At 41.8% G+C, this 72,089-nt stretch overlaps 4 protein-coding genes across 16 annotated transcripts; 1 reads left to right on the top strand and 3 right to left on the bottom strand.

The window, feature by feature from the left end:
* The first annotated feature begins 207 nt into the window (after positions 1-207).
* On the top strand, positions 208-627 carry LOC133831898 (uncharacterized). The gene has a single exon (XM_062262303.1). The coding sequence runs from the start codon at positions 208-210 to the stop codon at positions 625-627; it is 420 nt and encodes a 139-aa protein (XP_062118287.1).
* A 28,891-nt stretch (positions 628-29,518) lies between these two features.
* Positions 29,519-31,255, bottom strand: LOC133831896 (uncharacterized). The gene has a single exon (XM_062262302.1). The coding sequence runs from the start codon at positions 31,253-31,255 to the stop codon at positions 29,519-29,521; it is 1,737 nt and encodes a 578-aa protein (XP_062118286.1).
* Positions 31,256-40,398: 9,143 nt separating this feature from the next.
* LOC133831895 (uncharacterized) lies at positions 40,399-42,135 on the bottom strand. Its single transcript, XM_062262301.1, has one exon. It carries the CDS (start codon positions 42,133-42,135, stop codon positions 40,399-40,401), a length of 1,737 nt encoding a protein of 578 aa, XP_062118285.1.
* A 16,504-nt stretch (positions 42,136-58,639) lies between these two features.
* Positions 58,640-62,841, bottom strand: LOC133829960 (pentatricopeptide repeat-containing protein At4g31850, chloroplastic-like). 13 transcript variants are annotated; one of them, XM_062259823.1, is made up of 6 exons: positions 62,707-62,841; positions 60,325-62,171; positions 60,079-60,244; positions 59,850-59,921; positions 59,340-59,408; positions 58,640-59,173 (listed from the first exon to the last, which is right to left on the bottom strand). In XM_062259823.1, exons 2-3 carry the CDS (start codon positions 62,155-62,157, stop codon positions 60,122-60,124), a joined length of 1,956 nt encoding a protein of 651 aa, XP_062115807.1. In that variant the 5' UTR covers positions 62,158-62,171; positions 62,707-62,841; the 3' UTR covers positions 58,640-59,173; positions 59,340-59,408; positions 59,850-59,921; positions 60,079-60,121. The 13 variants fall into 13 exon arrangements, with proteins under 13 accessions (XP_062115807.1, XP_062115808.1, XP_062115802.1 ...); XM_062259824.1 differs by having other exon boundaries at positions 59,879-59,921; XM_062259818.1 differs by having other exon boundaries at positions 60,015-62,171.
* Positions 62,842-72,089: the final 9,248 nt, after the last annotated feature.

The raw sequence follows: 72,089 nt of genomic DNA, 5'->3' as shown, positions 1-72,089 counted from the left end.
GAAACCTGTTCAGACCCCCAGACCCGACGAGGGTTTGTATTATAATCCTGAAAGATACATACCAATCATGGAATTAAAGAATCACATATTGCGTGAATAGCTGGCTAAGGCTACACAGCGAAATGAGGAATTGGCTAGGCAAGCCCTGAAGCACAGGCACCGCCTCGAAGGACCAAAGGACGACCCCGTGGGAGTACGACTGCCAGAATGGCTGAGCAAATGGCCCAGCAGGCTCAACCGAGGCCCAAGAAAAATACCAGCAACGGTCGTCCTGGGATAAACACTCAAAACGCTCGTAGGGGCAATCCTACGGAAAATGTACCTGTTGGGACTGAGAATAACCGAGCTCCTCCGATAGCTCAGAATGATAAACCCAGACCTGTCAGGAACAACCGGGAACCTGTGCGAGTCAATTCTGGACCTACCAGACCCAATAATGGAAGGCCACCGCCATCACCAATAAGGCATCTGCCCTCTCCAATAAGACATCCATCTCCAGCTCGAGAGGCACCCCAGCCAACTCCCAATGGGAATCGGGCAGGGGATTGGGCACCCAGAGGCCTTCTTAGAGTGTTCAAAGTGGGAGTTGAGACAGAAACCATAAAGCTCGACCTGAGCAAGGGGTGAATGTGAGGCCCCGCAAGAGGCTCGATGAGGACATAGGGCACCTCATCCAACGAGAAGTCATATGTCAAGCTCACAAACAATTGGGGTGAGGGGGCGAGCAGAAAACCCACCTCATAACAATCGAGCCACGCAACAACAACTAGAGAGGAATGTCAGCTTCCTTAGTGGAAGTCTAGACCTCACCCAGTCGATAAATGTGTACAACATCGAGCCCAAGAATAAAGGGAATTATGACAATGATTATCCTGATCATCGAGATCATCTGAATTAGAATCGGGGGCAGACTAACCCGTCAAACCTAGATTTACGAACACAGTTAAATAACCGAAAAGAACATTTGCAGCCAGTACACGAGAATCAGTATAACCCTATACTAGGAAAATGAGCTGGAGTTTTTGCAAACAATAAATAGCTATCACAAATGCAAGCTCAACCTTCAGTGGATTTTCTCCAAGAAAGGATCAACAGCTTTGTTGACGCGATTCTTCGCCAACAGGTAATTAAGAAAAGAAGAGAAAGGGATTAGTGCTAATGTTGAACCGTAACAGATATATGATCTTGGAAAAGTGAAATGGTGACTCAAGACACGTTTTTTAAGTGGTTCGAAGGTTAAAATCCTTCTCCTCCACTAGTCAGTATTATTGCTATATACTGGATATTTGATTACAGGGTCTTTCTTACAAGAGATAATCCAACCCTTATTAACTCCCAGGGTCTCCATATTTATAGGAGAAGGCACTTGGGAGTTGGTAAGAAGGTCATCCCGTGACCTTCTTACCTATCGTATCAACTCTGTGACATTCATGATTAATTCCTAAACCTGACACATAAGTGTGGTCAAATCAATAGGTAAGGAGATAATGGACCGCACGGCCCAACCCAGTCGTGGGTGTCTGAATACGCACGTTCTTGCTGCGTGTCCGAGAATTCAGGGGCATATCAGACACGTGATGTCTGATATATGCACGTTTACCTTGTGTGTGTTGACTTTACAAAGGGTCATAGTCTCCAGGTCCAGCTCGTATCACGATCTGGATACCTAACTCGACCTTCGGCCTGAAGAGTCCAGATTCAGTTCTTAGGCAAGCTTGGCGAACCCTTGGGTTATCTCAATCTAAGGAGGTACGACCTTATGACGGAAGCTCCGGTTTTGGGGATGTCCACGAGATAATCATGATTAGGCTGCGGCTCAGCTCGCTAATCAGCCCGTGGGAAAAACAGGGTGTACATCTGCCCCCCAAGCCCCTGCTTGTGGTATACCACGTCGTATAAGGCCACAGTAGGGGTTTTTAGGCTTCCCCATGAACTCTTCACATTCCACCTCTTACGCAGGCGCCTGATACGTGGAACATCGTGGTTGGTGACGGTACGTCTTACGAGAACCGCATTTAATGGCCTAGCCTATGCCTAGCCATCGTTTCGTATTTCGAGTGGAGGGCCTCGGATCCCTCATCAGGGCCATCCAACGGCCCTCTATACGTGACCCTTCACGTATATAAAAGGGGTGGTCACCCTACACATGGGCCACCCTTTCATTTGAAATTTCTCAGAACTTCTTTCCTTCTTCTCTCTTCATCTCAGAAGAAAAAGAAACCCTCCTTTCTGCGTCCGCCATTTTCAGTGTTCAAGAAGCTCAGGCGTGAGGATTCCTTCGAATCTTTGGAGATAGCAACTCCTACAAAGCTCCAATCTAGGCGACACCTTTATTCACCTCCCAACCAAACACTGTAAGTCTCCTGACCATGGGTGTTTTGAAAATATTTTTCACTGTAGCTTAGGTAAATATTTACTGTAGCCACATGCAAGGGTTTACTGGTTTTTGCGGGTATGAAGGGTGAAAGCCTTTTAGGTTAGGGTATTTTTTGCTGTAGGAAATCGTTTAGGAGTATGGTTTATAGGATGCATTTTCTGGGGAAAATTTCTAGGTAGGAGTTTTGGAATTTTGGGTGCAAAACCGGGTAGCTTAGGGGACACGCCTCACAGGCAGTTTTGCAATCTTTGCCTACTGAAACTTTCCCCCCAAGGCAAATTCTATCCTGACCCTCCTGACACACGAATTTCGAGTAATCGGGGATCTGTTGGGAGCACAGGCGCGTGTTCATTGAACTGTGTGGTCCCACTCTCCACGGGCTGGGCTTACCTCAGCTTGTGCAAATAACATTTGATTTCTTCCTCACGCTTGGGTCGCCTTTTCTGAAATATTTTCTTTTGTTCGTTAGGCGACCAGATGGCACCGAAGAGGAGCGCTCCAAAGAAGACCGTCGGCAGCTCGGCCTCTCAGCAAGACAAAGGAAAGGCGGTGATGCCGGACTCCCCGATCCCCAACTTTGGGTCGGCCGTGGAGCAGGAGGTCGAGGTCGCTCCTGATGCCTTCTTTGAGGCGGAGAGGATCGTCTCAAAGGTCACCAACCAGGCGAAGATCAACAAAATCTTTCTCTCCCACAACATCGCCCTGGGGAGAACATCTGTGGTTGCCCGACCCCCCGCGGAAGGCGAGCGGAGCTACGCGCCACTCGACGAGGTATTCGCGGCCTGGAGCGGCGAGCATTTCAAGGCGGGGGCATTCCTCCCGCTAGACCAGTATTTCACGGACTTCCTCAATTATGTGAGGTTGGCACCATTTCAGCTCCCCCCCAACTCTTATCAGTTGTTGGAGGGGTTGAGATATTTATTTTTGAAGCACAAGTGGGAGGTCCCCACTCCAGCGGACATTTTGTAATTCTTCAGCCTCAAGGCCAGCCCGGATCAGCGGGGGCGAGGCGACAGGTTTTATTACTTGACCCGATTTCCCAACACGGCTGCAGTCATCGAGCTGCCCAGCCACCCCAACGACTTTAAGGATCAATTCTTCATGTCGATGGGGTTCAGGAACTGCGAGCTCCACTACTTCAATCGTCCTCGTAAGTGTTTTTTATTCTTAGCTCGTAAGTTAAGTGTCGTTTTAGCTCTTCCCGTATCCCTTTCTGACTTAGATTAATTCTGCAGCCATCTTCGCGAGGACAGAGAAATCTGTGACCCTCGGGGCCCAATACGAGACACTGGCGGGCCTGCCCCCCCAGTGAGAAAGATTACTGCATGCTCGTAATAGACGAGACGATGGTAGCCTGCAAGCTGATTTTCCCAAATCAGACTTTGAACCTCAGGAGGCCCCGGGGGCTTCCCCCAACTCGCAACACCAAACCCATCATCGTGGAGGAGGTTGCGGGAGATGAAGATGAGGAGGACAAGGGTGACAAAGTTCCCCTTGTGAGGAACAGGAAGCGGGCTTTGGAGGTCGCCCAGAGGACGGGCGAGGAGAGAATCCAATAGCCGCGGGTCCTTCTGGCGAAGGTAACCCTTTCATGTTTAGGAGTCTAGATAGGGCCACAGCAGACCCCCGGCTGGCTAGGTTCAACCCTAGGCAGATCGTCCATCGTCACCGAAGTGATCCGGACCTGAACACAACCCTGCTCCACTGTGTCGACCGGCTCATGCTGGACTACCAAGATAGTCGGCCTAGGGGTATCGTAGTAGTAGATAACACCCTAGCCTTTAGGTCAATCCTATTCGAGGAGTATGGGACCAACCTTCGGTCATGGCCATCACTCCGGAGGGGCGCCGTAGCTCCAGGGCTTAAGCAATATGTAGAAGAATCTAGCCCGGAACCGGAGTCGGATCTAGAACTTTCACCAGCTCGGGAGATAATCGACTTAGATTCTCCTGCGGGAGCTCCGGAGCCGATGGCCGTAACCATAGGTTCTTCTAGCCCGGGGGTAGGATCCCTTTTAGTATACATATACTTTAATTTCTCTTTTTCCCCCCTTGTTTTTGTTTGTGTGATTGCTAACTTGTACTAATCATGTCTTTGCTTTGACAGAAGAGATGTCTCAACCCGAGGAGAGCCTGCGAGGTGCATTCTTTGGGGGGAACCCCCCAGCAGGGGCCGCTAGGCCAAAAATGAAGAGGCCCTGGACGTCCAAGCACACCGCCGGGACCCCCACCAAGTCTCCTGCAAAGGAGAAGGAGCAAGCCCCAGCTGCTCAAGTCGTGGGAGTAGTCCCTCCTGCTGTAGGGGGAAGTAACATGCCTCCACCTCCTCCGCGAGCTCTGGCCACCGCCCGGGACGTAGGAACGAAGCTCGGGACCTCGGCGATTGTGCCCTCTGAGGTACGCATCCCAGTCAATCCCCAGGACCTGGAGAAGATCCCAGAGGCCTTCCAGGGAACGGTGTATGAGTCGGCGAACTACGCTGTCAGCCACACATACAAGTTCAACGAGAAGGAGCTCCGGGCCATCGAGACAATGAGCCCGGTGGGCGTGCTGGAGTCTTCACTGGGCATGACCCTAACAGTAAGCTGTCTTTACCCCTTTATGGCTTTTACTATTACACATTGCCCTGTTTTTTCTCTCTTTTTTCTAAGGCAATTGTCTTTTCACCTTCGCAGAGCGCCGTTGCCCTTCACCGGAGCATCGCCAAGACCAAAACTCAGCTCGAGGACATGAGGAGCGAGCACCAGACTACCCCGCAGGCGGCTAAGGATGCCTTGGCGGCCTCGCAGGCCGAGTTGGAAAAAACCCGCTCGAAGGTCCAAGAGCTCGAGACTTCCCTCGCCACCTCGCGGACAGATCTAGATGCCGCGAAGGCTAAGGCTCAGGCCGCCCTAAAGGCCGAGTAGACAACTTTGAAAAATTCCCTGGAAGACCTGTTCTACCATTGTTGGGCCTACAATCCAGACGCTGACTTCTCCTTCCTGTCGGCGAGCCTCTGGGAGCGCTTGCTGGTGAAGTTCCAAGCTCGCCTTGATAAGGAAGCGCCCTCCGAGGCCGGGGAAGGCTCTGGCGCGGCTGAGAAAGGCGAGACGGCGACCTCCAAGGGGACACCTGGCGGAGCTTAGGGTGTTTCCTCTCTTGTGCCCTTCACTATTTTTTAAGATTTTTTTTGTAACCTTTGTATGAGGTGCTTCCACCTCGAGACAATTTGATTCAACGTTTTTAATTGATCCTCTTTCTTGCCCTTACGCATTTTGGTTACAATTTTTTGAAAAACTTAGTTCACGTTAACTTTTACCCATATCTCGAGCTCTTTAGGAAGAACAACGATCAATAGATTTAAATCAACTTCTAAGTTTTGTGACCCGGTTATGACCAGGGACTTATTTTGAATACTTAGTTCGCGTTAACTTTTACCCATATCTCGAGCTCTTTAGGAAGAACAACGATCAATAGATTTAAATCAACTTCTAAGTTTTATGACCCGGTTATGACCAGGAACTTATTTTGAAAACTTAGTTCGCGTTAACTTTTATCCATATCTCGAGCTCTTTAGGAAGAACAACGATCAATAGATTTAAATCAACTTCTAAGTTTTGTGACCCGGTTATGACCAGGAACTTATTTTGAAAACTTAGTTTGCGTTAACTTTTACCCATATCTCGAGCTCTTTAGGAAGAACAACGATTAATAGATTTAAATCAACTTCTAAGTTTTATGACCTGGTTATGACCAGGAACTTATTTTGAAAACTTAGTTCGCGTTAACTTTTATCCATATCTCGAGCTCTTTAGGAAGAACAACGATCAATAGATTTAAATCAACTTCTAAGTTTTGTGACCCGGTTATGACCAGGAACTTATTTTGAAAGCTTAGTTCGCGTTAACTTTTATCCATATCTCGAGCTCTTTAGGAAGAACAACGATCAATAAATTTAAATCAACTTCTAAGTTTTATGACCCGGTTATGACCAGGAACTTATTTTGAAAACTTAGTTCGCGTTAACTTTTATCCATATCTCGAGCTCTTTAGGAAGAACAACGATCAATAGATTTAAATCAACTTCTACATTTTATGACCCGGTTATGACCAGGAACTTATTTTGAAAGCTTAGTTCGCGTTAACTTTTATCCATATCTCGAGCTCTTTAGGAAGAACAACGATCAATAGATTTAAATCAACTTCTAAGTTTTATGACCCAGTTATGACCAGGAACTTATTTTGAAAACTTAGTTCGCGTTAACTTTTATCCATATCTCGAGCTCTTTAGGAAGAACAATGATCAATAGATTTAAATCAACTTCTAAGTTTTATGACCCGGTTATGACCAGGATTGGACTTAGTTAGCGTTTAATCCTTATCAATATCTCACGTTTTTTAAGAAAAACAATGGTCAATCGATATGAATCAACTTCTAAGTCATTAAGGAGACCTGGTTATATCCAGGTACCATATGCCCCCCCAAGTAACTGGGAAAGGGTCTTTCGTGGTTACTTTAGATTACACTTGCAAACATGTACAAAAGCTGATCCTCATTAATACATAAAAAATGGCCTTCCAGGCCTTACAAGTGAATCATTGATAATATTTCTTTAAGTGGATGGCGTTCCAAGTCCGCGGGACCGCCCCTCCATCAAGCCGAGCTAACTTATAAGTTCCCTCCTTAATGATTTCGATGACCTGGTACGGTCCTTCCCAGTTTGGTCCCAAGACTCCATCTTTGGGATCTTTCCCGGCCAGGAAAACTCTCCTTAGGACCAAGTCGCCAATGCTAAAGGCATGCTTTTTGACTTTGGTGTTGAAGTAGCGAATGATTTTCTGCTGATAATGGGCGAGCTGGAGTTGCGAATCTTCTCGCCTTTCATCAACTAGGTCAAGGGAATTGCATAGTAGCTCATGGTTACGGTCCTGGTCGTAAGATTGGACCCTATGCGAAAGCACTTTAACCTCCACAGGGAGGATTGCCTCACTTCCAAAGGTTAGGGAAAAATGAGTATGACCCGTAGGAGTCCGATGCGAGGTCCGGTATGCCCATAGGACCTGGGGGAGCTGTTCTGGCCAGACCCCCTTCGCTTCATCTAATCTCTTCTTGAGGCTCACCTTTAAAGTCTTGTTGACAGCCTTGACCTGGCCATTCGCCTGAGGATAGGCCACGGAGGAGAAACTTTTCACAATTCCGTACCTTTCACAAAACTCGCTGAACAGGTCACTGTTGAACTGAGTACCATTGTCAGAGACAATCTTCTTAGGCAGGCCGAATCGACAGACAATGCTGTTAACCACGAAGTCAAGCACTTTTTTGGACGTTATTGTTGCCAAAGGTTCTGCCTCAGCCCACTTCGTAAAGTAGTCGATGGCTACCACGGCGTAACGGACCCCGCCCTTTCCAGTGGGGAGGGCGCCAACCAAGTCTATTCCCCAAACGGCAAACGGCCATGGGGACGGGATCATCTTTAGCTCAACTGGAGGAGCTCGGGCCACTGCGGCGAATCGCTGGCACTTGTCTCACTTCTTCACGTATGAAATCGAGTCTTTGGACAGAGTTGGCCAGTAATACCCCTGCCTCAGGACCTTTAAGGCCAAGCTCTGCCCCCCAGTGTGGTCTCCGCAAAAACCCTCGTGCACCTCCTGCAGGATGGCCTTTGCTTCACCTGGAAGAACACATCGTAGGAGAGGGAGGGAGAGCCCACGCCGGTATAACACCCCATCTACTATCGTATACCTGGGAGCTTGATAGAGTACTCGCCGTGCATCATTACGCCCTTCAGGAAGCTTTCCCTTGACGAGATACTCAAGGATGGGGGTCATCCAGGTCGGCCTGGCGTCGATCATCTCGACCTCCGTCCCGACTTCTTCTATACTTGGTTTCTCCAAGAATTCTACAAGTACTAACCCCAAGGTCTCCGTCTACCCGGAGGTGGTAAGCTTGGCAAGAGCATCTGCGTTAGCGTTCTGCTCCCGGGGTATCTGTTCGATCGAGCCTCGCTGAAACGCGGACAGCTCAACTTTTACCTTTGCCAGATAGGCGTCCATCTTGGGTCCCCGCGCTTGATATTCGCCCAGAACCTGATTTACCACGAGCTGGGAGTCACTGAAGCACTGGACGGAGCTCGCCTTCAACTCCTGGGCTATCCTCAGCCCGGCCAGCAAAGCTTCGTATTCGGCCTCGTTGTTGGAGGCTTTAAATTCGAACCTCAGCACCGAGTGGAATCTATGTCCCTCGGGGGATATCAAAATGATTCCAGCTCCAGAGGGATATTGAGTAGACGGTTGATGTATCAGACTCGACTCTATCTTTCGTAGCATGCATTCCAATCCGTGTCGTTCAAGTGAAAGAAATAAAGGTTGATAAATCCCTCCATCCGATCCCTATCTTTTATGCCGATCTCAGCAAGCAGTACCAGAAAAAAAGGAGTGAAGGTTAGCAGACTTGGTTGCCTGCCGTTCTCATTGGACGAACCATCTACAAAGATCCTCCACGACGCCTGGGGCGGAGTGATTTGGCGTGAGTCTTCTGCGAGATCCTCTTGGAATCCCATGCATTCAGCCATAAAATCGGCCAAGGCCTGACTTTTATAGCAGTTCGCGGAGTGTACAAAATCTCGAACTGACTGAGTTCGATTGCCCATTTTAACAAACGTCCCAATGCTTCAGGTTTTCGCAAAACCTGCCTTAAAGGTTGATCGGTCATTACGTGTATCGAGTGGGATTGGAAGGACGGCCTGAGCTTTCGCGAGGCCGTGATAAGGCAGAACACCAATTTCTCCATCAACGGGTACCGGGATTCAGCCCCGAGAAGTCTCTTGCTGATGTAGTAGAATGGTCTCTGAACTCGGTCTTCTTCTCGTACCAACACGGCACTAGCTGCATCCCCGGTGACAGCCAGGTAGAGAAAAAGAGGCTTTCCTGCTTTGGGTTGGGATAATATGGGTGGCTCGGCCAAATGTGCCTTCAGGTTGAGGAATGCGCTTTCGCACTCTTCTGTTCATTCGAACTTCTTGTTTCCTCGGAGCAGGTTGTAGAATGGCAAACACTTATCGGTGGACTTGGAAATAAACCGATTTAGGGCTGCCATTCTTCCTGTCAGGCCTTGGACATCTTTTCGCGACCTGGGCGAGGGAAGCTCGAGCAGTGATCTGATCTTGTCGGGGTTTGCTTCGATTCCTCGGGTATTTACGATGAACCCCAGGAATTTCCCTGACGCGACACCAAAAGTGCACTTCTGTGGATTAAGCCTCATGCCATACTCCCGTAGTATCTTAAAACATTCTTCCAGGTCGAAAACATGGTCGTCGGCAGTCTTTGACTTGACTAGCATGTCATCAACGTAAACTTCCATGTTTTTTCCGATTTGGTCCGCGAACATTCTATTGACTAACCTTTGGTAGGTAGCTCCGGCGTTCTTCAGCCCGAACGGCATGACCTTGTAACAATAGACATTAGTCGGGGTCATGAAGTTGGTGTGTTCCTGGTCTGCCGGATTCATGGCGATTTGATTGTAGCCTGAGTATGCGTCCATAAAGGACATGAGCTCGTGCCCCGCCGTGGCGACTACCAGCTGGTCAATCCTTGGCAGTGGAAAACAATCCTTGGGGCAGGCTTTATTAAGGTCGGAGAATTCTATGCAGGTCCGCCATTTTCCGTTGGGCTTCGGGACCAGCACGGGATTGGCGACCCATACTGGAAATTTGGCCTCACGGATAAAGCCGCATTTCTTGAGCCGGGCCACCTCTTCCTTCAAGGCTTCAGCTCGATCTGTTCCTAGGCGTCTTTGCTTCTGGGACTTGGCGGGAACGCTTTTATCCAGATGAAGTGTATGCATGATGACACTCTGGCTGATTCCCACCATGTCCTCATGGGACCAGGCAAACACGTCCAGGTTATCCCGCAGAAATTTAGTCAGCTCTGCCTTCCTCTTGCTACAGAGGTTTTTCCCGAGCTTGACCATCCGTGATGGGTTCTACAGATCAATGTTCACTTCCTCGAGCTCCTCAATCGCCTGGAGCTCGGATCTGTCCTCGCCTATTCGGGGGTCAATATCCTCACTTAAGACGACATTTTCCCCTTCGGCACTTTGAGGTTTTTCAATCTCAGGATTAGCTAAGGGTTCCTGAGATTCCTCTCCACCACCTTGAATGGCCATTGCCAGCTGCCCGGGTTTAGATTTTCCCTTCATAGAAATGCTGTAGCACTCCCTGGCAACGAGCTGATCGATATGATCAGTGCATATTCCCGTGGAAGTAAGGAATTTCATCGCGAGGTGGCGAATGGAACTGACGGCCTCAAACGTCATGAGCGTAGGTCGCCCCAAGATCGCGTTGTATGCAGCGGAGCAGTCGATGACCACGAACTCGAGGAGCTTGGAGACTGTCTGTGATCCTTCTCCTAGGGTGATCACCAGCTCGATCGTCCCTATTGCTGCTGATCCCTCTCCTGAAAAACCGTACAGCATCATGGAGGTCACCTTCAACTCAGCGACGGTTAAACCCATCTTTTCTAAAGTGGATCGGAACAGGAGGTTAACCGAGCTCCTGTTGTCGATCAGTACCCTCCTCACTCTCCGATTGGCGAGCTGAACTGCCACGACCAAAGGGTCATTGTGAGGGAACTGGACATGGCTCGCATCTTCCTCCATAAAAATGATCGGTTGTCTCTCCAACAGCTGCTGTTTTGACTGGCGCTACTCCGGGATGAACTCTACTCCGTTATGAGCCTTTAGTTCATTCACGTATCTCTTCTGGGCACCTCTGCTCGTGCCGGCCATGTGCGGACCCCCAGAGATGGTGGATATCTCTCCTCCAACCACAGGAGGAGAGACGTCCTGATCTACCCGAGGCCCGGGCTGACTGGCCGGGACTTCTGGAGCAGGACGACTTATCAGTATTATTGCTATATACTGGATATTTGATTACAGGGTCTTTCTTACAAGAGATAATCCAACCCTTATTAACTCCCAGGGTCTCCATATTTATAGGAGAAGGTACCTGGGAGTTGGTAAGAAGGTCATCCCGTGACCTTCTTACCTATCGTATCAACTCTGTGACATTCATGATTAATTCCTAAACCTGACACATAAGTGTGGTCAAATCAATAGGTAAGGAGATAATGGGCCGCATGGCCCAACCCAGTCGTGGGTGTCTAAATACGCACGTTCCTGCTGCGTGTCCGAGAAGTCAGGGGCATATCAGACACGTGATGTCTGATATATGCACGTTTACCTTGTGTGTGTTGACTTTACAAAGGGTCATAGTCTCCAGGTCCAGCTTGTATCACGATCTGGATACCTAACTCGACCTTCGGCCTGAAGAGTCCGGACTCAGTTCTTAGGCAAGCTTGGCGAACCCTTGGGTTATCTCGATCTAAGAAGGTACGACCTTATGACGGAAGCTCCGGTTTTGGGGATGTCCACGAGATAATCATGATTAGGCTGCGGCTCAGCTTGCTAATCAGCCCGTGGGAAAAACAAGGCATACAAGCTTGAAAGAGCATTCAAGCTCCTTCAAGAAGAAAGAAATAAGGACAAGGCTGGCGACTCTGATGAGGAGCTCAAGCCTTTTGCTCCTCACATATCAAACACTCCATTTCCTTATGGATTTAAGATACCCCATGTTGCACCCTTCGATGGAACTTCTGACCCATATAGCCACTTGAGTACGTTTAACACAATAATACGAGCCAGCAATGTCGGATACGAGCTAAGCTGTATGCTCTTCCCAACCACACTCACTGGACCAGCAAAAAACTGGTTCGACAAGTTTCGGAGACACTCGATCTCGTCATGGGAACAACTAACTAAAGAGTTTAAGAAGAAATTCTAGGCTATAAAGAGTGTCAAGCCTGAGGCCTCAGCATTAACTAATGTTAGGCAGCAGCCAGGAGAGTCATTAAAAAGCTACCTGGCAAGATTCAACATAGAAGTGGCACGAGCTCAAAATGTCGATGACAGTGGTTATCTCATGGCAGTACGAGCTAGAGTATTGCTAGGGAGTCCCCTTTGGGATGACATGCAAAGGAAACCCGTGAGGATAATAACCGAGTTCAACAATCGGGCTCAGAGGTTTGCCAATGTATAAGAGGTGAGGTCGACATTAAAGCTGACTTCTCAGCCTATAATAACTACAATGACAAACGTTAACTCAACCTCTACCTCAGCTACGCCCTCCATATCGCAGCCCTTAGGAGATACCCTTCAAAGAGAAAGAAGAATGACGGGAATAACTCGGAGGCTAATGGGGGTAAGAAGAAAAAAGGAGATAAATACTTCTCCATTTATACAGTCTATACCAAGCTCACTGATACTCAGGAGAATATTTTTGTTGCAAACGAAAACTAGGTCCCGTTCAAACGACCTACTCCGATGCAAAATCAAAAATCTAAAAGGGATACCAATAAATTTTTCAAATTCCATACGGACATTGGTCATACCACCGATGAATGCAAACAGTTAAAAGACGAGATCGAAGGTTTGATCTCGAGACGATACTTTGGGCAGTATGTTAGGAACAGGAATCCGACCTAAGCTTCGTCTGGGCAAAAGGCAACCCCTACATAGCCTGCCCAATAGAATACAGCCTCACACACAAGGGAGGATAACAGACCTCCCCCAATCGATGGGGAAGATGTAGTAACCATCACCGGAGGACCGCATATCGTTGAGTCGGGCAGAAATGCCCAGAAGAGATATGTCAACGAGCTCAAGATGGGGGACGGATCTCCCTACAAATTTGAACCCTGAGCTCTGAAACAACAGAGGGTTGAAACCCAACCCATTACATTCACTAAAGAAGATGCCTTGCACGTCCAATTCCCCCATAATGACCCTTTGGTCATTACCTTCCATCTCGCCAATAAAAGGGTGTGTCGAGTCCTAATAGATAATGGGAGCTCGGTCAATATCCTCTATAAGGTCACCTGGGAAAACATGGGACTCTCTGTGCGAGACCTAAAAGCCTGTGCGACGACGTTGTATGGATTTTCAAGGGAAGGAATAGCCAGTGCGGGATCTATCGAGCTCCTAGTGACCTTGGGATATTACCCAGTCTCGGTAACCAAGATAGTGGAGTTCATAGTGGTAGACACCCCTTCGGCCTACAATGTACTGCTCGGAAGACCAGCCTTGATTGGACTGGGGGAAATTTCATCTGTGAGGCACTTGGCCATCAAATTCCCAACACCTAGTGGCATTGGGACGCTGAAAGGAAACCAGCTAGCCACCCGAGAATGCTGCAACATCTCAATGAGAAGGAAGGGCCAAACAAGTGCACAAGCGCTTGTGTTCATCCGAGAAATAAGCGAGCCAGTGTATGAGGTCGAAGAAGAGATCGACCCTAGGATAAAAGAGGATAGGGTTGATCTCAGATCAATCGAAGAGCTCAAGGACGTAGAGCTCGATGAAAAGGATACCACAAGGGTGGTAAAGATAGGGAAGAACCTTCCAAAGGATGCGAGATAGTAATCAGCCCAAACATTATAAGTCATGCACTCAACATAGACAAAGGCTTCCCACCAAAAAAAAAAAAGAAGGCTCATCGATGATGAAATGAAGAAAGCCTTGAAAGAGGAGTTCGAAAGGCTGAAGGAAAATCAATTTATCCAAGATGATTTCTATCCCGATCGAATAGTCAATCCCATGTTAGTTATGAAGCTCAATGGCAAGTGGCAAACTTGCATTGATTATTCAGACCTCAACAAGGCATGTCCAAAAGATTGATTTCCCCTACCTCGAATTGATCAGCTCGTACATGTTACCACGGGTCACGGCATCATGTCGTTCATGGATTCGTATTCTGGATATAACTAGATAGCCATGCATGCACCCGATCAGGAACATACAAGCTTTATGACCGATAAAGGTTGGTACTCTTACAATGTGATGCCTTTCAGGCTCAAGAACATCGAAGCCACATATCAAAGATTGGCAAATAAGATGTTTGTCGAGTAAATAGGGAACAACATGGAGGTTTATGTGGACGACATGCTGGTCAAGTTCAAACATAATTGTAACCATGTTGATGATCTCATAGAATGATTTGTGATACTCTAAAAATACAACATGAGACTTAACTCACAAAAATACTCATTTGAAGTATCCTCGGGAAAGTTTCTCGGATTCATAGTAAATGCTCGCGGCATAGTGGAAAACCCAGATAAGATCAAGGAATTAATCAATATGCCCTCACCTAGAAAACATAAAGATGTCCAGAGTTTAACTAGACGAATGGCAGCCTTATGTAGGTTCATATCGAAATCTACAGACAGATGCCTTCCGTTCCTTAATCTTTTGAAAGTGGGCAAGAAATTTGAATGGTCAGACGAGTGCGAGCTTGCTTTTTAAGCCCTTAAAAAGCACATCGCTGAACCACCAATCTTATCCAAGCCAATCACAGGGAAAATATTGTATTTATACCTCACCACAATCGAGCATGCAATCAGCACAGTACTTGTTCGGGAGGATAAGAAGGTACGAAAACCTGTTTACTATGTTAGTAAAAGGTTACTAGGGGCATAGTCGAGATATATGTTAATGGTAAAGCTAGCCTTATGCTTGATTCATGCATCTCAAAAACTCAGACCTTACTTTTAAGCACATCCTATACACGTACTGACTGATCAGCCATTGAGACAGGTGTTGTCGAAACCTAAGGCATCCGGAAGACTATTAAAATGGGCGATTGAACTCGGACAATTCGAGATCACATACCACCCAAGAACGACAATCAAAGGATAAGCCCTCGCGGATTTCATAGTTGAGTGTACGGGGAACACCAATGAGGACGTCATAACTCCAACTCGCAAGCTGTGGAGACTTTATGTCGACGGGCCTTCAAATGAGAACGTACCAGGGGGCAGGAATTATCTTGATCACTCCGACTGGAAATCGTTTTCATTCAGTGTAATGACCCGACTAATTCTAAGACCTCGGACCATTAAAACTACTAAGACGTAGCTACTATTTTGGAATACATACATACATACATAAAATCTTTAAAACTTTATTAGAAATTCAAAATACGGTACAGAATACAAAATATGGTATGGGATCCCATTGTTTAATACATAAAAACATAAAGAAAACATAATCTTTAATTAATTGTTTAAAACTAAGTGTGGAAACACATAAGAACATAAATTAAAAGACTTGAAACAACGTCATCCTCGATCTTCCAGTAGTCCATTTAATCAATTTATCCCCAATACACATGTCAAGCTGCCACGAATCCATCCCGCCTTCCAAGTTTATTTTCCTGCACCATCTAAAAAAAAGAATGAGCCTAATGCCCAGCAAGGAAAATCTACTAAAAACATATACCATAAATCATAAGACTATATCATACAACATATACTATAAAACATATGACATAAAAACGTATATCATATAGGACTACAATATTAATGGTCATTAACTCATTACCGTGGCATGTGATAAAATCATCTAGGTCCTCAGTCTACTAATTAAGGTATGTTAGATCACAAAATAGTATATGATAACCCATCTAGGTCCTCAGTCTACTAATCGAGGTAGGGTAAATCATAACTCTAAACCACGATAATGATAAAAATCTTGGGGTTTGCTATCTAAGCAACTATAAGCCCCAAGCGACTAAAAACATATTCATACATATATACACAACACATAACATATCATAGCATATAAACATATCATAACACATATAATCTAACCTATTTTCCTTACCAAAAACTGGGATATTGGAGACAAGAACGGGATTGGAAAACTCTTAACATCAACAATAAGAACCACGAGTTTCTAAAGAAATAGAGATGAAAAAGAGATCTAAACCATCAAGATCGAAACTTACCGAAAACCTTAAGATTCAGGAAACTTAAACACCTAACCAAAAGCCATAATAATGAGTTAGGATTTGAAAGAGAATGAAAGAAAATAAAAGAACTATGATGAACCAAATCTGAGGATAAGAATACCTTGAATGATCTAGAACTCTGATCTACATCTCGATACCGAAATGTCACTCTATCTTACTTCCCAAGTGTTTGTAAATCTTAGATTGAAAAGCTTTTAAATCCCAAACCCTAGTGTTTTCTCTCTAGAATAAACTTAGCAACTTGGAGGCTCTGAAGAATGCTTAGATGATGAATGAAATGGTTGAGTACTAGGTCCTATTTATAGAGTTCAAGGAGTGAAACTAACCCCTTTTAAAATGAATAAATAAATGAATATATTTGAATTTTCAGTTCAAAAGATGCCCAGAACTCGGTCAAAAACGTTCAAGAGGAAGTCCAAGTGGTTGAGGGTTGTTTCTAATTTAAATCCACAAAGTTTCAGAAATGACTCTAGGAGCCGATATATCACCTACCCTAGGCGATATATTGCCCTTACCTATGGCCCGAGCTTCTGTGGTTTCGTTCGTGCAAAATTGATGTGTTTTCCGTATCTTCCGTAGGCGACATATCGACCCCTATAGCTGCGATATATCGGCATACGCTGATATTTTAAACATGTTTTTGCATACTTTCATCATTTAAATTTTGTTAAAACAACCTTGACTTAGTAAAACGTAATCCTAACAGCTACTGGAAGGTTCTAGAGCTTCTAGATCTATCTTTTATTAAACTATTCATCTAAAATCCTTAAATCCTTAATAAACATGCTTATGACAAGTGTCACGCTCTTAATTATTTTATCTAAACCTTAGGTTATAATGAATAATATTTCTAGGACCAGCTATATTAATCAAACCTTATGTTATAATTAATATTTCTAAACTATAGGTTAAACTTATAAAATCCATAACTATTCTATGAGTTTCCAACTAAATCCACGCTTGAACCAATATCCACAAAAACTAAAATACTACAAGCTACTACTACTACTGCTACTGCTACTACTACTACTATTACTATCTAGCTAAGTAAAATTTCAAGATGCTACACTCAGCCTTACGGTTTGGGTTCGAGGCATCAAATAACGAGGCTAAATACCAAGCACTACCAGCAGGACTTCGGATAGCTTTCGAGCTTAAAGCAAAAGCCATCCAGTTGGTTGTCAACCAGGTTTTAGGAGAATACGAAGCTCAGTGAATCAAAATGGCAGCGTACTTGGAGAAGGTCAAAGCAGCGGTCGGGCAATTCGAGTTCTACAGCATTGAACAAGTTTCGTTGGAGAAAAAATCAAATACAGATGCTTTAAATAGGCTCGCCACAACCAAGGAGATTGATACACTCAATGTGGTGACGGTCAAGTTCCTACCGATCACAAGCATGGTCGAGCCTGAAGAAGAAGACGTCAACATGATTGACTCGCAAACAACCTGGATGAGTCCCGTAATTGACTACCTCAAAACTAAGAGCCTCTCAGCAGACTGGAACGAGGCTAGAAAACTCATGTACAAGATACCAAGGTACATTATCTTGAAGGGAAAATTGTACAAAATGTGATATTTATGCCATTGCTTAGGTGTGCAACCCCACCTGAAGCGATAAATTTTTTAGAAGAAATTCATGAAGGATTTTGCGGAGACCACATTGGGGGGCATAGTCTATTAAAAAAGGTGATTAGGCAAGGATACTTCTGGCCTACAATTAAAGCGAAATCATTCGAATACGTCAAGCATTGTGACAAGTGTCAGCGGTTCACTTCAATCCCGCGAGCTCTACCAACCGAGTTCACCATGATGAGCTCCTCGTGGCCATTCACAGTATGGGGAATTGACCTTATAGGATCCCTACCAACAAGAAAAAGAAGAGTAAAATATGTTGTAGTTGTTGTTGATTACTTTACGAACTGAACCGAGGCAGAACCTTTGGCCACTATCACCTTAAAGAAAGTTGTGGACTTCGTGATTAAGAATATAATTTGCAGATATAGGGTACCAAGGAAAATAGTATCAAACAACGAAACTCAGTTCGATAGCGAACTGTTTACACAGTTCTACAAAAAGAATGAGAATCAAAAGTTTTTCCTCAGTAGCCCATCCACAAGCAAATGACCAGGTTAAAGCAGTGAACAAAACTCTGAAGAGCTCTATTAATAGAAGGTTTGAAGAAGCTAAAGGAAAATGGCCAGAATTATTACCACAAGTCATATGGGGCTACAGAACGACAACTCAAACTTCAACAGGACATACCCCCTTCTCCCTATCTTACGATTGCGAAGCTATGCTGCCTATTAAGGTCGAAACCCCAACAATCAGACGTGAGGCGTACAACCAGATCTCAAACCAATCCCAAATCGAAAAAACTCTAGACCTAATTGAAGAAAAACTAGATGAATCCCAACTTAAGAACGTTGCATACCAGCAAAAGGCTACAAGATACTTCAACAAGAGGGTTCGAAACAAAAAATTTGGATTGGGAGATTCGGTGCTCAGACACGAGTCTTTCGCCACACGAGACCCCTTGACAGTCGTGCTCGGGCCTAATTAGGAAGGACCATACTAAATTGAATCCATTATTCGACCTGGTGTTTATAAACTAGCGATATTAAATGGAGAATTGGTACCACGAGCTTGGAATGGTGAACATCTACGCCCTTATTATTAGTAATGTAGGAATGGTGCTTATTCATTTGTAACCAAGCTTGTACTTAATTTTTTATTTTTATCAATAAAAAACTGATTTGTATACAAATTTTTTGTATTTTTATTGTTGTACTTTTTGCAAGCTTTCAAAATTCAATAACCTAAGATTTCAATCAAAGGATATTAATGGGGCATGAGTGGTATACAATACCATGAGCTCGAAAATAAAATTATTCAAAGTGTATGGATTTTTAACCAAACACAAACTAAACAAGTCTGGAATGAACCAGAAAATTCTAATCGACATGATTAAAAGTTGGAATTCTAGATAAACCAACAAAAATATATAAGTCGAGACAGAGCTGGAAATTTTTGCAAATAAGTTTCAACCTCGCAACCTCAAGGCCATACTCGAGGATGATGAAAAGTTACTATAAATAAGTGAGAAATAATTGGACTAACGAGGTTACATGCCAATAAGTATTTCATAATGAAAATAAGCGGTAAAAATAATATTCGATTTTGAGGATAACGAGGTCAAAAAATGTGCAATCGAATGAACTATGTATAAATACATGGAAATTCGAACTTAAGCATGACAATATTTGTATAGATAAACAAATACAAAAAGTAGTTTATGACATGCTGGAAATATTTCAAAGTTAGAAATATTAAGTGTGCGATAAAGGAAAAAACGATGAAGGTAGATAGTATGAATAAAGATTTCAAGAAAGAGATTTAAGCATAAAAAATAAACTACCTTTAAAACATAAACTTGTCAAATAACTCAACCTTTGAGTTATAATTGTCTCTGCTCCAAGGGCATAAAAAATATATATAATTACAAGGGAAACAAAAATGGGTCGCAGGCCATGAGTTAGACTTTAAGGATTAGCAGCCCCATCAACCATGGTCCTGACTTGCTCGGTGATCTACGCTGCGTCTTCAACATCGAGCCTGGCCTCTTCCTCCTCCAGTCGAGCTTGCCATCTGGTGACAAACTTGGTCTCCTTGGTGAATAGAATGTTGGTGTCGAGGTCAAGATTGTTGGCCCAGCTTCGATTCATCGCCATGTCGACGGTGTGGTCTTTTTTGGTCCTAAACTCTTCAAGAAGACGAGCTTTCTCACTCTCGTTGAACTCGAAAGTCATCTTCTTGTCCTTCTCTAGCTTGGCGTTTAGCTCCAAGACCCTCTTGATCTCCATATCTCTGGCCTCCACCTTCTTTTGGGTCACTTCCATCTTGGTGTCCAGCTCTTGGACCCTCTTAATCTCCACATCTCTAGCTTCCACCTCCCTCCGGGCCGCTTCCAGATCCACTCGAGCCTTTTTAAGATCGTCATCTGCCTTGAGCTGTGCATCTCTATCCTCTTGGGCATACACCTTTCTCGTTGCAACCTCATGGTTCAGGATACAATTATGCTAAACGGAGGTTAAGAAGACCTGCAATTAAAAATTGATGTTGGAAATAAAGAAATAAAAAGTTAGCAAAGAATCAGGGAGCCTATCAATTCGTAAAAGATAACTTACCGAAGAGAGTATGTAACGTCCTCCTAATCCAGGATCGTTACACTGTGTACTTTAAATAGTGTTAGACTTGTTGATGCGTGTCGTATTGCGTACCAAATTTAACAAATATTTTATTTACTCTCAAACCAATTATTTAGTATAACGGCAAATAGAGGTCGAACCCAAGGGAACTATATTCAGTTTATTATTCACAAAAGCTTAACAAAGTTAAATTGGAAAGGGGGGTTTTGGAAAGTAAAAGTAAAAGCAAAAATTAAGAAAACAATTGATAGCAAGAAGAGATTAACAACGATTTTAAAGATGGTTAAGAATTATTCTCCACCTCAGACAGTCATGCAATTATATCAATAATGAATATTATTCCGATTCCCAATTAAACTATTAACCCTACAGATAACGCTTAAGCAGTCAATTATCTCAATCTCCCTATCACAATCAATTACGGCTAAGCGCTCAATAATTAATTCTTTTTACCAAACAACAAACCTATTAAGCATACGATTCATTTAATTTAGTAAAAGCATTAACAACAGTGGAGATAGGTTAATCTAGGCAATAAATCAATGAAGCATTTAATTCATTTAACCTAGGTTCTATTCTTCATCACAATCAACAATGTTTTTGACCACATCATCAATTGCAATTTATCACAAACACTTAGAATCCTAAACTATTAGGTGAATAGAAATTCTAAGATGACAGTAAAATAATGCAAGCCCTAATTAGTTGTACACCCTAACAAGGAATCACAATATTTCATACAATAGGCATAGAAGAATAGAAGCAATTTAACATTATGGAAATCAAGAACAATATTCACATCTCAAATCAAACATTCATGTCTGGGTTTTGAATAACCCTTAACCTAAAAGAAACTTAGCCAACAATCATGATTAAAAACATAACCAGAATCAAAGAATAAAAGAGTTTAGAGAAGAAGAAAACTATTGAAAAGGTTGAATGCGATCCTCCTTCTTCTCCTCCGCTCTCTCTGTGTTCCTCTCTCTAAAATCGTGTATCTAAAACTTCCTTCACGAATATGACCTAATCCCCCTTTTATTTCCCGTCTAAAAATTAAGAAAAATCGAATTTGGATTTGAATTTTAACGCGTGCCGCGGCAGCCATATTTCCTTGCCGCGGCACGAGGCTTCAGATATGCGATATGGGCTTTGCGTGCCGCGGTATGCAACTTTCCTTGCCGCGGCACGAGACTCTCTGTTTCTCTTGTAGCGGCAGGGACTTTTCTCTGTAGCGGCAAGGACCTTTCTGATTTCCCTCGTAGCGGCAGGGACTTTTCCCTGTAGCGGCAAGCTTTCAGATTTCTGTACTTTTGTTCTTTTCTCGATTTTTCTCCTCTTTAACACTTTACTCCAATGGTTAGAATCCTACAAAATCATCATTCAACCAAAAATCATCAAAAATATACAATTATCCTTAAAAATAATAATTTAGATTAAATGAATCAAATTAACAAAACGATTCTAACTATCCCCAAACACACTACTTATGAACACAAAATCTGATAAGTAGAAAGGTAAACTTTATACAAAAATATACTTATCAAATTCCCCCACACTTAAACTTTGCTAGTCCCTTAGCAAACCCACTAGACTCTAAACAAAACTAAAAACTAACACAGAGGCGGTCTCACTGAATACGATGATTGTCTCAGAGAATTTCACTAAAATATTATGCTATAGTGACTTTGAATTTCATAACCATCAGATTTTCAACTCCCAAATTGATGAACCACTTGAAATTTGCCTTAAACCACGAGTTATAACAGTCATACTTACCAGTTCACTTGAATCAAGATGAATTTATACATGTCGTTTTATTCAAATTTTTTAAGCAAACTAGCCCCTCATCAGAAAATGAATATATATATAAAGGGCAACCACTCCATAGACACTAACCAATTACTCTCCACTAATATAAACACACAGAATCAAGAATCAAAAGGTCTTTATCAGCTTATAATGGATGGCTAGGGTACAGGGTAGATGAGAAAGATACATTTTAGGCTCATATTGCACCATAGCATACCTAATATATACTTTTTCTATTTCTACTTTGGATCTTCTTCAACAATTCCCTCATAAACTTCATACATTGTTGATCTCTCTATTTTCCCCCACACTTATTTTCATGCAAGAAAACAAATTTCTTTTCTTTTTCTCTTTTTGCTTTTAACATATTTCTTGGGAATAAATAGGAGATCTTTACACTTATAACCACATCATATACAGAAACTCTTACTATACTTCTCTTTTTTTTTTTTTCTTTCTTTCTTCTCTTTTTTTTTTTTTTCATATAACCTCTCATCCCATAGTAGAAATTTAACTAGCTAAGCCATGGTGCAATGGGTTATCAACACAGATAAAGAAAAAGAAAGAAGTTTAGGGTTAAGTAATGAGTTTTCATCGAAAAAATATATGGTCAATAAGGCCCAAAACAGGGAACTAAGGATACATTGTTGATAAGGTAGGCTTGAAAGGCTCAAACGATCCAAAGAAATTGCCTTTATCATTTTCCTAATTCTGTGCACTTATGATTTCGCCTCAAGCAATTTACTAGTGTGTTCTAAAGTGGCGGGGGCTAAGTTGAATATATCTATATTTCTTTCTTTTTCTTTTTTTTTTTCGACATGCATAAACTATTCCTAACACAAGTAAGTAGCCAATCTAACTGTAATAAATCGCTATTTAAATCACAAATTCAAGTAGTCATCAAAACAGGAGTCAATCACACGAATCATAATCTATCCATCATCTTCTAGCATTCAAGTTTAGTGTCACTCATAAACTCATCATCGACCATTGCATTCAATAAGACCAGCCCAAGACACAAGACAAAACAACACACACACAAACACTTATAAACAAAGACAATTAACCAGACAAACAATAACAATTTGTTACCCGTCCCCCACACTTAAATTGAACATTGTCCTCAATGGAGATAAGTACAAATTGAGACAAGAACAGTAAATAAAAGAAAAATAAGAAAAGAAAATAAAAGAAAAGAAAATAAAAGAAAAATAAGAAAATACGAAAAAAGAAAACTCCCTCATCAGTTGCGACTAAAAGTGTCATCCTCATCATAGTTGAACTCCTCTGTGCCAGCTGCTTCATCAGCATCTCCATATTCCTGAGTGTTACTCGGCTGTACTGGAACAGCTGGAGGATAAGGTGGCAACCAATTTGGGGCCGGTGGGAATGCAGACATATCCGCCCCTAAATAGGTTTGCTGCATCCTGAAGCATAGGTCTTGATAAGCAGCAATCTCCATCATCCGTTGGTTGTGGGCCACCATTTCATCATGATATGCTCGCATGTCAATGCGAGCTCGGTAAAGTTCCGTCTCCATGGCGGCAACCTGATCAGTAAGTGACCTGGATCGGCCTGTGTGAGGCTGCACAGGTGCATGTGAAGAAGATGCAGGTTGCTCAGAAGATGTGGCTGCGGGTTTGTCAAACCGCTGAATAGTATTCCTGTCAATGATATGCATTGGGTTTATGACCTCTTCATTATCATTCCAGCGCACACCGGCTTTCTTGCATAAGTCTGTGATTAATGAAGGATGGTAGAACCCGTACTGTGTGCTAGCCATACTCTTCAGAATAGAGGCGTGAATGATCTTGCCAACGTCAATAGTCTCGTTGGTCATAATAGCCCTCAACAAATTCCCACAGACCAAATCAACTGTTCCAAAATGTTTTGTTGGGAATAGTTTTGCCCCAACAAAACGATGCCATGCCTTAAGTTCATAGTCCATATACTTGGACTCCAGTTTGTGTGACAAGGCATTCTCTGTCGCCCTCCACCGTGCTCCTTGAATGCCAATAGCTTGGATAATGGCATTAGGGTCCAGATTTGATTCAGAAGCATTAAATTCGTCATTGGGAATGTCTGGCAAGCCATAGTAACGGTTAATGGCAGAGGCAGGATAGGTAACGGAAACACCCCTAACCATTACCTGTAAATTCTTGCGGTCGATTGCATTAGCATAGAACTCACGAACAATCGAAACAACCGCGGGCTGTGGTTGGGCACACAGTCTTTGCCAACCCCTCTGCTCGATGATACTCATCAACCTTGGGTAAGGATGATGCATGTCTAGATCAAAGCCCCGTTCTGCCACCCATGCCTTCTTCTTATCAATGGCATCCTTGCAGCTTTCAAACGCTTCTTTTGAAGTGAATTTCTTTGCATCATACTTGACTTTGGCTGTGGTAGACGGGCCTGCATGGTCAGTGCGTGATCTCTTGCTCGACATTATATCACAGGCAATAATTGAGGATTAACGCCTTCAAAGTGGTAATGAGTAATAATTAATGGCACAGCACAAAGCAGAAGATGTAACACGCTCAAATCTGACTATTCAACTCACTGTGGCATTTCATCGAACATGTAGAGTGCACAGTTTAAACTTCAGAGATCACAAGTGTATGGCTTGATCAACTACCCCCAAGATGTAGATACACTCAATATACAAGCATTTTCACCACAGAAATTAAAATCAAAGAAGGAGATCCAACAAAACCCGTCCACTCTCACAGGAAATAGAAGTTGATAAACCTCAATCAAAGCTTGCAAATAGAGAAAAATACCTTGAATCCAACCCAAAAATGATGCAAATGTGCTTGATGATGCTTGATCCCTTGCAAAGACTTCCAAATGAGTAGGAATTGAAGAGAAGAAGAATGGGTGGCAAATGATTTGGTTTTAAGGAATGGGTATGGGTATAATGAAGGATGGGTAGATGGGTATGATGAATGAAGATGGTGAGGGAGAATGGGAAAATGATGAGGGTATTTAAGGAATGGGAGAATGGTGAGAATGATGAGAGTGTTTAGGATTGAAAATGGTGTTTAGGGCTTAAGAGAAGAAGAAGAAGAAGAATAGAGAAGGGGGGAATCGGTTTGTATTTAGGAGAAGGGTGAAGGAATTGTGAAAAGGGAAAGAAAATAGGCATTTAAGCAGTTACTGGGCTCGTGCCGCGGCAGGGAGTTTTACGTGCCGCGGCACATAAGGCTCAGTTTTGGGGGTTCTGCACGTGCCGCGGCAAGCACTTTTCTGTGCCGCGGCAGACTTCTCTCGGCCTGGGGGTGTGCATAGCATGCCGCGGCAGGCAATTTTCTGTGCCGCGACACAGTGGTCTCGGGTTCGGGCCTTCGTATTGTGCCGCGGCAAGACTTTTATGTGCCGCGGCATGATGCCTTTTTCTGCATTTTTTTTTTTTTTCACGTTTTTCACGGTTTAAAGAGAGAATCAGAGTACAGAAAAAATTTGAAAAAACTAAATGTTCAACTTAAAAATAAAAATAAAATTAAAAATAAAGAAAATAACTAAAACTGAAAACAATAAAGATGGCTACGTTTAACGTCGCTAGCTCGACTCAGAACTTCAATCTTCATCAACATAAACTGGGTCTTCAAGGTACATCACATGAACTTGCTCCTCCTTGGCCATTGACTCATAATAAGGCTTCAGTCTCTGGCCATTCACCTTGAAAGACTTCCCCGTGCTTGGGCTTACAACTTCGACCGCTCCATGAGGAAAAACCTTAGTAACAATGAACGGACCTAACCAGCGAGACTTCAACTTCCCAGGAAAGAGTTTAAGGCGAGAGTGATACATGAGAACTTTCTGACCTTCCACAAAGCTCTTCCGAAGAATATGTTTGTCATGAAAAGCTTTGGTTTTCTCCTTCTAGATTTTCGAACTCTCGTATGCTTCATTGCGTATTTCTTCTAACTCATGCAATTGAAGCATTCTTTGTTGTCCTACAGCAACCGTGTCCAAGTTACACTTCTTTACAGCCCACCACGCCTTATGCTCTAGCTCCACCGGTAGATGGCAAGGTTTACCATACACCAACCGATAAGGTGACATACCGATAGGTGTTTTATATGCCGTTCGATACGCCCACAAGGCATCATCAAGCCTTGTACTCCAATCTTTCCGGTTTGCATTTACAGTTTTCTCAAGGATCAATTTGATTTCACGATTAGAAACCTCCGCTTGCCCGTTGGCTTGTGGATGATAAGCAACTGTTACCTTGTGAGTTACACTATAGCGTCGAAACAATGCTTCTATACTCTTGTTACAAAAATGAGTGCCTCGATCACTAAGTATAGCCTTAGGTGTACCAAAACGCACAAAAATGTTGGAGCGAATGAAATCCACTACTGTTTTTGAATTGTCCGTTCTAGTTGCAATCGCTTCCACCCATTTAGACACGTAGTCTACCGCCAATAAAATATATTCATAGCCGAAAGAGGATGGGAATGGTCCCATGAAATCCATACCCCAAACATCAAAGATCTCAAGAATTAAAATGGGAGTTTGAGGCATTTGATCCTTGGCCGTTATGTTACCAACTCGTTGACAACGATCACATGCCTTACAATAAGCATAAGCATCTTTGAAAATTGTAGGCCAATAGAAACCGCTGTCAAATATCTTACGAGCTGTCCTTTTAGGTCCAAAGTGGCCACCACAAGCATAAGCATGACAAAAAGCAAGGATGGAACGAAATTCAGATTCCGGTACACACCTACGAATGATTTGATCAGTACAATGCTTCCAAAGATAAGGTTCATCCCATATATAGTGGCGAGCATCATGCTTAATCTTGTTCCGTTGTGCTTGTGTGAGATCACTTGGTAACTCCTTTGAAGCAAGGTAGTTTACAATGTCGGCATACCAAGGAATAACTTCTTGCATGGCAAGGAGTTGCTCATCTGGAAACCGCTCATGCAATGGTAAGAACTCCTCCTCCCGAATCAACCGACTCAAGTGATCAGCCACTAGATTTTCCGAGCCGCTTTTATCTTTTATCTCCAAGTCAAACTCTTGTAACAATAAAATCCACCGAATAAGTCTTGGTTTAGCCTCCTTCTTTGCTAGTAGATATTTAAGAGCAGCATGGTCGGTGTATATGATTACTTTCGTCCCAATCAAATAAGAACGAAACTTCTCCAAAGCAAAGATAACCGCCAATAGTTCCTTCTCAGTGGTAGAGTAATTTAACTATGCATCATTTAGAGTTCTAGAAGCATAGTAAATCACATGAGGAAGCTTACCAACCCGCTGCCCTAGGACTGCACCCACTGCATAATCACTAGCGTCACACATAAGCTCAAAAGGCAACTCCCAATTCGGTGGCTGGATAATAGGAGCTGTAGTCAAAGATTCTTTCAATATATTAAAGGCCAGTAGACACTTTTCATCAAACTCAAACTTAACATCTTTTTGGAGGAGCTTGCACAGTGGCGTAGAGATTTTAGAGAAGTCCTTTATAAATCGTCGATAGAAACCCGCATGACCAAGAAACGACCGTATTTCCTTGACACTAGATGGAGGTGGTAAAGACCGAATGAGATCAACTTTGGCCTTGTCCACTTCAATTCCTTTTTCTGAGATAACATGTCCCAAAACAATCCCCTGCTGTACCATAAAATGGCATTTCTCCCAATTCAAAACTAGATTGGTCTCAATGCAGCGTTTGAGAACCAAAGTAAGATTATGCAGGCATTTATCAAATGAATCGCCATATACACTGAAATCATCCATGAATACCTCAATAATGCTCTCAATGTAATATGAAAAGATACTAACCATACATCTCTGAAATGTAGCAGGAGCGTTGCATAAACCGAATGGCATTCTCCGAAAAGCAAATGTGCCAAAGGGACATGTGAAAGTCGTCTTCTCCTGGTCTTCTGGGGCTATGACAATCTGATTATACCCCGAATAACCATCTAAGAAACAGTAATAGGGGTGGCCAGCCAATCTCTCGAGCATCTGATCAATGAATGGTAGGGGGAAGTGATCCTTTCGAGTTGTCGAATTTAGCTTGCGGTAATCAATACACACCCGCCACCCTGTTTGAACTCGAGTTGGAACCAACTCATTCTCATTATTCTTCACCACAGTAATGCCAGACTTCTTGGGTACCACTTGAACTGGACTCACCCATTTACTGTCAGAGATTGGGTAAATCACACCCACACTAAGGAGCTTCAGAATCTCCTTCTTCACAACTTCCATCATTGGTGGGTTTAATCTCCGTTGCGCCTCACGTGTTGGCTTAAACCCTTCTTCAAGTAATATTCGGTGCATGCACATGGAAGGGCTAATCCCCTTAATATCCGCTATAGACCAACCAATGGCTGTTTTATACTCTCGGAGTACTCTCATTAATTTGTCTTCTTGGCCTTGGTTAAGATTTCTTGCAATTATAACAGGAAGTGTCTCGTTCTTCCCCAAGTAAACATATTTGAGATGCTCCGGAAGAGGCTTCAATTCAAGTGTAGGAGCTTGAATAATTGATGGCTGCAATTTCTCATTAGAAATCGGCAAATCAAGAAATGCAACCTTCTTAAAAGTCTTGTCAAAACCACTATTGAGTGTGGTTATGACATCCATGATCTCATGAGACAAATCTTCATCGGTCAACACAAGATGCTCCCTCAACACAACCTCCAAATCATCTTCACTATGCAAATCTAAAACTCGTTGAGAAAGACTATCCAACACATCAATAGAGTAAACAGCGTGCACATCACTTGGATATCTCATAGCCTCAAAAATATTAAATCGAATAGTTTCCCCATCAAATTCCATGGTCAACGTACCGTCATGCACATCAATTTTAGTTCTCGCAGTTTTCATGAATGGCCTTCCCAACAAAATTGGAGTGGAGCATGGAATAGATTCATCTTCCATATCAAGAACATAAAAATCAGCCGGAAACACCAATTCATTAACTTGAACTAAAACATCTTCTATTACACCCCTGGGATAAGCATTCGACCTATCAGCAAGTTGAATAATCACCCCCGTTTCTTCAAGTGGACCGAGATTCAATGAAGCATAAATGGAGAATGGCATGACATTGATAGAGGCTCCCAAATCCAACATACACCGCTCAATTCTTTTATTCCCAATAGTGCAAGGGATAGTAAAAGTACCAGGATCCTTACACTTTGGTGGAAGCTTCTTTTGTAGAACTGCGGAAACATTCTCCCCCACACTAACTTTTTCATTACCCCTCAACTTACGCTTATTAGTGCACAACTCTTTCAGGAACTTGGCATAGCGCGGCACTTATTTAATAGCGTCAAGAAGAGGAATATTCACTTCTACCTTTCGGAATGTATCAAGAATCTCCTTGTCAACCTCTTCCTTTTTAGTCTTTTTCAGTCTGCTTGGGAATGGAGGTGGAATGACAATAGTAGGCTTAGGCCTGAGTTGTGTAGGGGTGGTTGGCTTTGGTGGAACATCATCATTGACTGAGCAATCAACTTGTGGCTTGGATGACAATGTACTGGGCACTGGAGGATTAGGTGGATCATATTGCGTCCCACTACGCAAAGTTACTGCACTAGCATTCTCTTTGGGATTCATCTCAGGTTGTGAAGGCAATTTATTTGACAGATGAGCCTCCAACCGGTTATATGATGCCGCTAATTGTCCCACCTGATTCTCCAAACTCTTGATGGAAGCTTGGGTGGTTTGCTGAAATTGAAGAGTATTTGTGGCAAGAGCATTGATTAAATCCTCAGTAGAAGGTTTAGCATTTGGTGGTGGAGCAGCCTGCGGTGGTTGTGATGGTCTAGGTGCATAATTATTTTGAGACCTCTGTTGTGTAGTGAAACCAGGTGGTCTTGCTGCTGTTGGTTGTGGAGCTAGTTGTTGTTGATTCCCATATCGAAGGTTTGGATGATCACGCCAGCCAGGATTATAGGTTTGTGAAAATGGTTCATAATACATCTGACGTAATTGACCAGGAAAATTTCCTACAGCGTTAACACCCTCAGTTTCTCCCTCGACTAGAGTGGGGCACGTATCAGTAGGGTGCCCCACTACTTGACAGATTCCACATGGCCGCACCTGTTGGCCCAAAGCTAGTTGTTGTACCACTGAAGTCAGTTGAGCTATCTGTTGACCAAGTTGATTATCAACAGTAGTTTGCACCTCGTTAACCCTTCTTGAAGTTGACATATGCTCCTGGCGAATACCAAACTGTTGGGAATTAGCTGCCATATTAGAAATCAAGCTCCTGGCTGCTGCAGGAGTCTTGTCCACTAGTGCCCCTCCACTGGCTGCATCAATCATACTTCTGTCCAACGGCAGTAATCCCTCATAGAAATATTGAATCAATAGTTGCTCACTGATCTGATGGTGAGGACAACTAGCACACAACCGCTTAAAGCGCTCCCAGTAATCGTAGAGTGATTCTCCCACAGCCTGCCTGATGCCACAAATTTCTTTCCTTATACTCCCCACTTTAGACGCTGGAAAATACCGCTCCAAAAACAAGGTCTTCATAGTGTTCCAGGTCTCCACAGTACCAGGGGGGAGATAATACAGCCACTCCTTTGCTGAATCCTTTAGAGAGAAAGGAAAAGCTCGGAGTTTTATTTGTTCTTCTGTCACTGAGGCTGGCTTCATACTGGAGCATACAATATGGAACTCCTTGAGATGATTATTCGGATCCTCACCAGGCAGCCCATGGAACGATGGCAATAGATGAATGAGGCCCGACTTAAGCTCAAAATTCACATCAAGAGGTGCATATTGAATGCAAAGCGGTTGTTGATCAATATCTGGCGCAGCCAACTCTTTCAACGTCCTATTTTGTGCCATATCTCTGTAAGATGTAATAGAATCGTCTGAATCTGAGTCGTGAGATGGTAAGGGCACTTTCACAGGATCCACTTGATGAGCAAGACGTTGAAAGAGTGGATTATCAGTAATAGTCCGCGAAGTCCGAGAAGAAGATGAAGTAGCAAGATACTGTTTGATTGCCTCCAACCTATTCTGAGTGTCTTCGCCAGACATATAACTCTGAGATGCCAAGAGAAATCAAGTTAGTAAGCGTAAACCAATATGAATAATAAAAAGAATTAAATAGTTCCCCGGCAACGGCGCCAAAAATTTGATGCGTGTCGTATTGCGTACCAAATTTAACAAATATTTTATTTACTCTCAAACCAATTATTTAGTATAACGGCAAATAGAGGTCGAACCCAAGGGAACTATATTCAGTTTATTATTCACAAAAGCTTAACAAAGTTAAATTGGAAAGGGGGGTTTTGGAAAGTAAAAGTAAAAGCAAAAATTAAGAAAACAATTGATAGCAAGAAGAGATTAACAACGATTTTAAAGATGGTTAAGAATTATTCTCCACCTCAGACAGTCATGCAATTATATCAATAATGAATATTATTCCGATTCCCAATTAAACTATTAACCCTACAGATAACGCTTAAGCAGTCAATTATCTCAATCTCCCTATCACAATCAATTACGGCTAAGCGCTCAATAATTAATTCTTTTTACCAAACAACAAACCTATTAAGCATACGATTCATTTAATTTAGTAAAAGCATTAACAACAGTGGAGATAGGTTAATCTAGGCAATAAATCAATGAAGCATTTAATTCATTTAACCTAGGTTCTATTCTTCATCACAATCAACAATGTTTTTGACCACATCATCAATTGCAATTTATCACAAACACTTAGAATCCTAAACTATTAGGTGAATAGAAATTCTAAGATGACAGTAAAATAATGCAAGCCCTAATTAGTTGTACACCCTAACAAGGAATCACAATATTTCATACAATAGGCATAGAAGAATAGAAGCAATTTAACATTATGGAAATCAAGAACAATATTCACATCTTAAATCAAACATTCATGTCTGGGTTTTGAATAACCCTTAACCTAAAAGAAACTTAGCCAACAATCATGATTAAAAACATAACCAGAATCAAAGAATAAAAGAGTTTAGAGAAGAAGAAAACTATTGAAAAGGTTGAATGCGATCCTCCTTCTTCTCCTCCGCTCTCTCTGTGTTCCTCTCTCTAAAATCGTGTATCTAAAACTTCCTTCACGAATATGACCTAATCCCCCTTTTATTTCCCGTCTAAAAATTAAGAAAAATCGAATTTGGATTTGAATTTTAACGCGTGCCGCGGCAGCCATATTTCCTTGCCGCGGCACGAGGCTTCAGATATGCGATATGGGCTTTGCGTGCCGCGGTATGCAACTTTCCTTGCCGCGGCACGAGACTCTCTGTTTCTCTTGTAGCGGCAGGGACTTTTCTCTGTAGCGGCAAGGACCTTTCTGATTTCCCTCGTAGCGGCAGGGACTTTTCCCTGTAGCGGCAAGCTTTCAGATTTCTGTACTTTTGTTCTTTTCTCGATTTTTCTCCTCTTTAACACTTTACTCCAATGGTTAGAATCCTACAAAATCATCATTCAACCAAAAATCATCAAAAATATACAATTATCCTTAAAAATAATAATTTAGATTAAATGAATCAAATTAACAAAACGATTCTAACTATCCCCAAACACACTACTTATGAACACAAAATCTGATAAGTAGAAAGGTAAACTTTATACAAAAATATACTTATCAAATTCCCCCACACTTAAACTTTGCTAGTCCCTTAGCAAACCCACTAGACTCTAAACAAAACTAAAAACTAACACAGAGGCGGTCTCACTGAATACGATGATTGTCTCAGAGAATTTCACTAAAATATTATGCTATAGTGACTTTGAATTTCATAACCATCAGATTTTCAACTCCCAAATTGATGAACCACTTGAAATTTGCCTTAAACCACGAGTTATAACAGTCATACTTACCAGTTCACTTGAATCAAGATGAATTTATACATGTCGTTTTATTCAAATTTTTTAAGCAAACTAGCCCCTCATCAGAAAATGAATATATATATAAAGGGCAACCACTCCATAGACACTAACCAATTACTCTCCACTAATATAAACACACAGAATCAAGAATCAAAAGGTCTTTATCAGCTTATAATGGATGGCTAGGGTACAGGGTAGATGAGAAAGATACATTTTAGGCTCATATTGCACCATAGCATACCTAATATATACTTTTTCTATTTCTACTTTGGATCTTCTTCAACAATTCCCTCATAAACTTCATACATTGTTGATCTCTCTATTTTCCCCCACACTTATTTTCATGCAAGAAAACAAATTTCTTTTCTTTTTCTCTTTTTGCTTTTAACATATTTCTTGGGAATAAATAGGAGATCTTTACACTTATAACCACATCATATACAGAAACTCTTACTATACTTCTCTTTTTTTTTTTTTCTTTCTTTCTTCTCTTTTTTTTTTTTTTCATATAACCTCTCATCCCATAGTAGAAATTTAACTAGCTAAGCCATGGTGCAATGGGTTATCAACACAGATAAAGAAAAAGAAAGAAGTTTAGGGTTAAGTAATGAGTTTTCATCGAAAAAATATATGGTCAATAAGGCCCAAAACAGGGAACTAAGGATACATTGTTGATAAGGTAGGCTTGAAAGGCTCAAACGATCCAAAGAAATTGCCTTTATCATTTTCCTAATTCTGTGCACTTATGATTTCGCCTCAAGCAATTTACTAGTGTGTTCTAAAGTGGCGGGGGCTAAGTTGAATATATCTATATTTCTTTCTTTTTCTTTTTTTTTTTCGACATGCATAAACTATTCCTAACACAAGTAAGTAGCCAATCTAACTGTAATAAATCGCTATTTAAATCACAAATTCAAGTAGTCATCAAAACAGGAGTCAATCACACGAATCATAATCTATCCATCATCTTCTAGCATTCAAGTTTAGTGTCACTCATAAACTCATCATCGACCATTGCATTCAATAAGACCAGCCCAAGACACAAGACAAAACAACACACACACAAACACTTATAAACAAAGACAATTAACCAGACAAACAATAACAATTTGTTACCCGTCCCCCACACTTAAATTGAACATTGTCCTCAATGGAGATAAGTACAAATTGAGACAAGAACAGTAAATAAAAGAAAAATAAGAAAAGAAAATAAAAGAAAAGAAAATAAAAGAAAAATAAGAAAATACGAAAAAAGAAAACTCCCTCATCAGTTGCGACTAAAAGTGTCATCCTCATCATAGTTGAACTCCTCTGTGCCAGCTGCTTCATCAGCATCTCCATATTCCTGAGTGTTACTCGGCTGTACTGGAACAGCTGGAGGATAAGGTGGCAACCAATTTGGGGCCGGTGGGAATGCAGACATATCCGCCCCTAAATAGGTTTGCTGCATCCTGAAGCATAGGTCTTGATAAGCAGCAATCTCCATCATCCGTTGGTTGTGGGCCACCATTTCATCATGATATGCTCGCATGTCAATGCGAGCTCGGTAAAGTTCCGTCTCCATGGCGGCAACCTGATCAGTAAGTGACCTGGATCGGCCTGTGTGAGGCTGCACAGGTGCATGTGAAGAAGATGCAGGTTGCTCAGAAGATGTGGCTGCGGGTTTGTCAAACCGCTGAATAGTATTCCTGTCAATGATATGCATTGGGTTTATGACCTCTTCATTATCATTCCAGCGCACACCGGCTTTCTTGCATAAGTCTGTGATTAATGAAGGATGGTAGAACCCGTACTGTGTGCTAGCCATACTCTTCAGAATAGAGGCGTGAATGATCTTGCCAACGTCAATAGTCTCGTTGGTCATAATAGCCCTCAACAAATTCCCACAGACCAAATCAACTGTTCCAAAATGTTTTGTTGGGAATAGTTTTGCCCCAACAAAACGATGCCATGCCTTAAGTTCATAGTCCATATACTTGGACTCCAGTTTGTGTGACAAGGCATTCTCTGTCGCCCTCCACCGTGCTCCTTGAATGCCAATAGCTTGGATAATGGCATTAGGGTCCAGATTTGATTCAGAAGCATTAAATTCGTCATTGGGAATGTCTGGCAAGCCATAGTAACGGTTAATGGCAGAGGCAGGATAGGTAACGGAAACACCCCTAACCATTACCTGTAAATTCTTGCGGTCGATTGCATTAGCATAGAACTCACGAACAATCGAAACAACCGCGGGCTGTGGTTGGGCACACAGTCTTTGCCAACCCCTCTGCTCGATGATACTCATCAACCTTGGGTAAGGATGATGCATGTCTAGATCAAAGCCCCGTTCTGCCACCCATGCCTTCTTCTTATCAATGGCATCCTTGCAGCTTTCAAACGCTTCTTTTGAAGTGAATTTCTTTGCATCATACTTGACTTTGGCTGTGGTAGACGGGCCTGCATGGTCAGTGCGTGATCTCTTGCTCGACATTATATCACAGGCAATAATTGAGGATTAACGCCTTCAAAGTGGTAATGAGTAATAATTAATGGCACAGCACAAAGCAGAAGATGTAACACGCTCAAATCTGACTATTCAACTCACTGTGGCATTTCATCGAACATGTAGAGTGCACAGTTTAAACTTCAGAGATCACAAGTGTATGGCTTGATCAACTACCCCCAAGATGTAGATACACTCAATATACAAGCATTTTCACCACAGAAATTAAAATCAAAGAAGGAGATCCAACAAAACCCGTCCACTCTCACAGGAAATAGAAGTTGATAAACCTCAATCAAAGCTTGCAAATAGAGAAAAATACCTTGAATCCAACCCAAAAATGATGCAAATGTGCTTGATGATGCTTGATCCCTTGCAAAGACTTCCAAATGAGTAGGAATTGAAGAGAAGAAGAATGGGTGGCAAATGATTTGGTTTTAAGGAATGGGTATGGGTATAATGAAGGATGGGTAGATGGGTATGATGAATGAAGATGGTGAGGGAGAATGGGAAAATGATGAGGGTATTTAAGGAATGGGAGAATGGTGAGAATGATGAGAGTGTTTAGGATTGAAAATGGTGTTTAGGGCTTAAGAGAAGAAGAAGAAGAAGAATAGAGAAGGGGGGAATCGGTTTGTATTTAGGAGAAGGGTGAAGGAATTGTGAAAAGGGAAAGAAAATAGGCATTTAAGCAGTTACTGGGCTCGTGCCGCGGCAGGGAGTTTTACGTGCCGCGGCACATAAGGCTCAGTTTTGGGGGTTCTGCACGTGCCGCGGCAAGCACTTTTCTGTGCCGCGGCAGACTTCTCTCGGCCTGGGGGTGTGCATAGCATGCCGCGGCAGGCAATTTTCTGTGCCGCGACACAGTGGTCTCGGGTTCGGGCCTTCGTATTGTGCCGCGGCAAGACTTTTATGTGCCGCGGCATGATGCCTTTTTCTGCATTTTTTTTTTTTTCACGTTTTTCACGGTTTAAAGAGAGAATCAGAGTACAGAAAAAATTTGAAAAAACTAAATGTTCAACTTAAAAATAAAAATAAAATTAAAAATAAAGAAAATAACTAAAACTGAAAACAATAAAGATGGCTACGTTTAACGTCGCTAGCTCGACTCAGAACTTCAATCTTCATCAACATAAACTGGGTCTTCAAGGTACATCACATGAACTTGCTCCTCCTTGGCCATTGACTCATAATAAGGCTTCAGTCTCTGGCCATTCACCTTGAAAGACTTCCCCGTGCTTGGGCTTACAACTTCGACCGCTCCATGAGGAAAAACCTTAGTAACAATGAACGGACCTAACCAGCGAGACTTCAACTTCCCAGGAAAGAGTTTAAGGCGAGAGTGATACATGAGAACTTTCTGACCTTCCACAAAGCTCTTCCGAAGAATATGTTTGTCATGAAAAGCTTTGGTTTTCTCCTTATAGATTTTCGAACTCTCGTATGCTTCATTGCGTATTTCTTCTAACTCATGCAATTGAAGCATTCTTTGTTGTCCTACAGCAACCGTGTCCAAGTTACACTTCTTTACAGCCCACCACGCCTTATGCTCTAGCTCCACCGGTAGATGGCAAGGTTTACCATACACCAACCGATAAGGTGACATACCGATAGGTGTTTTATATGCCGTTCGATACGCCCACAAGGCATCATCAAGCCTTGTACTCCAATCTTTCCGGTTTGCATTTACAGTTTTCTCAAGGATCAATTTGATTTCACGATTAGAAACCTCCGCTTGCCCGTTGGCTTGTGGATGATAAGCAACTGTTACCTTGTGAGTTACACTATAGCGTCGAAACAATGCTTCTATACTCTTGTTACAAAAATGAGTGCCTCGATCACTAAGTATAGCCTTAGGTGTACCAAAACGCACAAAAATGTTGGAGCGAATGAAATCCACTACTGTTTTTGAATTGTCCGTTCTAGTTGCAATCGCTTCCACCCATTTAGACACGTAGTCTACCGCCAATAAAATATATTCATAGCCGAAAGAGGATGGGAATGGTCCCATGAAATCCATACCCCAAACATCAAAGATCTCAAGAATTAAAATGGGAGTTTGAGGCATTTGATCCTTGGCCGTTATGTTACCAACTCGTTGACAACGATCACATGCCTTACAATAAGCATAAGCATCTTTGAAAATTGTAGGCCAATAGAAACCGCTGTCAAATATCTTACGAGCTGTCCTTTTAGGTCCAAAGTGGCCACCACAAGCATAAGCATGACAAAAAGCAAGGATGGAACGAAATTCAGATTCCGGTACACACCTACGAATGATTTGATCAGTACAATGCTTCCAAAGATAAGGTTCATCCCATATATAGTGGCGAGCATCATGCTTAATCTTGTTCCGTTGTGCTTGTGTGAGATCACTTGGTAACTCCTTTGAAGCAAGGTAGTTTACAATGTCGGCATACCAAGGAATAACTTCTTGCATGGCAAGGAGTTGCTCATCTGGAAACCGCTCATGCAATGGTAAGAACTCCTCCTCCCGAATCAACCGACTCAAGTGATCAGCCACTAGATTTTCCGAGCCGCTTTTATCTTTTATCTCCAAGTCAAACTCTTGTAACAATAAAATCCACCGAATAAGTCTTGGTTTAGCCTCCTTCTTTGCTAGTAGATATTTAAGAGCAGCATGGTCGGTGTATATGATTACTTTCGTCCCAATCAAATAAGAACGAAACTTCTCCAAAGCAAAGATAACCGCCAATAGTTCCTTCTCAGTGGTAGAGTAATTTAACTATGCATCATTTAGAGTTCTAGAAGCATAGTAAATCACATGAGGAAGCTTACCAACCCGCTGCCCTAGGACTGCACCCACTGCATAATCACTAGCGTCACACATAAGCTCAAAAGGCAACTCCCAATTCGGTGGCTGGATAATAGGAGCTGTAGTCAAAGATTCTTTCAATATATTAAAGGCCAGTAGACACTTTTCATCAAACTCAAACTTAACATCTTTTTGGAGGAGCTTGCACAGTGGCGTAGAGATTTTAGAGAAGTCCTTTATAAATCGTCGATAGAAACCCGCATGACCAAGAAACGACCGTATTTCCTTGACACTAGATGGAGGTGGTAAAGACCGAATGAGATCAACTTTGGCCTTGTCCACTTCAATTCCTTTTTCTGAGATAACATGTCCCAAAACAATCCCCTGCTGTACCATAAAATGGCATTTCTCCCAATTCAAAACTAGATTGGTCTCAATGCAGCGTTTGAGAACCAAAGTAAGATTATGCAGGCATTTATCAAATGAATCGCCATATACACTGAAATCATCCATGAATACCTCAATAATGCTCTCAATGTAATATGAAAAGATACTAACCATACATCTCTGAAATGTAGCAGGAGCGTTGCATAAACCGAATGGCATTCTCCGAAAAGCAAATGTGCCAAAGGGACATGTGAAAGTCGTCTTCTCCTGGTCTTCTGGGGCTATGACAATCTGATTATACCCCGAATAACCATCTAAGAAACAGTAATAGGGGTGGCCAGCCAATCTCTCGAGCATCTGATCAATGAATGGTAGGGGGAAGTGATCCTTTCGAGTTGTCGAATTTAGCTTGCGGTAATCAATACACACCCGCCACCCTGTTTGAACTCGAGTTGGAACCAACTCATTCTCATTATTCTTCACCACAGTAATGCCAGACTTCTTGGGTACCACTTGAACTGGACTCACCCATTTACTGTCAGAGATTGGGTAAATCACACCCACACTAAGGAGCTTCAGAATCTCCTTCTTCACAACTTCCATCATTGGTGGGTTTAATCTCCGTTGCGCCTCACGTGTTGGCTTAAACCCTTCTTCAAGTAATATTCGGTGCATGCACATGGAAGGGCTAATCCCCTTAATATCCGCTATAGACCAACCAATGGCTGTTTTATACTCTCGGAGTACTCTCATTAATTTGTCTTCTTGGCCTTGGTTAAGATTTCTTGCAATTATAACAGGAAGTGTCTCGTTCTTCCCCAAGTAAACATATTTGAGATGCTCCGGAAGAGGCTTCAATTCAAGTGTAGGAGCTTGAATAATTGATGGCTGCAATTTCTCATTAGAAATCGGCAAATCAAGAAATGCAACCTTCTTAAAAGTCTTGTCAAAACCACTATTGAGTGTGGTTATGACATCCATGATCTCATGAGACAAATCTTCATCGGTCAACACAAGATGCTCCCTCAACACAACCTCCAAATCATCTTCACTATGCAAATCTAAAACTCGTTGAGAAAGACTATCCAACACATCAATAGAGTAAACAGCGTGCACATCACTTGGATATCTCATAGCCTCAAAAATATTAAATCGAATAGTTTCCCCATCAAATTCCATGGTCAACGTACCGTCATGCACATCAATTTTAGTTCTCGCAGTTTTCATGAATGGCCTTCCCAACAAAATTGGAGTGGAGCATGGAATAGATTCATCTTCCATATCAAGAACATAAAAATCAGCCGGAAACACCAATTCATTAACTTGAACTAAAACATCTTCTATTACACCCCTGGGATAAGCATTCGACCTATCAGCAAGTTGAATAATCACCCCCGTTTCTTCAAGTGGACCGAGATTCAATGAAGCATAAATGGAGAATGGCATGACATTGATAGAGGCTCCCAAATCCAACATACACCGCTCAATTCTTTTATTCCCAATAGTGCAAGGGATAGTAAAAGTACCAGGATCCTTACACTTTGGTGGAAGCTTCTTTTGTAGAACTGCGGAAACATTCTCCCCCACACTAACTTTTTCATTACCCCTCAACTTACGCTTATTAGTGCACAACTCTTTCAGGAACTTGGCATAGCGCGGCACTTATTTAATAGCGTCAAGAAGAGGAATATTCACTTCTACCTTTCGGAATGTATCAAGAATCTCCTTGTCAACCTCTTCCTTTTTAGTCTTTTTCAGTCTGCTTGGGAATGGAGGTGGAATGACAATAGTAGGCTTAGGCCTGAGTTGTGTAGGGGTGGTTGGCTTTGGTGGAACATCATCATTGACTGAGCAATCAACTTGTGGCTTGGATGACAATGTACTGGGCACTGGAGGATTAGGTGGATCATATTGCGTCCCACTACGCAAAGTTACTGCACTAGCATTCTCTTTGGGATTCATCTCAGGTTGTGAAGGCAATTTATTTGACAGATGAGCCTCCAACCGGTTATATGATGCCGCTAATTGTCCCACCTGATTCTCCAAACTCTTGATGGAAGCTTGGGTGGTTTGCTGAAATTGAAGAGTATTTGTGGCAAGAGCATTGATTAAATCCTCAGTAGAAGGTTTAGCATTTGGTGGTGGAGCAGCCTGCGGTGGTTGTGATGGTCTAGGTGCATAATTATTTTGAGACCTCTGTTGTGTAGTGAAACCAGGTGGTCTTGCTGCTGTTGGTTGTGGAGCTAGTTGTTGTTGATTCCCATATCGAAGGTTTGGATGATCACGCCAGCCAGGATTATAGGTTTGTGAAAATGGTTCATAATACATCTGACGTAATTGACCAGGAAAATTTCCTACAGCGTTAACACCCTCAGTTTCTCCCTCGACTAGAGTGGGGCACGTATCAGTAGGGTGCCCCACTACTTGACAGATTCCACATGGCCGCACCTGTTGGCCCAAAGCTAGTTGTTGTACCACTGAAGTCAGTTGAGCTATCTGTTGACCAAGTTGATTATCAACAGTAGTTTGCACCTCGTTAACCCTTCTTGAAGTTGACATATGCTCCTGGCGAATACCAAACTGTTGGGAATTAGCTGCCATATTAGAAATCAAGCTCCTGGCTGCTGCAGGAGTCTTGTCCACTAGTGCCCCTCCACTGGCTGCATCAATCATACTTCTGTCCAACGGCAGTAATCCCTCATAGAAATATTGAATCAATAGTTGCTCACTGATCTGATGGTGAGGACAACTAGCACACAACCGCTTAAAGCGCTCCCAGTAATCGTAGAGTGATTCTCCCACAGCCTGCCTGATGCCACAAATTTCTTTCCTTATACTCCCCACTTTAGACGCTGGAAAATACCGCTCCAAAAACAAGGTCTTCATAGTGTTCCAGGTCTCCACAGTACCAGGGGGGAGATAATACAGCCACTCCTTTGCTGAATCCTTTAGAGAGAAAGGAAAAGCTCGGAGTTTTATTTGTTCTTCTGTCACTGAGGCTGGCTTCATACTGGAGCATACAATATGGAACTCCTTGAGATGATTATTCGGATCCTCACCAGGCAGCCCATGGAACGATGGCAATAGATGAATGAGGCCCGACTTAAGCTCAAAATTCACATCAAGAGGTGCATATTGAATGCAAAGCGGTTGTTGATCAATATCTGGCGCAGCCAACTCTTTCAACGTCCTATTTTGTGCCATATCTCTGTAAGATGTAATAGAATCGTCTGAATCTGAGTCGTGAGATGGTAAGGGCACTTTCACAGGATCCACTTGATGAGCAAGACGTTGAAAGAGTGGATTATCAGTAATAGTCCGCGAAGTCCGAGAAGAAGATGAAGTAGCAAGATACTGTTTGATTGCCTCCAACCTATTCTGAGTGTCTTCGCCAGACATATAACTCTGAGATGCCAAGAGAAATCAAGTTAGTAAGCGTAAACCAATATGAATAATAAAAAGAATTAAATAGTTCCCCGGCAACGGCGCCAAAAATTTGATGCGTGTCGTATTGCGTACCAAATTTAACAAATATTTTATTTACTCTCAAACCAATTATTTAGTATAACGGCAAATAGAGGTCGAACCCAAGGGAACTATATTCAGTTTATTATTCACAAAAGCTTAACAAAGTTAAATTGGAAAAGGGGGTTTTGGAAAGTAAAAGTAAAAGCAAAAATTAAGAAAACAATTGATAGCAAGAAGAGATTAACAACGATTTTAAAGATGGTTAAGAATTATTCTCCACCTCAGACAGTCATGCAATTATATCAATAATGAATATTATTCCGATTCCCAATTAAACTATTAACCCTACAGATAACGCTTAAGCAGTCAATTATCTCAATCTCCCTATCACAATCAATTACGGCTAAGCGCTCAATAATTAATTCTTTTTACCAAACAACAAACCTATTAAGCATACGATTCATTTAATTTAGTAAAAGCATTAACAACAGTGGAGATAGGTTAATCTAGGCAATAAATCAATGAAGCATTTAATTCATTTAACCTAGGTTCTATTCTTCATCACAATCAACAATGTTTTTGACCACATCATCAATTGCAATTTATCACAAACACTTAGAATCCTAAACTATTAGGTGAATAGAAATTCTAAGATGACAGTAAAATAATGCAAGCCCTAATTAGTTGTACACCCTAACAAGGAATCACAATATTTCATACAATAGGCATAGAAGAATAGAAGCAATTTAACATTATGGAAATCAAGAACAATATTCACATCTCAAATCAAACATTCATGTCTGGGTTTTGAATAACCCTTAACCTAAAAGAAACTTAGCCAACAATCATGATTAAAAACATAACCAGAATCAAAGAATAAAAGAGTTTAGAGAAGAAGAAAACTATTGAAAAGGTTGAATGCGATCCTCCTTCTTCTCCTCCGCTCTCTCTGTGTTCCTCTCTCTAAAATCGTGTATCTAAAACTTCCTTCACGAATATGACCTAATCCCCCTTTTATTTCCCGTCTAAAAATTAAGAAAAATCGAATTTGGATTTGAATTTTAACGCGTGCCGCGGCAGCCATATTTCCTTGCCGCGGCACGAGGCTTCAGATATGCGATATGGGCTTTGCGTGCCGCGGTATGCAACTTTCCTTGCCGCGGCACGAGACTCTCTGTTTCTCTTGTAGCGGCAGGGACTTTTCTCTGTAGCGGCAAGGACCTTTCTGATTTCCCTCGTAGCGGCAGGGACTTTTCCCTGTAGCGGCAAGCTTTCAGATTTCTGTACTTTTGTTCTTTTCTCGATTTTTCTCCTCTTTAACACTTTACTCCAATGGTTAGAATCCTACAAAATCATCATTCAACCAAAAATCATCAAAAATATACAATTATCCTTAAAAATAATAATTTAGATTAAATGAATCAAATTAACAAAACGAACTTTATACAAAAATATACTTATCACTTGTTAATCATCCCTTGGTTATAAACGTGTAACTAAGTTAGTGACAATGGTTAGGGTTAAAAATTTTGGTTGAAAGGAAACATTGACTTTCCATTTAAAAGTTTAGTACATACATGGGATCCCAAAATAATATAAACGGATGTTTAAAAGGTTATATACAAGTCAAAAATTACAACCAGCTGACCTAAGCGGCAAAATAAGGGATACAACCCCAATTCCTCTGAGATATCCTCAACCACGGTAGTCAAGCAGTCGTATATGTAGACACCACCACTGAAGCTCTCCAACTCATGGCTGGTCCAGCTTCCATTTACCCTTACTAGCACCACATAGCACCCATGAGCCAAGGCTCAGCAACAAAACTTAAACATGTGCATGATAGTAAATACAGATTCTAGATGCATATCTAGCATGCCTTGCAGTAATAAACTACTTATGCATGCATACAATTACAAATAAATGATCATCGGATCATTCTGGGGCCCGCTACTCTGAATAGATGACCATAGAGTCAATCTGGGGCCTTATGCCCTAGCTATGTGACCATAGAGTCACCTAGGGCCCTTTGCCCTAGCTCTAAGTAACTAGCCATAGAGTTAACCAAGCGTTTTCTTTTCCAAACGACCATAGGGTCGGCCAACGTAATAGTACATCCCTGATTAGGCCTAAGCCTCTCGACCAGCGCACAGCGCGCTATTGCCGCCCTTGACTAATAAGTCAATGCCTTAACCATATATTCAGATAACCAGACAAACAAATACAGATACAGATAAGCATACTTCAAACAATACAACTATGCATACATATTAATCATATATTTCAGCCAATTAAATACATACACAATAATAACCATGTTCATTAACGGGGTCGAGTCCTAATTACGCAGACAATGCAAACAATCAATAAACAATTATCTAGACACAGAGCATTCAAGCATGCTTAATCAATGAGCACAAACATAACCTTAATTACGTTCATTCTCAGGGGCCCAAGCCTTATTCATAATTACATTTAACAACCGGGCCAAGCCCTAATCGTATACATCACGTATTGGGTGCAGTTTTCTTACCTCAGGTTTGAGTGCAATGTATATTAAGGATGACCCTCGAGCACAATCCCAGTTCTGAGCCCCTAGCAATAACCTAGGCACAATCATAATAAAGAATCTCATTAAAAATGAGTGAATAAAGGCTTCTGGACTAAGTCCTAGCCTTCGGGACGTTGAATTCTACTAAACCAGGTAGTAGAATCAATCTCGAGCCCTTAGGTTTGAGTTCCTGCACTCATAACCTTCACGGGGCTCAAAAGCCCTTCAAGCACCGTGGCCCAAGGCAAACGATTCGCAGCCCGCCTCAAGTCAGAAAGCCCAAGGGCTCTCTCTGGACCATACGCATCGCGACGCGCCCCTACAAGTGTTGCGACTCAAAATGGATTTCAGCACCCGCTTCTCCCTGCAATCATGAGAGTTGCAGCGCCCCAAGAACAGGGTCGTGACTCGACATGAAAACCCAGAATTTTCCCTCGTTTCTTCAAGTCGAATCTCACCAAAAACATATCCAAACATAGTCAAATCCCAAAAAAAATTTCCCTAATCAACTCAACACCTCAATACCCACAAAACCCAAGCTAAAACTTGGCCAAAACCTCACCAAATCTCCAACTCATAATTGAGTTTTCAAAACTCCAAAACTTCACCAAATCGTTACCTCTGCTGCCCAACACGATGCCAAGCTTTTCCCCAAGCAATCCCGAGCCTATCTATAACGCCCCACGTCACTATGGCAGCTTCCCGAAATGACGACTGGCCCTATAAACCAACACGAGTCTTTCCAGCGTACTTTGTCCTCACTCGCACACTTCCTAGGAAAACTTTCCAGGAGGTCACCCATCTTGAGACTACTCCAGGTCAAGCACGCTTAAATTTGGAGTTCTCAAGTGATGGGCTACTGAAAAGAAGATGCCTCTTGTTGGCATAGGTAGTACCCATCAATCCATTTAAGCCATCTTCAACTGCGTAGTCCCATACCTACACAGTCTTCGAATCATCACAGTTGACCATCTCTAGGCGGTGTGAGATTGCACAGCTTTTTACCTGGTCTTTCCCCTTACGGATCACAGGATTCTAACTGTCATAAACACCCTCCCTTAGGGGTCCGACGTCCCCATCGGCCACACTTCGGGCTGGGTTAAGGCTCTGATACCATTTGTAACGCCCCACGTCAATATGACTGCTTCTTGGAATGACGACTGGCCCTACAAACTAACACGAGTCTTTTCTGCGTGTTTTATCCTCACTCGCACGCTTCCTAGGAAAACTTCCCAGGAGGTCACCTGTCATTAGATTACTCCAGGTCAAGCACGCTTAACTTTCGAGTTCTCAAGTGATGGGCTACCGAAAAGAAAATTCATCTTGTTGGCACGGGTAGTACCCATCAATCCATTAAGCCATCTTCAAATACGTAGTCCCATACCTACACAGTCTTAGAATCATCACACTTGACCTTCCCCAGGCAATGTGGGATTGCATAGCCTTTTACCCAGTCTTTTCCCCTATGGATCACAGGATTCTGACTGTCACAAACACCCTCCCTTAGGGGTCCGGCGTCCCCGTCGGCCACACTTCGGGCTAGGTCAAGGCTCTGATACCATTTGTAACGCCCCACGTCACTATGGTTGTTTCCCGGAATGACGACTGGCCCTACAAACCAACACGAGTCTTTCCAGCGTACTTTATCCTCACTCGCACACTTCTTGGGAAAACTTCCCCAGAGGTCACCCATCTTGAGACTACTCCAAGTCAAGCATGATTAACTTTGGAGTTCTCAAGTGATGGACTACCGAAAAGAAGATGCATCTTGTTGGCATAGGTAGTACCCATCAATCCATTTAAGCCATCTTCAACTGCGTAATCTCATACCTACACAGTCTTAGAATCAGCACACTTGACCTTCCCTAAGGGAAAGACCGGGTAAAAGCTGTGCAATCCCACATCGCCTTGGGAAGGTCAAGTGTGATGATTCTAAGACTGTGTAGATATGGGACTACACAGTTAAAGAAGGCTTAAATAGACTGATGGGTACTACCTATGCTAACAAGATGCATATTCTTTTCGATAGCCCATCACTTGAGAACTCCAAAGTTAAGCGTGCTTGACCTGGAGTAGTCTTAAGATGGGTGAACTCGGGGGAAGTTTTCCCAAGAAGTGTGCGAGTGAGGACAAAGTACGCTAAAAATACTCGTGTTGGTTTGTAGGGCCAGTCGTCATTCTGAGAAGCAGCCATAATGACATGGGGCATTACAAATGGTATCAGAGCCTTGACCCAGCCCAAAGTGTGGCCGACGGGGACGTTGGACCCCTAAGGGAGGGTGTTTGTGACAGTCAGAATCCCGTGATCCGTAGGGGGAAAGACCAAGTAAAATTTGTGCAATCCCACACCACCTAGGGAAGGTCAAGTGTGATGATTCTAAGACTGTGTAGGTATGGGACTACGTAGTTGAAGAGGGCTTAAATGGATTGATGGGTACTACCTATGCCAACAAGATGCATCTTCTTTTCGGTATCCCATCACTTGAGAACTCCAAAGTTAAGAGTGATTGGCCTGGAGAAGTCTTAAGATGGGTGACCTCCTGGGAAGTTTTCCCAGGAAGTGTGCGAGTGAGGACAAAGTACGTTGGAAGGACTCGTGTTGGTTTGTAGGGCAAGTCATCATTCCAGGAAGCAGCCATAGTGACGTGGGGCGTTACACTGTCATAGCCTCGATTCCCCTTAGATCGCAAGGAATTCAAGGAATTGAGAAAAAGAGTGAGATAGGTAGAGTATACACGAGAGAGAGAAAGTGAGTGTAATGCCCCGAATTTCCTAATAAGGGTTAGGACCTTGATTAGGAGACCAGGAGGGCCATAATTGAATTATGATGCTATTTAATGATCATATGCATGTTTATGTGAATTATATTATTATATGATGATAAATGCGTGCATATGGGAGTATTTATACTTATAAGGGTATTTTGGTAATTTGGTCGCTGTGGGTGTAATTGTGTATTTTGGGTGCATGTTTGTGATTAATTAATATAGCCACATTATAAGGTGGATTGGCTCGAGCTATTCGGCATGAGACGATCATGAGATGTAGGTGCTCGGTCTAGTCATAACGGGTTTAAGTTCGAGGCTCGGGGTGAGTCTCGGGGTGAATTTAATGATTAGAGCATTATCGGGAATTAAAGGGTAATGAGATATGGATTATTGGTGTTTGAGGTTATTGAGAATAGCGGGAATTGGAGGGTGCTAATTGTGATTAATGAAATAGGTGCGAAAGGACGGTTTTGCCCTTGGTGGTTGTTAAGGTTTATTTTAGACCTAAGGGTATTTAGGTCCTTTCCCCTCAAAGGATATATATCAGCCATTAAGGCTGTAGAAGAGTAACAAAAACAGAGTCTCTCCTCCTTCTCTCCCGATAGATTTTCTTCCTCTTTTCTCTTTGGATTTTCGAGCTCAGTTTGAGGAATTAAGCCAAGGAACCAAGTTTAGCCAAGCTAGGGTTATGCTCCACCACTGAAGAGGGTGTGTTGTTGAGATTAAGGTGAGTTTCTAGCCACTAGAACTCTTGATTTTGCTCTGTTTTCTAAGTTAAGTTTCAGCTGGTTTTTGGGTTGGAAACTTGGGAATTGGTTGGAGTTTTGGCTAGGGTTCTTGGGGTTGTGGTCCCTAGGACATGTGGAGGTGGTATTTGGGTTCATTTGGGAGTTAATTTGATGTTTGGAAGCTTTTGGATTGGGTTAGAAATGGTAGAATCGAAAGAAGGAAATTCTTGGAATTGGCTGGCTGAAGGTAGTGCTACAGCGCCCAGTGTAGGGCGCTACATCGCTACCTGCAGGGAGGTTGGGCGGTTTATGGTTCTATCTTGAGCGCTGGGGTACTAGAAGGGCAGCGCTACCCTGTTCCTTCAGAACCCTGTTTTGGGTGTTTTTAAGGGCTTTTGGCTTGGGGTTTCAATCCTTAAGGCCCGGGATCGAATCTACTCACTACGTGGGCATGTTTCGAGGTCTCGAGAGTGGGGTTTAGGTTAAGACCCTATCTTTGGTAATTTTCATTAATTGGAGATTGTTTTGGTTATGACTAGGTGATCATTAAAGGATTAAGGATCGATCGTTCTCAGGGGTCGTTCTTGTTCTAACTCTCACTTGAACCAGATGTAAGAAAACTGCACCCTGTGTATATGTGACATGCATGGTTATTCTTGATGCATGTTGGTTTATTATTGGACGTGACATGCATAGCTGCTATTGATGCATGTTGGATTGTTAAGTATGATGCATGTGATGCACGAGAAACATGTGATGAGGACATGCTTTGTATACTGGGTATGATATCGTTCAGAGCTTGAGCCTCTGTGTTGTGCATGGTCCTAATTGTACTAGTACCTATTAAGTAAGCATGCTGAACGCCTTGTTTATGGATATTGGACATGCGATATATGTTTGGTGGCATGGCTTACCTGTGTATGGCACTGACTTATTAGTCAGAATTGGCAACGGTGTCAGATCCGTTTGTGAAGCTGTGACTTATTAGTTAAGTTCACAACGGGCTGAGCATTGGTCGTGTTTCACTGACCCAAGAGTCAGAAATGGCAGAGCGTTGTGAACGTCGGGCCAAATGAAGATTAGATCTAATCGGGGTCGGCATTGAATGACTCAAATGGGGTATTAATGCTGGACCGATCGGAAGGTCAATGAAAACTATAAGCGCTCGCCTGGTCTAGGATCAGATGTTCATAGCCAGGGCATATGGCCCCGGTGACTGTTTGTCACATGGCTAGGGGACGCTGTCCATAGTTACGGCTCTAGAGTCAGGAGGAAGGTTATGTTGGTGACCATTCACCATGCACCTGTCCTGATCAAACTTATGAAAGGACAACCTACCAGTTAAGCCCTGGTGACCCTATCGTCACATGGCTAAAGGGTGTTGTCCCCACATTTGTGACTCTTGTGTTAGTCACCTATTTGCTTGGACTGTTGGTCCTGAATAATCATTACAATTACTGTTAATATTATATCATGTTATATTGTGTTTTCTTGATGGGCTTCGGCTCACGGGTGCTATGTGGTGCAGGTAAAGGCAAAAGGAAGCTGGACCATCCTTGAGTTGGAGAGCTTAGGTGATGACGTGTACATATGCAGCTGCTCGTCCGCCATGGCCGAGGTTTTAAGAGGAACTAGGGTTAAACCCTGTTTTGCCGCTTAGATCGGCGTGTTGTAAATATTTTTCTGTAATAGACTCTGAAACTATATTTTTGGGATCCCAAGGTATATATTAAACGTTCTAGTGAAACGTTACATCTTAACCAAAAATTTTAATCCCCAAACTGCTAATCATGCTTAGTTATACGATTTTGGCCAAATGACTCGATTAGTGAGTTTAGCACTGTTTACAAGGCACACCGTAACGGTCCCTGGAGTTGGGGCGTTACAGTGAGTGTTGAGTGAACGTGTTTTTTGTTTATGTGACGTTACTTAGACTTCAAGTAACTCTAAGTAAATTCGGAGGCTCGGGGTACCAAAAATGTAACGTCCTCCTAATCCAGGACCGTTACACTATGTACTTTAAATAGCGTTAGACTTGCTAATCAAGTCATTTGGTTTTAGACGTATAACTGAGGTTAATGTCCAGGGTTAGGGTTAAAAATTTTGGTCAAAGGAAACGTTGACTTTTCATTTGAAAGTTTCATACATACATGGGATCCCAAAATATTACAAACAGACGTTTAAAAGGGTATATACACATCAAAAGTTACAACCAGCCGTCCTAAGAGGAAAAATCAGGGTTACAACCCTAGTTCCTCTGAACCATCCTCGGCCATGGTGGACAAGCACCAAAGCTCTCCAGCTCATGGCTGGTCCAGCTTTTCTTTTCCCTTACCTGCACCACATAACACCCATGAGCCAAGGCTCAACAAGAAAACTTAAACATGTGCAGGAACAGTAAATACAAATTCTAAATACATATCTAGCCTGCCCAACAGTAATAACCTACTCATGCATGCATACAATTACAAATAAATGATCATTGGATCATACTGAGGCCCGCTGCCCTGAATAGTTGACCATAGAGTCAACTTGGGGCCCTATGCCCTGGCTATGTGACCATAAAGTCACCTGGGGCCTTTGCCCTTACCTTTGAGTAACCATCCAAGTGCTTTGTTTTCCAATGACCATAGGTTCGGCCAACATAGTAGTGCATCCCTAATTGGCCTAAGCCTCTTGACCAGCACACAATGCGCTATTTTTGCCCTTGACTAATAAGTCAAGGCTTTAATCAGACATTCAAATAACCATATAATCAGATACATATACAGGTAAGCATATTTCAGACAATACAAATATGCATACATATAAATCATGGTATCTTAACCAATCAATGACAAACACAGTAATAACTATGTTCTTTAACGGGGTCGAGCCCTACCTATGCAAACAAGGCAAGCATTCATTAAACAATTATCCAAACACAGAGCATTTGAGCATAACCTAAATCATGTTCATTCTCAGGGGTCGAGCCCTAATCATAGTTATAATCAACAAACGAGCCAAGCCCTAAACACATATATCACGTATTGGGTGTAGTTTCTTACCTTAGGTCCGAGTGCAAAGCGTATTAAGAACGACCCTCGAGCACGATCCTGGTTCCGAGCCCTTAGTGACAACCTAGTCACAACCAATATAGAATATCGTCAAAACGAGCAAATAAAGGCTTCCAAACTGAGTTCTAGCCTCTGGGATGTCGAATTCTACTAAATTGGGTAGTAGGATCGATCCCGAGCCCTTAGGTTTGAGTTCCCGCACTCAAAAACCCTCCCGGGGCTCAAACCCCTTCAAGTGTCGCAGCTCAAAACAAAGGAGCCTCGGCCTACCCCAAGTCAGAGAGCCTAAACTCTCCTCTGAATTGACACGCGCCGCGGCGCTCCCCAACAGGTATCGCGACTCAAACGGCTCGAATGCACCTGCTTCCTCTTCCTGTTCATAAAAGTCGCAGTGCCCCAAGAACAAGGTCGCAAGTCGCCATGAAAACTCTATTTTTTTTTCTCTATTTTCTTCAAGCAATAACCACCCAAAAACCTATCCAAACATAGCTAAAACTCAAAATTAAAGTCCTCAATCAATTCAGTAGCCCAAAACCATCAAAACCCAAGTAAAAGCATGACCAAAACCTCATCTAATCCCAAAATGAGAGCTAAGTTTTCTAAACTCCAAAAACTTAACTAAAAACCAGAAAACACAAAGATTTAGGGCTAGAAATCATTACCTCTGTTGCCCCAATCAATGGTAAGTCTTTCCTTAAGCAATCTCGAGCCTAAACTAGCCTCAATCCTCCTTAAACCGCAAGAATTCCCAAGGAATTGAAAGAGGGAGAGTATGTCGAGAGAGAGAGAGAGTGTGTGTGTGTGTGTGTGTGTGTGTGTGTGTGTGTGTGTGTTGAGAGAAAGTTGTGTGAACGTGTTTGAGTGTTTGTGAGGTTTACTTAGACATGGTCAAAATCCTTGATATTCCCTCCTAATCTCACTAACTCCAAATATATCCTCGAATGTTTATTCTCGTTACCCGATAACCCAGTAATGTACTAGATACCTAAAATACCCCTTGACTCGCCCCGAGTCGGGTATTAGGTCTCGTTGTGAGTTTACCACTAACTTTCTCCCTAGGATCGTCTCGTTCTGAGTAACCCAGATATATCCACATAATAATATAGTCTCACACATATATCACACATATGCAAATATATCCATAACGGGCCAAATTACGAAAATTGCCCTTCTACTAAGAAATAGGACCACATGCATATTTAATACACCTAAACATACATATCTAGTCATATTATCATATAACTCACAAAAATCACATAATTACACACATATATCACATAAACATATAATTTCCATAATCAAGGCCCTAAGCCTTATTAAGAAATTTAGAACGTTACAAAAATCGTCCCCAAGGGCAAAAGGGTCAAAATCTCTAAAAGTCCCTCCTAATCTCACTAACTCTGAATATATCCTCGAATATTTATCCTCGTTACCCCAATATCCCGATAATACACTAAATACCCAAAATACCCCTTGACTCACCCTAAGTCGGGTATTAGGTCCCGTTGTGACTTTCCCACTAACTTGCTCCCTAGGATCGCCTCATGTCGCCTAACCCAAATATATCAACATAATAATGTGGTCTCACACATATATCACATATATGGACATATTTCATAATTAAATCACATAATTTTCCATAATTTGCCATCATGGCCCCCTAATCAAGGTCCTAAGCCTTATTAGGTAATTTGGGACATTACAGAGTAACTCCCCACTCTTGTCAAAAAGAGTGTTGGCATTTTGGAAGGTGGTCAAGAACTCCCACTGGGAGCCCCGAGGCTGCTGAGGCATTGGCCCACACGAGTCAATGCATCAGAACCAAGCTGGACCCCAGAAGTACCGACAACACTGTGGACCACAAACTCAGGCATGTAGGTCGTGACAATGAGGTGGCGATCTGAGATAGGAGGCTGGGAAAGACGAGCTTGCTTTGGTTGACCCGCAGAGGGAGGGGACACAACTTCTGGAAGTGTTGTAGGGTTGGTGACCTGGCCTAGGTCGGAAGGCTTTGAAGCCAGTGGGGACAGATCGAACTTCTTGGTGAGCTTGGAAGGGCAGCCCACCTTTTGAGACGACCGGTGTCGTTTGTTTACTCTTGAGGCAACATGTTTGTTGAGGAGGGTGTCCAAGTATAAATCTATTTCACCTGAAAAAAGGAAGAACAAAACACCAGGAGTTGATTATATGTTACAGTGAATGATGAGACTTCTAGGTGAAAAGAAACCCAACTTGAGGATTTCGGCGAGCTTGAGCTCGGGGACCAGAAAATCCCTATGTCCTCTGATGACTCTAAAGGGGTTCCCTCTCTATAGGTGGGAGACAGTCTCATTAAATCCTTATAATCATTGGTCCGATACTGGACAGCAATCCTGTCCCAAACTTCGTTTAGACTATACATAGTCTGGTACTTCCCCAGCCAACTATCAAACTATGGACTTTAAGATCTACCCTGACCAAACCATGAAATTATTCCTAGGGTCGTTAAAAAGAACCACTACATTAGGCTCCTGCCTAAGAAGAGTGGGAGACCACTTGGACAGGTCTAACACTATTTTACCTCTGTCTGCTGATCTCGGTGAAGCCTCGTCCTGAGCTTTAGTTCCCGAGCATGGGAGCTCAGGTAGACGAGGAACAAAGGCCCGAGCTTGCGAGCTCAAGGGTCTCCTTCTGGAGGGAAGCTTGGCAGTTGGGATGGGGACATCTTCCCATCTTGCGAACTTACGACTTCCCGAGTCATCGGTGGACTCGCCTTCTCCCAGGAGACCATAAGCTCGAAGCTTATCCTTGTGAAGGAGGTGAGGGACCGCCGACCGTAAGGAAGCTTGAGAATTGCCTCCTTGCGATATTTCATGGCCTTTGTTGGCCCTAGTTGGTGATATTTGGTTGTAGGAAAGGTTTGCGTGAACATTTCAAGCTCGAAAATAAAAGTAAAAAAGAATTAAAAAAAAACATGGCGAGATACTTACGAATACACTAGAAGGAGTAAAATATGGAAGGAGCAAGGCCATCTGTCCAAAAAAAGATGGTTTTGAAGTTTGGAGGACGATTGGGAATGTCCTCGAACAACCGTTTCTCCTTTGGATAGCTCGAGAGGTAGAAGAAGCCATCACCGCCATGAGCTCGTGAGGGATTGCTTTTGAGGTAGAAGAGATAGATAATCTCATGCGCCGAGGGACCCTCCCACTTCATGTTGTGGTATAGTGACCTCAGAGTGGTCAGGACTCTGTACGAGTTGGTTTGGAGCTGGAATGGGGCGATGCTAGCATAATCCAGGAATTTTCGGAAATAGTCATGTAGGGGCAGTGGGGCCCCAGCTCGGATGTGCTCCCGACTCTAGGCCGTGAGCTTGACCTTTTTCTCAGGGTTGTTATCACCTAGAGCGTAGCAACTCTTTTTGTTGGAGCTTGCGGACTAGCACATTAGTTTGCTGAATAACTTCAACCCATGGTGGGCCAGCAACTCTGAAATATGCCCGGTAGAAGTGATGGAGCTCTGATAATGTTCAGCCTCGAATAAAGAATCCTCTGATACTGGAATGGAAAGGGTTTTAGAGGTGGTGTGGCTGGTTCAAAATGTTCTCCATGAGGCTGAATGAAAGCTTTCCCAAAGAAAAGGCTATGGTGACCCTACACTTAGGAACTAAAGGAATTGGTCAAATCTCAGGGTCTGGGTCTGGATACACGGAAAATCGAAGCCTCTTCCTTTTTCTCTCTTTGACCTCGTCAATCTGGTGTCAAAAGTGAGATCGGATGTCTTCCCGTTTGAGCTGTTCCTTGTGCTCCCGGATCAACCGTTGGTTTCATGTAAACAATGACTCGGGTTAAGGAGATGGTGGGTGGTAAGGGATAGCAAGCTCGGGCCCCCACTGATTCTCTGAAGATTGTGACATCTGACAAGAAGGAAAAAGGTGAGGGCTCATTATTTAAAAGAATGGAAAATATTAAATGTTGATAACTCGAGGTTGCAAGCTCGAGATAACGAGATCGCCTTAATAGAGACTGAAGGCTCGAAATAGCGAGATTGACTCAAATGCCAACACCGAACTATTGAAAAGTTTGGGGCATCGAGAGTGTACCCATGAGAGAGTGGGGTGGTTAGTGTCAGTTTGGAGATTCCCGAGTTTCTAAGAAAAAGTTGGCAATTGCCCAAAAAGGAGATACTATTGGGTACGTGCATTAAAACCCTAATCCAAAACCCTTTTTCTTAGGCAACACGAAAAATATAACCTAATACCCCATAACCCAAAAAAAGGTTCCATTTTTATTTGTTTTTACTTAAAAAATTTGCCTAAAACATGTTTCTGATCTATATAAGCTTACACAAACCAAAAAGCTACTTCTTGCAAAGAAGGTTTCAAGAGTGTAGTAATAACCAAAAAGGTTTCCCTACATGCAGAGAAGGAATATAAAAAAAAAATGTATGATTGAAGATTGGAAAAGATCAGAAAACTTACACAAAGTTGTTTGTGGGAACGAGGAGATCATCGACTGGAGAAGGGGAAGCAGGAATGATCCCACGGAGCCGAAGGTGGTGATATTGCGTTGCTTTTTCGGTTTGGAGAACATGCAAAGAGAAGAGCTATGGTTCGTATTTTCCTCTGGTTCGTGTTTTCTTTTCTGAAAGCTAAAATGCAAAGGTGAAAAGTGGGGAGAAGAGAAGACATTTATATATAGGCAGGAAGAATTGTAAAAGGAAAACGGGTCTGAGCCCTTGATCTGAGTTAAAAAAAAATGATCTAAGGGATCAGGTTTGATTTCAAAGAGATGGCGGCAAAAAGAGAATGGGAAAAGACGTGCGCAGGTAAAAGGGTACTCGAGTACTCTTGGTAAGCAATCCCCTAGTGACACGTGTCCATACTCGAGTGTGGTAGGTGGACACATTTTTCGAAAATAGAGTTCAAAAGTTTCCTTCTCAGAGGATTCGAACCAACACTTTTGAGGGGGCAAAATGTTACACCCAAGATTCAAGATTAACTAGACAACCTCGAAATGTAGGCCCGAAAAAGTTAAGCTCGGGACTACAAGTGTTAGCAGTACACTTATACGAATTGTCAAATGGTTCTAGGTTTGTTATTAGCACTCGAGCCTGAGCTACAGGCTCGAAGACATCAATCTTCTCAAAAGAATGAGTTCGACTGAATTAGTGAATGAGGAGGAGGCTATGACTGGAACGATGAGCTCGAAGCTTGGCTAGTCTCGAAAGTGTGTCAACACAACGATCGAGCTCAATCACGCATTTGTCACACGAAACGGCTGCTACAAAGTCCTATCTCGTAGGGATTTGTTATTACCGTGTATTAAATCCCTTTTATCATGGGATATTACTTAATTAGTGTATTTGATTAATATTATTAATGCAAATATTTGAATTTGAATGCTTGATTGTAATTTCCCTGATTTGAGGGAATATATTTTCACAACTAGGTCTATAAATAGTTTGGTCTAATTCATTTGTATGGACGCAAATATTATATTGAAGAAAACTCTGTCAAATTGCTTTCATTCAAAGCTTTGAGAGTAGTGATAATAACAGTGACTCGTAGACTAAGTAGATTTTAACTGCTGAACCACGTAAAGAATCTTCTGAATTCTTCTATTTTTTCTACATTCTTGTTTAGTGTTCTTCATAATTAAATGACGAAAAATAACGTCAACAAATTTAAACAAAATTGTTTTAGTTACCTGATTTTTCAAATTTTCGTTTTTTTAATTTCATAATACCATATTTATATAAGAAAGCCCTTTATTTTATGGACGAGTTAAAAAAATCTAACACCATAATATGATAGTGTATGCTGTATTTTAAATCTCCTAATTTTTATTTACAAAAGATACATTTTGTTATTTGAAATTGTAATATTCTTTAAAGAGTCTGAATTGGACGTATTTTTGTAAAAACAAGGTAATACTGATGTATTTTTTAATAACCCCTTTACCAAAATCCATAAGAAAATATATTTAATTTTTTTTTAAAATGGCTTAAGAGAAATATACTATTAGTGCTAAAGTTACATCATATCATTAGGAGGTTTTACCTTAATACTTCCGTAGATATCCTCCTATGTATGTTAAGGTTTGTACTTGTGGGTAGGTACTTTAGGCTAAGAAAATGAGGCCTTCTTTTATTTAAAACTGTTTGGTTCTAGATTTTATTATAGGAATCTTGAACTTATGATATGATTAAGACCATATTGCACACTGAACTTCCAAAAATTTAAAGGTTTTTTGACCAAATTTTGAGGAGGTGACCACCACCATGAAACATTCAATTACAACACTAGAACACCATCCTTTTATCAGAAAAATAAAATGCACTTAAATACCATATAGTTGGTCACTTAGGCCAACTACAATGCTGGTTGCTATGTACGTAGCCGGTTGACTTTTTCTGAGAGGCAACATATAAAAAAAATGGCTTATCATTGTAGCCATACGTTGCCAATTAATAATGAAAGAGCCGTTGTCTCTGTGAGACAACGGTGCCTTCTTTATATTTTATTATTTTTTTTAATTATACATATATATATATATTATGTAAGAAATGTATCCGTTGGTAAAAAATAGTAATATTAAAAAAATTTCTTCTATAAATACTCATCTATTTCATTCAATTTTCACACAATTTCATACATTTTTCTTCCAAATTATCAATATTACAAAATTTATTTTTTTACCAATGGATTCCCAAAATTCTCAAAATTTTCTAAATTCTCCAAATACCAACTCCCAAAATCTAAAATTTCAAAATTCATCATTTTCTCCATATACCAATCCCCAAAATCCAAATTTACAATATTCTCATTTCAATCAAAATTTTCAAAATACTCCTTCTACTAATCCTCAAAATCCAAATTTTTAATATTATCAATTTAACCAAAGTTTTCCAAATTTGAAAATCATTTTAATTAATTTTTTTTTAATTATGTTAGATTGATTAATTACGATTATGTCATTTTATAAGTTTTTTTTTAAATTTAGTCTAATTTAAATATCATGTACTATTTATTTATATTAATATATGAATTTAAAAAATTTAGTATGATAATATTTATAATTATAAAATAATATATTAAATAATAATATGTGGGGACATGGTTGTCAATTTTTAAGGTAGCTTGCATTGGAGTATTTTTAAGAAATATGTTGACAAAAGTGACGTGGATGAGAGAGAAAATAAAAAATTATATTTTTTTAGTTGATTTAGACATTTTAAACAATGTTGGAGTAGTTTGCATTGGAGATGCTCTTAGTACCTATCAAACTTATTCAGTTCATAATTACAATATCAGTCGCACCAATCAATCAAAGGTAGAACTGGACAAGAGAGAAATATCTAAAATCAATGTAATAATTATATAAGTTAAACTGAATAGAATAGACCATGTTGAATATATTCCACCCTTTTATATCTAGAAGACTTGTCTTTGTGTCTGGTAACATTTTGGATTAAGACTTGAGACAACGGTTGTCTAAATATGAGGCGTAAACTAAACTAGTAAAGCACCATAAGTCCATACTGCTAGTGTTTTAGAAAATGTTTAGTCTAACAATATCTACAATCAACTTAAATCTTACTGCTGACAAACAAACTAAGAGGATGCCATCCAATGCTTACTATAAATTACTAAACCAAGTTGTGGATCACCAATGGGCAGAATAGAGAATCCGTGGAGGTAAAATCGTGTCGATTTGCTTCTGTCTTCCCTTACACGATAAAGTTTAAGAGCGTTCAGTTTATAGTTAGATGCCTCTAGCGGGTGGTGGTTGTGGCTCATCTTCAAATCAAATCTTGTATCAACAGTTTGATGGTCTGTGGCAATACATTACAAATCTTCCAATGATGTTTCGTACAGGAAGATGTCCCCTATTTATTAAGTTCACATATAGACTACTTAGTAAAATAAGATAAAGAAGCAATAAAACTGTGTCAAGATTGTGCTAAAGCTTTCACATTTCTATCAATTATTTTTCATAAGAAGCTCAAAGCATACAGAGAAAAATTTAAAAAGGTGGATATTGAGAATACTCACCTAAAATAGGAATCATAACTATTATTACGGTTTGTCACCCAACAAATAAACATGACCTTCAGGCACATCCTGCAAATTCATGTAAAACTAAATTGAGTTAGACACCAACAGATGAAAGTTGCAACACCAGAGAGAAAATGAGGAAAAATGCTAGCAACCTTAAAAGCCTACGATGAACCAAAAGAATGATTTGGTGTCATGAACTTTTGGAATTTCAACACAAATTCTATGGGGTCCATTTACATATTTGACTTCATCGAAGAATAAGGTGAATACATATTACTCACAAACCCATTGCTTTAGTATTCAGTGTTGGACATTGCCTCAAAATCATTTTCCTATTTAACTATTTAATATTAGTAAAGTTGAGATATTTGTGTAAGTTACGTAAAAGAGCATGAAAATGTTTGCGTAACTATCAATTTGGGTTAAAAAAAGTCTTCTTGTGAAGAGTTAAGAGATGTGAGAATTATGAGGTATGTAGGTATATGGAATGTTTGCATAACTAACAAAATAACATTAATCACAGGATCACATGCATTATGGGCATCCCTTCACCACCAAACTTCTCAGAATTCCAATCTGCATATGAACAATCATTTGAATTATGATATTTCTTATAGGAGAATTCACATTCAATTTCATATAAGAAAATGTTAATTGAGTAGAGCATACTGGAATTATATGCAAAATCCTCTGAATCAGGTGTAGTAAAAGAAGTAATTCAAAGGGTTTACACCTGAAAGACAGTTCAGAGAAGTGTCTATCGCTCCATGAGAATTTCAATGGTGTGAAGCAATCAAGTTTGAGTAGGAAGTTCTGCAAACGTTTTCACATTTGGGTCGCAGCCAACAACCATCATTTTCTTGTAAACAGCATAAGCATGGTCTGGATAACCTGACATGCTGTAGGCCCGAATGAGAGCATTGTAAGTGAAAACATCAGGTTTGAGGCCCTTAAGTTGTAGTTCTTCATATACACTCACCGCTTGCTCCAACATTCTCCCGATCCCAAGATTGAGTATTAGTTTGTTGCATGTGGAAATATCAGGAAAAATTCCTCTACTCCGCATTTCAGTGTACAGACATAGAGCTTCTTCTAGCCTCTGTGATCTTCCAAGCGCATTAATCAAATGGTTATAACAGAATAAGTCAGGACTAAGGCCAGTCTGCTTTAGTTCCTCAAAGTAATACAAAGCATCATCAATTTTTCCTGAACAGCATAAAAATTCCAGTAGAACCGTGTAAGACTTCAAGTCTGGTTTTATTCCTTCTTTAACCATTATTTTAAACAACTGGCAGGCAATTTCCACATCCCCTCTTTTCCCAAATCCATTCATAAGAATATTGAAAATCACACGGTTAGGTTTGCATCCATACTCTAGCATCTCCTCGAAGAAAAGCATTGCTTCTTCATGTCTTCCTGCCTTAAAAAGTCCCTCAATGAACGGGGCATATATATAAGGAGATGGGGGAAAATCATGACCTACATGATCATAGTAGAAATCGATAGCCTCATCCACACTATTAAATTTCACTAAACCAGAAATGATTATACTATATGTAATTGTGTTAGGAATGACGCCCAGGGATTTCATATTACTGAAAAGTTTAAGAGCCTCGTTTAATCTACTTGCCCTTAATAATCCCCCAACCAAAATGTTGTAAGTGTGAAGATTTGGTGAGATCCCTTCCTCCTTCATGACACCTAGAGTATCAAATGCTTTTTCAACATTTCCTGCTTTGCATATAGCATCAATAAGAATGTTAAACATAACTACATCAGGAGCAATTCCATCAGCTTCCATTTCATCCCAAATTTCTTTCAGAGTTTCCAATTCTCCACAGTCACTTAACTTGTCCAACAAAGTAATGTAAGTTACACGATTAGGTTTGTGACTGCTAGCTTTCATCTTTGCAAACAACGCCTTCGCATTATCATGTTTACCTGCGTTACAAAGAGCATCAATGAGACTTGTATAAGTGATAACATTTGGCTCGCATCCCTCCTCGTCCATTCTCTTCAATACATTATAAGCCTCATCAATTTTCCCGGCACTTCCAAGAGCTCTAATGCATATGTTAAATGTATAAATATTAGGCCTCAATTTCAAATGTTTCATCTCTTCTAACAAATCCATTACCGTTTTTGTATTGCCTCGCTTTCCAAATGCCAACATCAGTGACGAATAAGTCTTCAAGCTTGGCTTCATCCCTTCGAAGATCATTCTGTTGTAAACCTCCAAAGCCTCCCTACAAAACTCTAATTGGAGAAGAAAATAAATCAAGCAATTATATGAAAACACATCCAAAACGAACCCAGCCTTTCTCATCTTCTCAAGCACAGTCGGTGCTTGTTCAATACCACCCCTTACGCGAAGACCTTTAAAAATAGCAAGATAAGTGTCCACAGTTCGGTAAACCTTTTTCTTTTGCATAAAATCATATACAGCAGCCATATCCTCCACCCTCTTACAAGTCATCAAGACTTCAAGCATGTAATTGCACGTTTCAGGGGTGTGAACAACATAAGGTAAATCAGCAACAACCATAAAATAAGAAAATGCAGAATTTGGGTCCGTTGTAGATTTAAGAACCCTTATAACCTCTTCAGAAGACTTCACAACTTTCTTCTTCACCTTGGCCAGTTCAACCCCTTCCATTCGTTTACTACTCGCTTTCGACCTGTTTCCCAAGTACCCATAACTGCAAACCTTTAAATTTCCAAAACTTCTTCCTTTAAATGACTCACTATGACTCGAAGTAGCTATTAAGGTCTCTGTATAAGCACAAGTACAACTGAAACTACTACAATACATACTCGAAGAGCAACCTGTATCAACAGAATTAGCAAGCATTATATTGAAATAAAATAAAACTTTAGGTCATTAGAAATGGTGTCAAGAACTAAAAACGAAGAAAAATAAATTATTTGGACAGAACATTATATAGCATGAGCATTCAATTTCAAACCCAAAAGAATATGGCAAACAATTAGCCTGACATTTTCATTCTCCAATCAATAGACAGAAATAAGGAATTAAGCATAGGAAGCGAAAACTTGTGTATATATTGATGACCATTTTTTAATTTAAGTTGATTTTGGCAATCAAAACAAAAATAGCCATGGATCAAAATCACTATAATGGCAGAGAATAAATAATTACCAATTCATTAAACTAATCAAAACAAAAAGTGACCCATTGCAATATTGGGAATTTGGGAGCAAAAAGAGAACATTTTTTCGAAAATACCCAACTCAAAAGTCATTGCCTCTGCTCTGCCATTAAACAAGCTGAAAAGCTCTAAGTAGTAGTAGTAGTAGAATAACTTATGGCTGACAGCGAAACCAAGAGGGAGAGGGATACCCGGAGGCGGAGTGGGCTGCGACGCCGTCGACGGAGACTGAACGCCAGAAGCCGGCCTGAGAATGCTGAGTACCGGAATCGAGTGGACTAGGTGAGCTGGGAGTCGACTGGGTCCGCTGAGAGAGGGTTCAGTTAGTGAAGTGATAACAATGTTAAAAACTAGAAGAAATCTCCCAACTTATATTTGATTTTATTTACAAATTTAACCTCAAAAATTTTAATTACAAAAATATTTTTATAAAGCATATAAAAATAATATATAATTGAGAATGGTCAACACTAAAATAATTATTTAATTCTCTCTCTTTTCTATAACTTTAAAAAAAAAAAATTATGGCTACGTCATTGATCATTTTGGCTCAAGGTGATCATTTTGATATATTAGAAGCATATATTTTTTCGTGGTTACTAAAATCAAAAGTAACAATTTGGTTACTTATAAATACCAATTAGGTACTGATTAGTCACCATTTTACAAAAATGTTTATTTTAGTTAATTAACTTTAAGCTTATTTTTTAAATTTGGTTAATTGGTTTATGTTATGTATGAAAATTAATTTTGTAGGAGTAACTCCAAATTTATGTTATGAAAAAAAACAATCAATTGGTATTATTTTCTAATAAGAGTAACTTTTTATACTCCTGTTAAAAACAAACTTGGAATTAGAGTAACTTTTTATACTATATGATGACCAATTAATTTCTAAAATAGATTTGAAGGTAATGTAAAAGTATCTTAAACAATAAGACGTGTAAATTACATAAGTTATTAAGAAAGTTTATTAAAAGTTAACGAGTAGTATACTAAATTAATTTTTATTAATAAATTATACGGTAACTTATTATACTATATGACAACTCATTAGTTTCTAAAATAAGCTTAAAGGTTACCAAAATGCATCTCAAATAATAAGATACCATAATATAACATAAAAATAATTAATTGATATATTAAGATGTCTGTAAATAAGTTTTGGAGGTAATCCAAAGATACTTAAATAATATGATCTAAAATTAAAAAATTTAATAAAAAAAAAGTGACTAATTGGTAATTTATCACCATTATAATTAACCAAAATATTACTTTCGAAGACCCAGAAAAATGGGAAATTCGGGATTTCAAGAATATTTCTAATTAGGTATATTATTTTTAGAATCAGGTATTTTTTGATGATGTGGAAAGGCATTTTTGTAAATAAATTTGTGTAGGTGATTTTTGTAATGATTTTATATTATATGTATGTAAAGATCCCTAAAAACTATAATAATAAATGATAAGGAAATTACATTTTATATGTGATTTTTAATAGAGTGCAAAAATATGGCTTTTTCCAAAAAAAAAAAAAATTTAATCTATGCCTATTTTTTTAAGAATTTTCACTTTTATGGGTTTATTTTCCCATTTTTTTGTATAAAAGTTGGTTTATGTCATAGTTTTTTTATATTAAATCTTTCTTTGGTTGTTTTGCAAATTTTTTATCTTTTTTCTTTTTGTAATATGAATTGTGTTTAAAATTATTGTTTATTTATTATAAACATTTTTTTTCTTTTTTTAGATTGTACGTTTCTTTTTTCAAATCTCAGGTAAGGTAACCAGTTACTTGATTGATTTTTGACAGTTATATAAAAAAAATCATAGAGCTAGGTTAAATATCCTTAGAGGAGTAACTTTCTGTCATAAAAGGGGTAACCAATTACTATAAAAGGGGTGACGGGTTACTCATATTAAATATGTAAATAAACATCAAATTTGAAGGAAAAAGAGGAAGAACACTCCATTAAAAAGGGAAGAAGAAGTAACTATGCTCTTAATAACATAGGTGTTATCCAATAAATTAGCATTTGTGACGTGGCGAATAATCTCTTGACACGTGCCTGACACCTGGAGCGTCTGCTAGAGTATCGACCAGAAGACACACCAGAAGCAGGACAGGCCTGTTTTTACCACGACCAGACTGGTCGGTGGTTCCGCTGGCAAAGCAACATTTATGGAAAGATCTTATGTATCCCGAATTTATTTCATGCAATCTTCTGAATATCCCATGATTCAAGGGATAATATCTGTAACAATATTGGGCAACCCTCCATGAGCCTATAAAAAGCAGGAGATGGCTCATGGGAAGGGACTTTTTGGCAGCCCGAAAATCATAGAAATATAGAAATTATCTGTGAAAACTAGTATTGTTTATGAGGAGTGTTGAAACTCATTGAGCCCAAGCTCTCTGATCACACTTTTTTTCCCGTATCAATATCATTCTAAGTGGACGTAGGTCATTACCAGATTCTGGGGCCGAACCACTATAAATTACTGTGTTTTCTTTACTTTTGTCATTACGTTATTATCTATACATATTCGTCTATATCATTCATATTTTGACTCCGTGTCAGTTGGCTAAATCGAGGGTCAACATTCTGGTGCTTTCATTGAGAGGGCGACTCATCATTGTTGATAAAACTAATGGCGAAAGCAGGGAAGAAAGCTGCTCAGACCACCGCCGCTGCACCGTCGAATCCGCCACCTCCTCCTCCCCCTGCAAGCATGGCGGAAGATGAACCGCAACTAGATTTTGAAGAGGAGGAAATGGACGATGCGACTTTGAGGAGCACCTTGGGCACGTTGCAGGAAGAGCTGGCTAGTCTGAGAGCCAATCAAGAGACTGCCGCAGAAGCTATGGCAAGGCAGCAGCAGGAACTTGATCGTCAGAGGGCGGAGTTAAGCGAGAGACAAGCGAAGGTGGATCGCCGCCAGACTGAGGCCATGGCAGCCCTTGAAGCGGCCTTACTGTTGGCCAGAAATCAGGCCGCGTCTGCCTCGCAGCCTAATCAACCTGAAACTGGGCCACCCCAGGGAGGTCCCAATCCTAGCCCACCGGTCCATCCTTCAAGTCCGCAAAGGCCTGAACAGCTCCAGATGCCCCATGACGACGTCCCACTGGACCCCGAGGCAGATCCACCATCCCACGCTGCTTGAGGTAATCCCCCGCAGCAAAGGCAGAATAGGGCCGAGCGACAGCCTCGTAGTCCTAGACGCCGCGAGAATGATGGGCCACACCAAGCGAACAGGGGTCACTACCCTCCTGGTAACAGGAGAGACTCGGAGTTAGGCTCTGCGGTCCGTGGATCCTAACAGCATGATAATGCACGGGGACATCGCGACCAGCGCAGGCCACCCCCTAACGCTCGGGGTGTTTCTGCCAGAGACGGGAATAGAGGGAACAACCAGTCTTACCATAGCCAGTCAAAGTTCAAAGATGGCCACGGCTACAACGAGGCTGACTCAGGCAAGAACAATGCTGATGGGAGGAACGGAAATAAAGGTAAGAGCAGGAGCCGAATACCTCAAGATGATCAGCCAAATAGACAAGATGCTGGGGGGCAACCCCGGCAAAATAATGTCTTCAACCGGCTCGGAGGTAGCGAGCAACGGAGAAGAGAGGAAGATCTAAGAGACATACTCAATGATCGTCGAGAGAAGCATGGTGAGAACATCCCCCCAGCAGCAGAGACCGTAGCTATTCCTACTGCCTTGCAAGCCCAGATAGACGCACTAAATCAGGCTGTGCAACAATTGGTCGGAGGAAGAACCTCTTATATTGACCACGATAGAAGAAAAGGCACTCCATTTATCCAAAGAATAGCCAACGCAGAGACTCCCAGCAAGTTCAAGATGCCCACGCTCCCGAACTTTGATGGATACGGAGATCCCGTCTCGCATGTGAATAAGTTTGAAATCCAGATGGACATTCAGAAGGTGTCCGAAGACGCTCGGTGCAGGATCTTTCCTGCAACACTTTCTGAAGCCGCGCAGGAATGGTTCTTTAAGTTCCCACCTGCAAGCATAGTTTCCTGGGAAATGTTCGTAAGGGAGTTCTATGGACAGTTCTACGCAGGTCGTGTCCACCCGACCGAAGCAAACCAACTGGTTGAGATCCGCCAGCAAGATGGAGAATCACTAAAAGATTACATCCAGCGCTTTATGCGAGCGGCAGCCGGAGCAAAGACAGTCGGGGACGAAGGAAAAATGATGGCTATAACCGCGGGAGTGAGACGCCGTTCGCCCCTATGGAAAAGTCTTCGTAAGGATGGGGTCAGAACCACCCAGGAATTCTTAGACCGAGCTGATCGGTATATCAAACTCGAAGAAGCCATTGCCGATGATGGAAAATCCTCGAACAAGGGCAAGAAGGCTGCCGAACCCGCCAAAGCCGCCAATGGCACCAAACCAAATGGCAACGGCAAGGGCAACGGAAACAGCAACGGTAATGGCAAGAATGGTGGGAAACGGCAACACAATGAGCCTTCCACCTCCGACAATAAACGAGCCAAGGGTAATCGTTATGAACCTAGGTTCACTAACTACACTGCCCTCGTTGAGTCTCGAGGAGAGGTTTACCAGGCCACAAGCTCTAGTGTGCCCTACAAGAAGCCTGGGCCCATTCGAAAAGACATTTCGAAAAGAGACACTACCAAATTCTGTCGTTATCATAACGACTATGGACATGACACTAATGAATGCAACCAGCTAAAAGATGAAATCGAGTTCCTCATTAGACAAGGACACTTGAGAAGGTACGTACGGGCCTCGGGAACTTCCCAACGAGAAGCTCCAGGTGGCAACGAGCAGACGTCCACACGCCAACGCTCGCCACCATTACAGCCTGCCCCCGTAGCCGGAACACTTTTAACCATCTGTGGAGGCCCACACCTCGCTGGAAATAGCGGAAAGGCTAGAGAACGATATGCTCGAACTCTGCGCCACGACCAGGACATCGAGATGATGACTGTGAAGGACCGAGCGCCGAAAAAGGCCCGCTCAGAGGAGTGCGGGATAACCTTCTCTGAGGGCAATGCCCAACACGTCCGGTTCCCACATTCCGATCCGCTGGTCGTGGATATCCAAATGGCCAATATGATGGTAAAAAGAATACTGGTCGATACAGGAAGTTCAGTGAACATCCTCTATAAATCAACGCTGGAACGCATGAAGCTGTCCGTGAAGGACTTGGAGCCCTGCAATCAAACCATATACGGCTTCTCTGGAGAAGGACTCGCACCAGCCGGAATGATTAAACTCCCAGTAACAACGGGTACAGCGCCTGCCTCAAGGACATTACTCGCCACTTTTGTAGTAGTCGATTGTCCTTCAGCGTATAACGCCGTTATTGGAAGACCCATACTGGTTGAACTGAGGGCCATCATCTCCATGTGGCATCTAGCCATGAAATTCCCAACGGACGCAGGGGTAGGATGCGTTTTGGGAAACCAAAGGGAAGCCAGGGAGTGCTATAACGCCTCGATCACAAAGGCAAAAAGTGGAGCATCGAGGAGCGCTACCCCAGAACGATTGCAGATGACGGAAGACAGACAAACCCAATCAGGTGGAAAAGTCACCAAATAGGGTGTTGCCCAAAGTGAGGATATAGATTTGGATCCTCGCTTTGGGGATTTTGAAGAAAATGTTGGACCCGTCGAGGACCTGGAGGAGGTCCATCTCGATGAAAAAGACCCGACTCGAATCGTAAGGATTGGGAAGAATTTAGAACCTACCGCGAAACAGGCGCTGGTGGAATTCTTGCAAGAGAACCAGGGAGTTTTCGCCTGGTCACATAAAGACATGGTCGGAATAGACCCTGCGGTGATCAGCCATGTCCTGAACATAAACAAAGCCTTTCCACCGGTGCAACAAAAAAGAAGGCTGCTCGATAAAGACAGATCAAGAGCCTTGAAAGAAGAAGTCGAAAGACTTAAAGAAAATGGGTTCATCAGGGTGGCGTTTTATCCATCATGGGTCTCCAATCCGGTGTTGGTCCCCAAGCCTAACGGCAAATGGCGGACCTGTGTGGATTTTACAGACCTCAATAAGGCCTGCCCAAAAGACTGCTTCCCACTCCCAAGGATCGACCAGCTAGTCGATGCAACCGCTGGACATGAGACCCTTTCGTTCATGGATGCATATTCAGGCTACAATCAGATCAACATGCATCCCCCTGATGAGGATCATACCAGCTTTCGGACCGATACGGGCTTATATTGTTACAAAGTAATGCCCTTTGGACTGAAGAACGCAGGTGCAACTTACCAACGATTGGTCAACCACATGTTCAAGGAGCTGATCGGAGTAAGCATGGAAGTATATGTGGATGACATGCTGGTAAAGTCCAAGAAGGCTGAAGGACATGTGAAGGATTTGCAAAGGTGCTTTGATGTGTTAAACAAGTACCATATGAAATTGAATCCCCTCAAATGTTCCTTCGGAGTCGGGTCAGGAAAGTTTTTGGGATTTATAGTGAATTCAAGGGGAATCGAGGCCAACCCCGACAAGATAAAAGCCCTGATCGATATGAAGTCGCCAGAAAAGATCAAGGATGTCCAAAGCCTGACCGGAAGGATAGCTGCCCTTAGTAGATTCATCTCAAAATCAACTGACAAGTGCGTTCCATTCTTCAATCTACATAGGGGAAATAAAAAGTTTGAATGGACGGAAGACTGCGAGCAAGCATTCCAGACAATAAAGGCTCATATGTCGCAACCTCCTGTCCTATCAAAGCCAATGGAAGGAGAGACTTTGTATATTTATCTGGCGATTACCGAAGTTGCTGCTAGTGCGGTACTGATACGGGAAGAAGAAGGCGTGCAGAAAGCTGTTTACTACGTCAGCAAAAGGCTGATCGGTGCAGAATTAAAATACCCACCGATCGAAAGATTAGCGTATTGCCTAATTCTAGCTTCCCGAAAGTTGCGACCGTACTTCCAAGCCCATCCTATCGCGGTTTTGACCGACCAGCCCCTTCGGCAGGTCCTCCAAAAACCTGAGGCGGCTGGACGACTGTTAAAATGGGCGGTCGAATTGGGACAGTTCGACGTGACTTATTCACCGCGAGCAGCAATAAAAGGGCAAGCCTTAGCCGATTTTATTGCGGAGTTCACCGAACTTCCCAGCAACGAGTTGTGCGAGAAACATGAGGCGCCCATGCCTCAAGACAAGACTCCTTCGTGGAAACTATTCACAGATGGATCATCTAATGAATCTCACGCTGGAGCGGGAGTGATATTGATAACGCCCGAAGGGCATCGATTTCACTGCGCAATCAGGTTTGATTTCGCAGCGTCAAACAATGAAGCGGAATACGAAGCACTCCTCGCTGGACTGAAAATGGCCAGGGAGATGAACATAAAAGCGCTCGATATTTTCAGCGACTCTCAGCTGGTCGTGAATCAAGTCCTGGGAGAATATCAAGCGCGAGGGTTAAAATGATGGCCTACCTTAATAAAACAAAAGATTTGCTAGCACAGTTTACAAAATACACCCTCCAGCAAATTCCGCGAGACCAAAATTCGAATGCAGACGCCTTGGCCAAACTTGCAAGTGCCAAAGATGCTGACACCTTAAACATAGTCCCAGTAGAGAGATTAAGTGAACCAAGCATTGATGCAGCCGAAGCCAGCATGGAAATTCGAGTAGAAGATACATGGATGGCACCTTACCTGGAGTATCTAACAAATGGGACATTGCCAGTAGATAGAAACAAAGCCAGAACTCTGCAAAGACAAGCTGCTAGGTACATACTGCTCGACGGTGTTATGTACCGAAGAGGATATTCAATGCCACTGCTCAGGTGCATTACATCAGAAAAAGCTAAGGAACTCATGAAAGAGGTGCATGAAGGCTTCTGCGGAGATCACGCTGGGGGGCAGAGTTTGGCGAAAAAAATTCTTCGACAGGGCTATTTTTGGCCAACGATGAACGAGGATTCAATGGAGTACGTACGAAGGTGTGATAAATGTCAGAGGTTCTCCAAAATCCCACGAGCAGCTCCAAACGAGCTAAAGCAGATGCAAAGCCCGTGGCCTTTCGCAATATGGGGAATAGATTTAATAGGATCACTACCGACAGGAAAAGGAGGAGTAAAGTACGCAGTTGTGGCAGTCGATTACTTTACAAAATGGGTCGAAGCTGAACCACTCGCAACCATAACGACCAAGAAAGTTCTCGACTTTGTCATCAAGAACATTGTGTGCCGGTATGGTTTGCCCAGAAAGATAGTTTCAGACAACGGAACCCAATTTGACAGCGACCTGTTCACCGATTTCTGCGAAAGGCATGGGGTAATCATGAGCTTTTCTTCAGTCGCACACCCCCAAGCGAATGGGCAAGTCGAAGCTGTAAACAAAACCCTCAAAGACACCCTGAAGAAAAGACTTGAAGAAGCGAAAGGAGCATGGCCAGAACAACTACCGGAAGTCCTCTGGTCATATAGAACATCTCATCGAACAGCCACAGGGCGTACCCCATTTTCCTTAGCCTATGGGTATGAGGCCATGATACCCGTCGAGATAGATCCCCCCTCACATCGGCGTTTAACGTATGATCAAGAGAAAAACAGCCAGCTAATACTGGAGTCCTTAGACTCAATTGATGAGATACGAGAAAAGTCTCAACTCCGAGTTGCTGCTTATCAACAAAAAGTCGCCCGGTACTTTAACTCCAAAGTTAAAGAAAGAAGATTCAACGTCGGAGACTTGGTGTTACGACGAGTCTTCTTGAATACCCGCGACCCCACTGCCGGCGTGCTCGGACCTAACTGGGAAGGACCTTACCAGATTGAAGAAGTCCTTCACCCAGGCACCTACAAACTTGCACGCTTAAACGGAGATCTCGTTCCACGTTACTGGAATGGAGAACACCTGCGCAAGTATTATCAATAAACAGCCCTTCTTAAAGGACTGGCTTGTTCAAATTTTCCCATTAATTTTTACAAGTTTTTCAAAGAGGGTTAGCCACGGTGTATGGCTAACTGCTCGTATATGTAAGATTCTGTTTCAGAATCATTCGTAAAGACATGATTAGTCCATTTTTAATACGAAATTATAAGGGACTGTGCTCAGCCAGTCGTTCTTGCCAAACTTTGTGAATTTACATTTACAAGTATTTGTTCATTACGTGTGTTGTTTTGCTGTATTACAAGTATCATTTTTCCGCTCGAACAGTAATGTTCGAACAGGCCATGGTCAAGGCAAGTGACCAAGGACCTAAGAGCTCCTCGATCACTTGGGGGGCATATAAGGCACATCGATAGCAAAGCATACTCTCAAGGTATGTAAACACATGAACAAAATGAGTGAAAGCATTCTTCAAGTACTTAGAGTATTTTTTCAAAATATATGATGCCAAAGTACTATGCTAAGTTCGGTCATACGGACAAACGTTATAATAAGTAAAAATATTATAACACCAAGAGTTAAGCTTTTACACCGCAAGCATTGCTGCTTGGATGTAATTGTTCAAACAAAAAGATTTACTGCCCGTGCAGCAAAGTTTAAAAAGAAATTATTGTCTTTACATTGCGACCCGTGGGTCGCGTGTTTAAAAAGAAAGAAGAACA

This window comes from Humulus lupulus, chromosome 4 (assembly GCF_963169125.1).
Source record: "Humulus lupulus chromosome 4, drHumLupu1.1, whole genome shotgun sequence".
NCBI classification, from domain to species: domain Eukaryota; kingdom Viridiplantae; phylum Streptophyta; class Magnoliopsida; order Rosales; family Cannabaceae; genus Humulus; species Humulus lupulus.
This window is presented reverse-complemented; position numbering and strand designations above follow the sequence as displayed.

Bases quoted from the DNA above. Each gene is read 5' to 3' on its own strand.
- LOC133831895 (XM_062262301.1), bottom strand. From the start codon at position 42,135: ATGTCTGGCGAAGACACTCAGAATAGGTTGGAGGCAATCAAACAGTAT.
- LOC133829960 (XM_062259812.1), bottom strand. From the start codon at position 62,157: ATGTATTGTAGTAGTTTCAGTTGTACTTGTGCTTATACAGAGACCTTA.
- LOC133831898 (XM_062262303.1), top strand. From the start codon at position 208: ATGGCTGAGCAAATGGCCCAGCAGGCTCAACCGAGGCCCAAGAAAAAT.
- LOC133831896 (XM_062262302.1), bottom strand. From the start codon at position 31,255: ATGTCTGGCGAAGACACTCAGAATAGGTTGGAGGCAATCAAACAGTAT.